Consider the following 69,511-nt stretch of genomic DNA (forward strand, 5'->3'; position numbering starts at 1 on the left):
CACGGACACCCCCGTATCGGCTGCCTTAGTCCAGCTGGGAACCTGGCAGGGGGAAAGGGATGGCACCGGGCTCCCTCATCCACCGCATTTCGTTAAGGTGAAGTTCAGAGGACTGGAGCTTCTCCGTGGCCAGGCAGAGAAGACGAGGCGAGCAGCAGAGCGTCGGTGAGAGCCCGCTGGCCCCGTACCTCCATAACAAACTACCTCGTGCATTTTGCGTCCCGTTCAACCCCCAGCACTAGGCTGGGGGAAGCGCAAAGTCACCTACCCCAACTCTCATCCTGCCCTTAAGAAGGCCGACGGCCAGGGCAGGCATCCAAACCGCTCCCCAGAAGGGTCCCCACTAATGTACCTCATAAATATGGTATCCTAACACCCCCCGGCAGGTCCCTTCCTTTTCGGGGTGAGGCTAAAGAGGAGGGTGCCCTACGGCCACCTCCTCGCAGTGTCACCCTGGAGTTCGGAGGTTTTAGCAGCAGATGAAAAAGGCATTTACAAGAGCATCAACCCCCGCTTTCTCTCCGGGTGGTCAACCCAGTGCTGCAAGCACCGTTTCTTGCTCAGCTGAGGAGGTCACGGGCTTGGTGTTATTTATCAAGCGTACGGATTGTCTCCGGCTCTGACTTGCATAACCAGCTGTTTGCTGGAGAGAAACCCCAGGGCTCCTCCTGGAGTCGTTCCGACGGTAAAGCAATGGAAAAGCAAGAACTGGACGGGGCAAAACCCTTCGCAGCAGCGCAAACCGCCCTGGGGCGGGGGAACCCCTTCCCAGCCAGCACCGCTGCCTAGGGCCAGCGGAGAGAGCGCTCGAGTTAAAAAAACTGAGTACGGTCTCTCCCCTGCACAGGATTTTTGATGAAGGAGTTGAACTTACTTTTGTAGGAATTAAAGGAATTCAATAAAAGCAGACAGCAAACAGCCAGGAGCTTCTCTAACCCGCATCTTGCTGGGGGACGAAGGCACCCATCCCCGTATAGAGCTATACATCTATACCTGCACAACCCCCCCGTCAGCCTCACGTTCTGGGCACAGCGCATCACTGCTGTAGCTAACGCAATAACGACGATCGGGTAATTTTGCTGCAAGTTTCCCTACGCAGAGAACTACAGCTTAGAAACAGGTCTGGAGCTGAAATGAGTATTTCCCTTACACAGACACCATTTACGTTGGTCAATGGGGTCAGCAGGTTTTCGCATCCAGAGCAGCTACAAAGTCACGCTCCAAGCTCCTATTTGCACCTTGCCCACGCGTGCCAGGCCTCCAGCCGTCAAAGCACGCACCCCATTCGCACCGGGGATTAGATCCAGATTAGAAAGAAGCAGAAACTGAGAGATCTGCTCAAGCAAGAGGCAAAGCAAGGTCCTGTACCATTGCAGCGTTTCTCTTTTACTTGCCCATCGTCAGCACGTTTGGTTTGGCATCACGAAGACTCGAAATCCTGCCCGTGCCAAGGACTGAGCCTCTCTAAAGCCCAGCTCTACCGGGCTTTCCCGCAAAGCCAGGGGCTGTGCTTTCCCACACTCTCACCTCCCTGTGCAGGATTTTCTCAGGCCAGCCTCCCGAGGACGCCTCTCCCACGCAAAAACACCTCCACGCCGACGGCCGCGGCGGAGCTGGGAGCTTGCCCGCTGGCGTAGCCCCTGCGCTGCCGGGCAGGTGTTTCCTGCCCCGAGCTGCCCTGGGTTCCCAGCGCTCCCACGCCCAGACGGCAGAGCGGCTGCGGTCCCCTCCGACGGCATGCTCCCTGCCCTGCCGCTTCCCCAAGAGCATCTGGGATAGCCCACCGGCCAGCCGCGCGGCTCCAGCCTGCTCACGGGTTTCCCTTTTGGCACCTCTTGCCCTTACCTTCGCACCACGCTGCTGCAGCCTTCCCACCAGGACGAGAGGAACGGGCTCTCACGTATTGCGGATCTAACTGAGGCAGGGACCATATTTTTCAAGCTAGAGCCTTCCTGCGTATTGTAAGGTAAGCAGAAAAGTGGAAAAAAGCTTTGTCTTCCTGCTGTCCCAAGCTGGGAAGAGAAGCCTGCATGCAGGGGACAGGCATCCCCAGCCTCTTCCAGTGCAGACATCCCCTGGAGAAGCGGAAGGCGGCAGCTTCTTCCCTGGACTCACACCCAGACTCACAGAGCATCCATCTGGCAAGAGGGGGACAACCCTCTCCAAAGAGGACAAAAACCCCAGCATTTAAAGGCAAAGCTTTTGCTGCCACCAGGCAAAGCCTGCCGACAGCCACGGCCGAGGCAGAACGCAAAGCATCTCGAGTTGTGAGCGACTCACGGGCACGCTGCGGTCTTTGTTTCAACTCAGCAACCATCTCCTGCTGTACAAAACCACCACAGACAAAGTCAAGGCATTTATTTTCTAAGCAGAAGGTGTCTGATCCATTAGTAACATCTTGGTTTGATTCAGCTTTAAGCTATACCAGAATTCAAGACATCACCACCTCCCTGCCAGGTTAAAGCAGTGGCAGCAGGTACTCGCTGTTGGCTGGCTTTGGAAAATAAATAAGCTGGCTTCTGCTCCAAGGAGAGATGAGGAATTTGTGTATATTTGAGAGAGTTTAAGACTGACCAAGCTTCAGCCACCTCTAGCCAGGAGTCCCTGCTCCCCCAGGGAACAGCTTTATCCCGGGCAGCGGCAGCAGCCTCACGCAGAGAACCCATCGCCTCCTGCCACCGAGCCTCAGCCCGGGTCTGTGGGTGCCGGCGGGGACAAGGGGAGTTGTTACCACGGCCTCTGCGGCTGAGGCTGTGCGAAGTGCAATACCTGCTCAGCTGCCGGAGGTTAGTCCCTCAGGAAGCACAGCCAGAGCCCTCGCTCCTTAATTCTTGGCCATTACTCAACAGCTTGGCTCCCTTCTGCAGCCTCGGTGGTGAGCCAGAGGAAGCTCTGCTGCCACCGACAAGCCTCAGCCACGGACCGTAAAACGATGTCTGCTACGGACTGAAGCCACGATGAACAACATCGACCTCCGAAAGCATTCGCATACCTTCAAAATTCCAGTAAACGGTCACAATTTTATTAACAGGAAAATAATTTGATAAGATCTGGGACAGGGACTTGAGGAGCACAGACGTGGAACGAGTTATTGGCCGACAGTGGTCAGGAAGGGCTTTATTGCATAGTTGTTGGCAAAAGGAGAGACACCGAGCGGTGCACGTACGTAAAGTGGCAGTGTTGCCAATCCCAGAGCCAGGATCCGGGCCTGAGTCGGGTGCGGGGCTGAGGAGAGGAGCAGGGAACAGCACACGCATCCACGTAAACGTCCCGGGCGCAGGGCTCTCCAGCAGGACATCCTCAGCCACCTAAGACACTGCTGATTAAGGAAGAGGTCAGTTGTGCAATATCTAAACATGATCAGAGTTTACCGGGAAGTGCAGTAAAGGCGGGGCGATAACTTCGGACTCAGCCTTTGCGATTTTAATTACATGCTCAAGGGAAATCAAGGAGAAGAAATCCTTAGGCATATATCGGAAAAAGGGATCACGATGAGAATACAACTGTTAACTCCTTCTGCCTCCTCCTCGGGGTTCTCCTGGCAAGGCAGCGGCAGAGTACTTAAATACATTCACAGAAGATTAATCAAAATAAGCTTCTTCCCAATCAGAAACTGGGACCAATTTTAAGGAGATCTGGTCTTCTGGGGGGTTTGGTTTTGTGGGGTTTTTTTCCTTCTTTCAGCAAGACACCCTCAGCTAGCCAATTTTTTTTTTCCCCCTCCCCTATTTTGACTTTACAAGGTTCTTATTTTTACCAAGTGGCTAATTGGGAATACACCACCCCTGAGTTACAACCACACCTTTCTGCCACCACCTGAATGCTGTGTGCAAAATCATCCTTCTCCTTCAAAACTTCTGAAGGTATAGACCTGGTCTTTTCCTCCCCACATTAGTAACAAGAGTTCACATAAAATAAGAAGAGGAGATATAATTCTATAGCATTTTGCTTTTACTCCTTCATGGAATCTTTCCAATGCAACTTCACAAAAGCAACGTAAATAAAGTCTTTTTTTTCTTCTAAAAAGAAGATTATGTTCCACAGATTATGTAGTGCAATTGGTTATCTGGTAGAAAAAACATTATCTTCTTCAGCTCCATGGAAGGAAATGCTGAAAACAGTTCCAGGGTCTCAATAAAAATAGGAAAGTATATCCAGGATCTTCTATAAAGTTTCTTTTGTGGTGAACACATAATACCTACTAGTCTGCCTTTAATTGAAGAGTATAGAATCTGGGTCCTGGTTAGCCAGCTGTGCAATGTGCTTTAATACATCCTTTTTGGTAATGATCCCGAGTAGCTTCCTGAAAAATGAAAACACGATTTTAGCGCATCAACACCCGCAGAAGGTATCCTTGCTCTCACATAGCTTCACACAGGGCAACTGTAACTGAAGTGCCTTTTTGGATCACAGCGCCGACGCTCCACACAAAGCACGGCGCTCGCAAGCCCCAACAGAAACTCTATCGGTATTTTACACTAAAAACGGTAAGGTGGTTATATTAGGTTCTATAGAGACAAATGCCAATAACTATGAACACCCACCTTCTCCAAAAAGATCAACCTGAATGTCTAGTGCTGCGTTTTAAGTCCTAGTACTCTCAGCAAGCAAGAGTCCTAGTACTCTTGCTTTCAGAAAGGTGCTGGAAGGCAGGGCAGGAGCCAGGGAATTGGGCAGAACGTCTGCGGGGAGCGATGCTGAGCAACGCAGCGTCTGCCAGGAGCTGAAAAGATCAGCTGGTGCAAACGCAGCGCAGCAGGCAACAGGGAGAGAATTCCTGCCGGTGCCAGGCTTCAGGGAACAGATCGCTCCAGTTCTATCTTTGCCCTCATTCCTCCCCACCTCACCAAACACGCTGTTTCTGATCGACACCAAAGCAAACTCAAGTGGTTACGTGATACACGTGGCCAGATCTGAGAGGAGGCCGTGAGCCCTTTCCATCGGTTTGAGGGACCCATCACCCTACGGAGCTGTGCCTTCGCCTCACAGCCTTTACGCTACTGCTTCAACGGGAAGGAGGCTCAGGGGTTTCACAATTGCTTTTTTCCAGGTAACAACAACTCCAGCTGATGCTCAGTGCTCTACACATCAGGGGCCTTTGCTCACTCAAAGGAGAGGAGGTTTGGACTCAGGTCTACAGGCAATCCTGGGGCCCCAGGGCTCTGCCTGCAGCATTCTTACCCGTTGTGAGTAACCAGGCACTGGCGCAATCCCAGCTTGCGGAATATATCCACGACGATTTCCATAGGCGTTTGGTCTGTCACTGTGAAAGGACTGAGGTCCAGGATGCTCCTGAGTTTCAGCATAGAGGGGGAGCTTGGAGGCAGCGGAGGAGAGTGGTCAGTGAAATAAATAATTGAAGTGCTCACAATCCCATCCTGCTTCTTCCGGGCATTTTCTGGAAGAAGAAATATTTGATTAAATGTCATCCCTCCTTTCCTTTTCCAAACTGAAGAGCGTACCCTTTTCTCTCTCTGCCCACAGTGGGATGGCCTTAAAAGTCCATTCCTTCCCTTCACCTGCGCTGTTCCTCAAGGCAACCGATGACCCAAGGAGGGTACGATATGTTTCCGTCCTATCTTCTAGTAACTACATCATAACCTCTAAGCTCTCCAAAGTTTCACCCCAGGGGTGAGATCAGCACACGCTTCGCCCGATGTCAAGGCTGCCACGCATCTCAGCATTTTGCTCTGGCCATATAAATGCAAGTCCTGGAGATCTTTCACTTCCCAGTTTTAAGAGGAGGTAGATAACATGCTTTGTACTTTTATCAGTCACCGATTTGGGTACCATGCAGAGCAGCTAAAGAAGTATTTTTAACCTACTGGCTCAGGCTCCATGCCCGTGACTAGGGTCAAGAACAGAAAACAAGGCAAGTACTTGCCCTCACTCAGATATTCACACTAGCGCATTACACTCCTGCTACACGGGCAATCTGGACATCTGCCACACTGCAGCTCCGATCTGGTATTCACATTCCAAGACTCACCGGGAAGGGGCCAGCCTGGCAGCCCAAACACCAGACTGGATATTCAGAGCTGGCCATCAAAAGCTAAATCCCGCCCTGTAGCACACAACAGTGCGTTACTGTGTGTATCTTGAGGAAAAGATTACTCTTAACGAGTCCCCGGAGATTCAGAACACCGCAAATGCAAGAATTCGTGGTCATTCCACAAAGCAGCCTTACAGAAGGAAGGCAACGCGCAGAATTATAATATGATAGTGCACTTTTTTCTGTATTTCATCCCATATTGTCATAAGCATTTGGCCAGATACTTATCAGAAGAACGAGAGCAATATTCACGTGCTCCAAAAGACTGTATTGCACATCCTAAAACTGACACCGAAAACTTATCTTAAAAGACAGAGGGAACACACGGGGTTGATTTATAGCTGCAGGCAAGTGAATGATAAAAACTACTCCAGCGCTGCCATGGGACAAAGCTACCTCAGGACCAAGCCCTCACGCCACCCATACAGAAAGTCATCGAGCTTGAGCGAAGCAGCGCATTCAGCCATGCGCTGGAGAACACACTGCAGAGCTCATGCGTCTTCAGTCCTCCATGATCACCTTCTGCTTTTGTCCAAGGTAACTGCCACCCCCCTCCCAGCAAGGAAGCGTGCGAGCAGCTCCAGCTCACCCAAGCTCGTCACCCAAGCTCAGCGCAGATGCTTGGAGTCTGAGCTACAGCTGGACACAAACCATACGGATTCAGCTTGCATGAGAGTGTGGGGCTTGGTACCCTTATGCCCAATTTTCACTCCAGCGCAGATGCAATTTTTAAGGACTCGCATGCCCGTGTACCCCTCAACCCTAACACACAGATTTCTCCTGCTTCATCAAGAGAAGACATACTGTCTTGCCAAGCCAGCAAGAGACAACGTGACCAGACCTTCCACTCGGGTCCCATGCTGGGAAACAGCACTTGCAGGTTTCTAAGAAACTGGAGAGTAAGAGGAGCCGAAACGTGCCCTAAATTGTAATATGGCGGTGTTGTTTCCAAAGGAGCTCGACTCGCATCACAGACGGAAATGGCATCTGAGTGATGCCAGGACAGTGCTTACCGAGTCCTGCCAGCACCGCACACCACCTGCCTCACAGCCACCAACGCACAAGTGAAAGACCAGGCTGGCTTTCAGTGGTGAAGAGAGATGGAAGACACTAACATCAGTATCGATATTTATAGGTTTGACAGCACCACCTCGGACATGACCCAGTATTCACTACATGGACCACCCAGGCTTTTTTCCTTAATGAAATAAAATAAGGTTTGAGACATTAACAGTTAAGAAAACTTTCCACATCCAGTCATCCACAAAGTCAGAAAGGCTTAGTTCTTGCTGGCAAGAAGTCTCATGCTTCACAACTGTGCCCTAAGGTTTATGAATTCAGCAGGGCCACACTAATTGCACCAGGCAAGCCATCCTGTCCTTCGCACTCAATGCATGCAGACCCCACGCTGCTCGGGGATGGAGACGCAGGCGCCAGTAAGCACAGCCACCATCACTACTGGGCGTTTAAACTCGTCAAGTGAAGTACAGCTGGTGCCATTTAAGGCCTCTGACAGCATCATTTATCTATGCAGTATCTTGCCTCTTACCAATTGAAATGATGAGGTCTCTCCTGAGGACGAATCCAACGAGCCTTTGGGACTCCCGTGACACCACCACCGGATAGCCACTGTACGTGGTTTCATTGATGATGGTCTCAACATCTTCTACAGTCATGCTGTCCTGAGTGATGACAGTCAGAGGAGGATCGCTCCTCCGTGGCCTCATTACGTCCATCGCAAGCGTCTTGTGTGAGAACTCTTCCTTGGCTTCCAAGAAAGGGTATCCGTTGAGGCGAATATGGGCATCGTAAATGCCTTCCCGCCCAATGGCATCAGCCACCCACTTGCTGGTCATGGCTGCTGCCATCAGAGGAACGATGTATTCCAGTCCACCAGTGAGCTCAAACATAATGACCACTAGTGACACAGTCATTCGGGTCACCCCACCTGCAAACAGAACACAGGAAGACAGACAACATGAACAGGCAATTTTGGGGGCTTCCAGGCAGGAGAGCTGTTCTGAGGGTTGCTACAGCTGTCCTCTGCCAACGCACCTAGAGAAGGTCTTGTATCAGCAAGAGTTTGTACTGTTGGACTCCTCCATCACATTCACCATTCCAGTGGAAGCCAAACACAAGCAGAACGCAGTACTGAAACCATCCGTCCCTTCCAGAATATCGTGCCATGGGCTGGCTTATAAGGGTTTGCTATGTGTTTTTGATGGGTTTTTCCCTGAACCCCGAAGCAACCTTAAAAGACGGCTAACTTTCTCTCATGTTACTTAGCTAGCTGCAAAATAGTCTGGCCATGCCATAGAAGGGCCTCATACACACCTCCGTAGGCAGGTCATGAAAGGCAACCTCTGACAGGCTCTACGCAAGAGGCAAGTGGCATCCCCACATCCTCTGGTTACCAGCGTTAATTCCCCTAACAGCAAGGGCTTCAGACAATTGACCTTGCCAGTTTGCTGGCTTTCAGCCAGACATTTTGACTACTGTTCATTACACTCCTGCAGGTTTTCAACACTAAAAGAGTTGAGGCATTTCAACAGAAAATAGATGAGTCTTCTTAAATATTGAGATTGGGTTTTTATAACAGCATTTCGTTTTGGCATATTTTAATTATGCTTTTGAGAGTCAAGTCCCAAAGCTACTCCCAAATATTTTACAGGAGTTTTGCTCCAATAACCACCTCCTAAAGGGGCACATACCCTTTAGCACTGTCCACTGGTAAACAGAACAGTTAATGAAGCAGAACCTTATTTATTTTTCATCAATTACATGCACACAAGAAGGTGTATCCCTTTTAAAAAGGCCAAAGATGGGTTTTGGCAGCATGCTTTTATTGTTCCTGAAATGAGAGTTTCTCCTGATGCAGTAAAGTAGTCCCTTAAGAGTCAAACATATTATTCCGTGGAGGAGAGGATTGGGAATTGCAGTGAAAGTGAAGTTCAGTCACGTGCACTCAATTTCTCAAATTCAGCCAAGCAGAAGAAGTGTTACCAAAAACCAGAGTGCTTGAAAGAAGAGTTGCATCATAAGATTTAAGGCCAGAACAGGAAGTAAAATGAATTAAAACCCCACAGCAAAATCTAAAGTCCCTGGCCAGTCTCATTTGTTCTAGCTGCCTATTCAGGAGGCTCCCCACTGAAACCTGTCACGTCCAACGACAGCTCGGTGCTGGCAAAAGAATGCAAACAGGATGAGAAACACATTGCATATTCTACTACAAAGTTTCCTGTTCTTGAGATGAAGCCAGCTTCTATGGGCTGTGAGAACAGCAGCAGCATTTCACTGGCACGCTTCTTTACATGGCCACCCAAGACCCAACCACAGCTTGGCCTTCACAAGACATCTTGCTTACCCAGACACGCTGCAGCCCCGACCATTGCATAGAGGCCAGGAGTGATGCAGTCAGCTCCTTGGCTGCACCAGCCGCTGAAGATGGCCCAGTCGTGGTGGTAATAGGCCAGCTGCTCCATGGCTACTCCGAGCAATCTGCCTGCTATAGCACCCACCGCCATGCTGGGGATGAAGAGACCTGAAGGGACCTGAGAAAACACGCACCGGTAAACACGCCATTTCTCAAGACGTTTCAAAGACTAGTGACGGAAGCTCGAAACAGGACTGCGTTAGAAGTTATGCTGAAGTTAAAACTGGCAAGGATGCCTTGCTCTACCACTTTCCTGCACCCTCATGCTCTAGCGTCTCTGCAACGGAGTTTGAATTTACTCCTTTCTGAGCAGGAGAAACAGCCACACAAGAGGTTAGCGTGGACAGAACAAGCTTTCTTCAAAAGCTTATTTCCCAAGAGAATATAACAAAGCTTCGCCCGCACACTGCTAACACTCCCCCGTGCCCTTCCAACCACACGAGTACGTGTTTATTGCCTGCACGGGATTTTCCCACTCCGCCAGCTTCACGTACGGGGAGTGGAATCATCCTTCTTCCCTGGCAGAAATTCAAACTCCACCGTGAAAGTGAGGGTGCCTGGAATTAGTACACACAGCCCAAGTGACACCCAGCAGAGCCACTGCCGGCAAGTTTCACCTCTGTGCTTCAGCTGTTCCAGGGCTCTGAAAGCTCCTGTTCTTTGAAATCAGAGAATCTCCCCCCTTTCCTTTACACACTTGTCATACAGCTTTCTCACACATTGTACGTCTTTCTCACAGACTCGATGATTGCCCTTGAATGTCAGCGACCACCTCACGGCAGCAATGATGTCCAAACCTCTGTGGTGGGGTCACCTTTCTGGACAGACCACTCGAGGACTGGGGGGCAGGGGCAGACGCTCAGCTCCACCTGCTGAACCCCACTGCAGGAAAGCTCAGACCTAGGCAGTATATCCCCAGCTCGGGAGGCTGCCACCAAACAAGTTCAGAACCATCTGGCCAAGGAATAGCTATGATAAGTAAACATTTACAAATTAAGATAGCGATTGCTTTGCAATTAGCTATTGCATATACATCAAAAAGGCTTAAGGCAGGACAACTTAGAAGCACTCTGTGTCTGGAAAATGGGACATGAGGCCCTGAGACACCAGCTTCAGCGACTGCATCTGGTGCCCATGCTCCGGCTAAAAGGTTTCCACTGCCCTCAGTTATAAGCAACAGAACAAATAATTGCAGTCTACCACCTTGCTCCCTTCTTAACAGGGCTTGGGGAGGAAAACACATCTGTTTATTGAGCAAATAAAACCCTAAGATGTGGGGTTCCTGCAGAGGATGAGAAGAACATGAGCTCCTTTACAGGCAATTCTTACCTTCATTCCAAAGGTGAAGATCGTGATGAAGACTTTCATTATAAGGGCCAAAGCCAGCTGCCACATGGCAGTGTAAACTCCCGGGCCAGCAGCTCGGTCTGGCAGGTCATCCCCTTTGGTGCTGTTGAAATCGTTCACATACTCGCAGAGCTTGGAAGAGTCCAAAATCCCACAGTCGTTGAAGAGCTCGGAAATCAGCTCGCTAGTGCTCATTCTGGTGTACTCGTTGGGGAAGGCCAGAACGGCTGTGATCGCAGTCACTACAAACACCTCCAGCACAGGGTATTTACCAAGCTTGGTCGTCTTGCGTCGCCTGCACCAGGCAATGTTGCTGCGAATGAAGAAAGCTCCCCAAAGCCCACCAAATATTCCCAAAAGGATGAATGGCACAAGCTCCAGAAGATGCCATGGCATGTGAAACTCCACGTAGAAGAGAACCAGGCGGCTGTTCCCAAAAGGGTTGATGGAGCGCAGGGTAAATGCAGCGACCAGAGCAGCGAAGAAGGAGCGCCACAGTGTCTTGAGAGGAAAGTAGTAACTGACCTAAAAAGGAAAAAAAAAAGCAGATTCAGGACTGAGATCAATGTGCACTGGCTACATACCCTCCTCCCCAGCCAAGCACCCCAGGCTTTATTTTGAGCTCCCGTTCAATGCAGATTGCAATGACCAGGATGGGTCCAGGCCTGCATACTTCCACTGCAGCAAGTGCCTTCTGTGATCCCTGAAGTGGAGGCAACTAACTCGGATAATAAAAGCTGTTACAAATCAGCTATGAGCGGAATCCGGAGAACGATTTGCCTTGCGTGCTCTGCAAAGCCCAGAAGTGCCAAACAACAGTGCTTGCCATAGCTGCCACCACAACTACTGCTCAGCTGAGCAAAACCATCCCGTTCCTCCTCTGAGCTAAGCCCTGAAAGCAAGCAGTGGTGATCCATTTCACGCCTGGATCAAAAGAACAAGGATTAGAAGTTCCTTGAGAAGAAAAGGGGTTTGATAAGTTTGTTCCCAGGTACACTGGGACAGAGTTGTCAGGAGAGAGTGGACATATGGAAAACACGACAGAGGCTGTGGCTGTGAGCAGTCGGTGTTGCTGAGCACGGACAGACCAGGGGAAACCAACAGGTTTATTGCAAAGCTATGGCTAGACATCATCCAAAATAAACTAGCCAGTATTCGTAAGAATTACCTGAAACCCCAATAAGCTTTTAGGTTGCTTGGCCTTGTAAATACACCACCAATCAGTATTCAACAGGCTCTCCTTTCCACACCCAAGCAGTTATGAGCAGACTGTATTTTTAAACCAGCAGGGTCAGTTCTTGCAATAAAACAGCTCGCCAAGAGCAAATAGAAAATGCTGATGTTACCTCTTCCAGACTAAAGAGCACTCCTCCAATCGGTGCACCAAAAGCTACAGACACACCAGCAGCTGCAGCTGCTGATAAAACCTAAGAGAGAAACCAAAGACAGTCAGACCTTTTCAGCCCCCCTCCAAACCTTCCCCCTTTTTTTGTTTGTCTTTACTTAAATTTGTACAATCTTTATCCCCAGTGAGTGCACAGTAAGCCAGGGTCTGACCTGTTTTAAAGACGGCGGGGAAAAGATGGAGCGAGCCAATTCCCTAGGGAGAAGGGCTGCAAGCAGCTACAAAAACATTGGTGGTAGCATTTCAACAGTCCCACCCTCAAATCGGTAGAAGTGGCATCACTGGCAATTACCTTTTTCTGTTTCAGCTGATTTCGTGCTGTGCTTTCACCTTAGACAAAGCTTCAGTAAAACAGAACGGCAGTAATTTCACCTCCCAGAACACACTTTGCCTGTCTCGCGTTCATACCATTTCTCAGAAGAGGGTAACACAGTGGAACTAGAGGTGCTGTGGGGCCACCCAAAACCCTGCCAGCCCACTGGGTGGGTTCTGTTGGTTTTGGTTTAGCAGAAGGCAAATTGGCCAATGTGATACTACGCATCTCACATTAACCGATCTCCAGTGACTCATCCAGAGAAAAGCCTTACGGCACTGTGAGGAAACACTCATGAGCTTCACATGAGATGTTAGTTTGGCTCTTACACCATGCCCATCGCTGTGTCCCTGAAATCAAAGCCCTTCATTCTATGCCTACGGCCAAGTCCAGGTCCCTCAAACAGTCCCAGCATAGTTTATGGAGTTGCATGGCAAACGGACAAGCGTTGCAGAACTGGGTCGGCAGCAGGTGAGTGCCAGCGAGCGCTCCCATCACAAATGAGATGACGACCTGCACTGGGGAGATGCTGTGGTGGCTTTTGCTCCAACTAGGTGTTGCGCTGAGGCACACCAAGAACATGCCAAACCAGAACAACTTACATTCAGCGCAAGGCGCCAGACCCACCGGTCTCCCCACGCTACCTCAGCAGTTTGACAACATCGGTGCCTCTCCGTACCTCTCTGCGCTTCGCTTCGTTCTTCCTGTATTTGGTGAAGAGATGACATAAGATGTTTCCACAGCAGCAGGCGACGTGCACCAGGGGCCCCTCTTTGCCCAGGCTCAGCCCAGAGGACACCGCCAACACTAAGGTGATGGTTTTGATGATCAGCGTCCACTTGCCCAGGTAGCCTCTAATGATGAAACCACTTAAGATAGTTTTGATCTGGAAGTCAAGCACACAAAGCTCTACAGGCTTTCATTCAAGCCCTGCTCAGAGCTCCTGTTTTACTAGGCGCTCCCGATCCTGCCCTCGACTTTCCCCTACAGCGTTCAGAGTCCCCCCCCACAGCTATCAAAAGTAACATATAGAGTCGGTAAAAATATCCCTCCATGCAAAGGCAGAAACAGCCATTTGAGTATTTCCTTCAGGGCCACTATCCCTGCTGAAGAAACGCCTGAGGCTAGCTTTTGTAGCCCGTCTTACACAAACGGTGTGCTTTTGTTCGTACCTCCTGCAGTAAATGCCAAAACATTTTAGTTTTTAAAGGGACTGCATGGAGACTTAAGTACTTAAGACATGTTTCAGGAATAGTTTGGAAAAAAGCCCCTATATTAAGCCACCATCTACAGTGCAAGAAATTATTATTCCATAGCAGGCACTCGTAATCTTTGGATGGTGGACCCCCACCCCACCTTAAAAAAACCCAACCCACTTTCATTCTCACTCACCTCTGGGATCCCCGAGCCACAGGCATAAGGAGCAAACCCCTTCACAAGTAACACAGCAAGAAGGGAGAATAGCAAGGCCCAGATAACGTACATGAAGTAGTTGAGAATATATGCAAAAGCCCCCTGAAACGCAGAGAAAGTTACCCAAATTAGATCATTTCAACTGAGATCACATCAAGCCTGCGCACGGGAAGCAAGCACACAGAAAGAGCAGGTAGTCTCACATCAGCCAAAACCGAAGAGAACTACAGGAAGTCTGAGGTTTCAAGGACAAGTTACATTTGCTGGGTTACGGGGATCTGAACCAATCGTATCTCCAAAGACCGTTACATAAAATAGCAAACAAGGTACGCAAGTAGCTTGGTACTGGGATAAGTGGTGTCCCAGTCAAGCGGGCTGCTCCGCTGGATAGAGCTGCCAGAAACACGAGACTCCAGCTCATCTGGCATTCCTCGAAAACATCCGTGGGCAAAATATCCTCCGAGAAGCAAGTCTTGGAGAATTACTAAAACACTGCACTTGTAAATGTGTCAGTGTTTTGCTTCCCCTCCGAGGACAACACAAAGTGACTTGTTTGAGTTTACTGACACCCTTGGAAGACCCCAGCGATGAATGTTAAACCACTGAACCACCCATAGAGCTTGCACTTCTGGCACATACATCCAGATCGCTAGCAAGGGGCGATACAGGCTGGGGAAACGGGACATTTGGCAGCAAAAACAGTTGTAGGCACACCACGTCACCTCTCCATGGCCAAGGATCAGCTGGGACCAGCTCTTCCACTCGGGACACTTGTCTCTGTCTGTAAAGGTTGTGTTGGATTTCCAGCAGCAGTGCTCATGGTTAAACCAGAAGCCTGCTAAACACACTCCTTCTTTCAAATCTGTCATCCAGTGGGCAGCAATGTCTATCAGACCTGCTAAGGAACCTGGTTTAAAGGGAAAAAAAAAAATTAATAATTGCCTTACGCAGACTCAAATATCTGAAGGTTACAGTCTGCCCTACTAATTTTTTACTCGCCTACCAACAAATAGAGCAGTACTGATATTTTTGCCTACAATTAACTTTTATTCTAGATTTGCTTAAGTATATATATTGAAAAGAGTAGGTCAGGAAACAAAGCATGCCTAATAATATTTCAAAGGTTGACCATCGCAAACGGTGTTCAAACCCACCCTACATCACTAGAAATTAATTCTTCTCATTTACACTGAAAGAGCGCTTATTAAATATAGCACAGCAAGTAGTCCGAGAGGCAGAGGGGGACGTACTGCATTTCTGGAGGACACAGACAAAACGTGTCACCAGTCTCCAGCACAAGAGCTGGAATCCAGGAGTTACATTAACAACGCGAAGACTGTGACAGGCATTTGAATTTGGAGAAAACATTTCCAATTCCAATTAAAAAAAAAAAAAAAGGAGGGGAAGTTACAACTGTGGCGAGTGAGACAAAGCAAGCAGACAGCCAGTAGAGAAAGTAATTCAGATTTTTAAAAGAGGAATCTTCAAGCAATTTCTTATTTTTCTGTTAAGAATAACTCCTACAATCCCCACAGACAAATGCTGCAATCAGCTCTGTTCTCAACTAAAACGCCACATCAAGACAGAGGCCAGGAACAGAGACCTCTGATCTGTACGAGCAAGTGCTAGCACAAGCTCCAGAGGTAGCAATAAACATTTAGCAAATCTTCCAGTTAATGAAAAACTGGCTAGCAGCTTTCCTATGTAAATATTAACAGAAGATTTAATTTCATTCCTCGTGATGAACGCTTAGCTGCTTTCTGTCGGGAAGATCTGTATCCAACCGATTTACTTCTGCTGCACTGGGTCCAAAGTTTGCTTCTGAAGTCATTTAAAAGGTCTCAGCCCGTCAACCTCTGAAAGAAGCCTGACCTCCCAAGAAACACCTCTCACTCTCTCACTTTTTATATCTAAGTATAGTAGAAAAAAAAAGAAAGAAGAAAATCTTGCTGGCAGTCCTTGGCATTAACCTCGCCAGCGTCAACGAAGAACGTTCAGCGAAGATGCTGTACAGCATGACACTCTCCTCTGACCCAGCATTTTGATCAGCTCTGCTTTGATGATTTTTTTTTTTTTTAATTTCATTTCAGAGCTCTGTACCAGCAGCAGATCCAGAGCAGCATCCAGGACAGCTTTCAGTCTCAGTTTGTCTCTGGGTATTTACACAAGCACGGCCTCAAAGCATTGAAAAATAATTTTCCATAAATTGCAAAGCAGCAGCAGAGCCATCAATATCAGTGCAGCCCCTTGCACAGCCTTGCTCCAGGGACAAAATCTCCAGCTCTAGCGATCTGCCAGGGCTTGTGGGAGGAATCGATACTGATGCTGCAGTGCAGAACCAGGACTTTGTTTTAAATTGAGGTTTGCTCTTACCTGCCAACAACCCAATGAGAAGCATCAACAGCCAGCCAGAAAAGGCATCGCTCACGCTGTGTATCAGTGCCCACGTGGACTCTTTACTTCTACTGGTGATCTAGAAAAGTTTTTGTTTTTCAAAAAGAAACAACAATCTGTTATGACACTGATCTACTTTGGTGTAAATGCTCTAGAAACTAGATGGTGATGTCGTTAGTGGAAGATAGCCCCTAACGTTCAAAACAACAGCTATCATGACATATTCTGCTTCGAGGGGAGAGACAAAAAGTATCAGGCAGTGCCTGCTCTTACAGCTGGTACAGTAAACGCAGCTCTGGTTAGGAGAGGTACAAGAACAGATCAAGGATACTTCCATTCTTCCCAACAAAAAAGGAAGTATTCAAGTAACGCTTTCCTCCTAGGTGTCTCTCCTGCATAAAAACAAGACAAAACTCATCCCTTAATCTTTTAAAGCCGTTACGTGTTAGTAATAGCAAGTTACCAATATCCTGATGCCACAAGCAAATCCAAACCCTGAAGAAACCGTTCAAGCACTTTTGCCCCCAGCAATTTACCAATACGGCCTCGTGGGTATCGATGCCCACCAACGGTGAGAGCAAACAGAAGCTGTCACCAGCATTTCATAGTCTCCAGCTACTACCTCGCCATCGGCAATACAAACGAGATGTTGCTTTGAGCAGAGGAGACTCTGCCAAGCGCTGCTCAGCCAGACACGAGGCGGGTCGCAGGTTTAACACCGACACAGAGGAATGGTCAGGCTGGGAACCAGGCTGTGCTGGGGGCACTGGAAAGTGGGGCTCAGACCCGCCCTAGATGCCCCAGGAGGGCGAGCTCCTCCTCAGAGGCTCTGGCCCTGCTCTGCCTGCGTCCGTCCGGCAGGGACGGCTGAAGCCTGTCAGTCTCACTGCTCTTGACAGGCAGACAAAAGGGTGACAGAACAGCTATTGTGTGCGCCCATCACCCCGGCCGCCCCTCCCAAGGGAAACGTTCCAGTACACCACTACTATTCCCAGATAAAAAGGCACATTGATGCCAACAACTAATACTCACTAAATGAGGAATAAATAAAGTAAGAATCCTTTCTGCCTGAGCGAGCATCGTTTGTTTTTTTTCCTCTGAGTTTTTGTCTTTCAAATGCTGCACTGATCATGAGAAGAACTGCTACTGAATCAAGGCAGGGGTTGGGGTGAGTGCCAAAACTGTGTCCTTTATATTTCTTTTCATTGGACCAACCCTACACCTCTCTGGCCAGCAGGAACTTCTGCCCTGACCTGATTTCAGCTTCTTTCGATAAAGACAGAGGCGGTCTTTTTATACAAGTAACCTCTCTGCAGATGGGAAATGGATAGTCCTGTTCCACGCTGACGGGCATCATCTTCGTACACAGGCATCTGTGCATGGGGGCATACGTGTGAGAAGTCTTTTGGGTTTGTACCATAGATGGGAACAGTTTTTTGGGCAGGAGGTAGCGGGGGCATGGAGCCCCTTAATTGGGTCTCTGCTTGCGCGAGTTTGGGCATTTTACTGCATTGTATGTACTCGCACACTGAGCAGGGACTGTGTTCAGTTTGTGCACTGTTATTAAGACACAAGCTGTTTTGTGAGGCTCAGGGAAAAAAATAATTAAAGAATATTTTGGCAAGCAAATAGACAAGTTGAGTTCAGTCAGCACCCTGCAAGAGTTCTGCTAGCAAGGGCTTCTCGTATATCAGGAGTATGCTGGGGACATCGGTACTTTATTTAAAGCATCCCTTGCTTTCTAAGCAGATTCCTTTAATTGCAGAGAGCGGTGAAGTCCTGGGAATGAATTCTGAAAGAACTGCACTTAGTTTTCTCAAACATGCAGCACAAAAAAATTCCAATAGAAAGAGCATCATTCACAGGGGCAATTGTGTGAGCAGAAAAAACAGTCTGTTTCTTTATTGATAAATGGGATCATGGGTGCTTAGATCCTTCCATTATAAACCATGCAATAGCAATGTAATTCTTCCAAATAACGCGTGCACCGTCCATGAGTAGGACTGCAGGTTTTGCTATGCTTCAGTCTCGAGCAAGCTTAACATGGCATAAGAACATGCCCCATTAAGGCATTTAAGGCGTGTATCAGAAATCCGCCAAAGCTTTTAAAGTAAATAAAAGTCTTCAGAAGAGAAGTAGCAATTGATAAACTGCAACACGTTCAATTTAGTGTTCCTTTTCCTCAAAGTAAAGATCCTGCGAGAGGCCCTCAGTTCCCACCCTAAGGGCAATCCCTCCATCCTAGGTGTCTCTCTAGTCAGTGCCTCCCTCGTCCGGCAATCAGAACTAAGATTAGCTCTAGCAAGTTAATTATTCTGCTTTCAGTGCCAGCAAGGAGTAATAAGAAATTTTACCTCTCTGTGCCTGTCCCGGTCCCTGGACTTCTCTCGCACCCAGTCTATAGTGTTAAAATCTTCATAGGTGCCCACACCGGGAAGAGGCTCCTCCAGGAAGTCCATCATCGTGCTTGTGCCGTTCATCCCTCCTCCATTATATGAGGAAAATCCTGGTGGGGGGAGGAAGGGGGAAAATTGAGCATTTCTTAGTTTTCCCCCTTCTTAGAAAAAAAAAACCAAAAGACAACCTAACATGTCACCAAAACACTAACTTAGGGGAAAACCACAGATTTCAGCAGAAGCAAAGAGCTCTTCCTTGAGCTAAATACTGCAAGCAAGCCTCCCAGGGATGACCTGGGCAGCACAGGTACAGCCTTCCCCAGCTCCCGCAGTTCACATACAGATGGGGTCGTTCCTGGAAACGACTGTTCAGGAGCCAAAGTAAATCAACACTAGCATCTAGATGTTAACTCTTCCCTAAATCCAGGACTTGCCATGACGATATTTTGCCATTTGAGGAAAGCAGAGTGGAGAGGGAGAGGAGAAGGTGAACATTCGAGACCCCCAGCAGAGCTGAAGGGAGTCCCAGGTGGATCTAGTGAAGGTGAAAGCAGGAAGGGCAGGAGGGCCATGGAGGGGAGCAGGGAGATGGGAAGCAAAGCATCCGACCCCCCATCAATGGTGGGAGGGGGCAGGAGGGCCTGACAAGCAGAAAGCGGTACCAAATGGGGGCTTGGGGAGATACCAAATCGGGGCTCGCAGCCTCCCTTCAGGTGAAACAAACTCGGCCAAACCACTCGACCTTCTGTCTAACCTGCTCCAGCCCATGGAAAGTTACGTTTAGCGTGGATGTACGTTCCCAAAATTTGTCACAAGACGGTCTCTTCAGTTAGGAGCGCAGACCAAGGGCGTGGGGCAGGGTAACGCGAGGGCCTACAGAAAACTATTAGTCTACAGTGTGATGAGGGTTGGCCAAGTCCATCTGAAGACAACATACAAGGGCTTCACATGGTACAAGCCATGCTCCCAAACAAAGCCTCCGAAGCATCATTCCCCCCAGTTCCGCCATCCTCTGCCAAGAAAATAAATCCATTAATCATAGAATCATTGAACAATTTGGGTTGGAAGGGACCTTTAAAGATCATCTAGTCCAACCTCCCTAGTCCTGGACCCCAGCATAGAAAACAGGTCAGATCCGGTGGATTACTGTTGTCTCCACGTCCCCACGTGCTCAGTTTACGGCCAGTTCCCAGCCAAGCTGACGTTCGGCCCCTGCCTCCTTCCAGCCCGTCCGGCTGCTACCCTGGAGGAGGCAGGTACCCCCGAGGAGAGGGCAGCTGAGAACCGCTAGAACAAAATACTGAGCATCTTTGATCTGAAAAAAACTTTTAACACCCCCATTAATGTAATACTTGCTCCTTTAAAAACGGGTTTCTTCAAGCCCCTTGCAAGCAGTTTGAAGAAGGTGTTGAAACACATTGAGGAAAAAACAAAACAAAGGTCTTTGAAACCTTATCCAAGGAAATCAAGGAGCTTTCTTGACAGATTAATTGACATGGAACAAGTTTTTCTGTGCATTTCAGCCCGAGCTTCACTCCTTTGCGTGTGCAAGCACCGAGGCCCCTGCTCCAAGTCAACACCGAGAATCCTTCAGTAATTACTCCAGGTATTTTTTCTTTCTAAGCCACCAAATGCTGAAAGGGAAAAAATTCCCCGGGTCACTCCAAGAAACACTCTGTTAGATTTCAGTGGAGATGAAAGGTGCTCTGCAGTCTATTACCCACTGCACAAAAGCACCCTCAGAAAATATAAGTGACGCTACTTTACGCACTGAATACAAGTTCTGTAACTCCCTTAAGAGGCCTTTCACGCTACTCTCACTCCCAAAGGCTCTCCAGGGCCCTGACAGCTGGAGACCTCCCGAGCTTTACACCTGCTATGATGCTACCTGGGGTTTTTTTTTAATTTCTAAAAACTAAAACCACGCTAAAGGGAAATCACCAGTACAAAAGCACACAGACCAGGCAGGGCTGCTGAGAGCTGCTAGCTGACTTGAGCTCTTCTGCACAGCAGCCTTCCCACGCTGACACAGCGGCGATCCAAACCAAGCTCAGGAGAACATCACCTTTTCTGTTACAAGCAAACTGGGGACAGAGCAGTAAGTTTTCTACATTGAGCCCGGCTGATTACGAACGCACATTCTGGAGTTGTCTGATGCCCACCAAGTCACACAGGCATCTCTGGCATGCTTAGTCACCACTATTTTACTTTGATGCCCCTACAAGAAGCCAGCAGCGACCTACCAGACTACCTGCTGTGCACCACCTCTCTGTTTAAGAAATGGAGGAGGAAATGATGCCTGTGAAGGAGGGAAGGATGCAGCTGATAACCCCTCCTTTTGCACATACAGCCTGCCTCTACCTTCTGCATCCGGGAAGATGGCACACCAGCAAGACGCAGTCGTTGCACCCTGCATTTGGAGGGGGCAGAGACCGGAGCTGTGCGACAAGCTGTAAAGCAGCAGGGAGTTGCACAGATGAACTCCCTGATGTCCCAGCTCTGAAGACCTTTAAAAACAGTCTTGTACAACATATATCGCTGGTCGGAAAAGGAGAAGAGTAGGGTGCTGCCAACCAGCTAACATGCACCCTGAGCAATCTCAGTAAGCGGCTGCCAGCCAGCAGCAAACCAAAGAAGTGGAGTACAGAAAATCTATGAGAAGGCAGCGAGAGACTGAAGTCCTCGGTAGTCATTTCTCACCTGAGCTGGGAACCCCAGCCTTAAATAATCACAAATCATTCACTTGGCAATCCACAGCACACCAAAGCCACTTATACCCCGTACGCTCTGCAGAGCAAGCACAAGTTCACGTTCTCCCAGTAATCCATGCTAGTAGAACATGCACCATGCACGTTCTTCCTCCAGCAATACGCTGCTACAAAAAGCTTCCCAGGGTGTACGCATGGAGACACGAGTAGGGAGGCTGGTTTTTCAGACCGGGGCAGGAGAGTAAATCTAATCATGGTTCTGTAAGACACTAAGCATTTACAGTCATCCTGAAGGGAAAAAAAAAAAAAAAAGACAGAAACCCCAAAATCCAGTCAAAATTGAAAGGTGGTGGGGAAGACGAGTATTAAAACTCCCATACAGAAGGATAATGTTTAATATTTCATTTAGCATATTTAGGTTGTAGATACCACCAGGGCAAAGATGTCTTCAGATGGGGAGAAGTAAGGAATTCAAACAATTGCTCTCTACCCCATCATCTAAAAGCAAGAGAGGGGAAGAGAGACCTGTGATGGCTTCCCAGATTGGCACAGCTGCCTCTTAACAGAGAAAAAGCTGCAGGAAAATGAGATGAGTCACGGAGCATAACTGACAACTACCACAAAATAACCCACTTTAAAAAAGGCTCCTTGCTTTATTTGGGAGAAAACAAGGTTAACTGAAGTTCTCCAGAGATCTTCCAGGGTGTGAGTGTACAGACTGTGAGCCCCACCTGCCCGACTTGCACTGTAAAGAAAATGGGGCACATTTCCTGAGCGCCTGGAGGAACTACTCTGTTTTTAACAACATTTTTGCACTTATGAGGCCAACGGCTTGGTAATACACAAACTAGCGTCAATGCTTTCAGAGACTTCCCCGTTCAAATATCCCCTCTGGAAATCCCAAGCACTGTTCTACAAATCTGACGGACCAAAACCTCCTTGAAGAAAACATCCCAATAACAACAGACAACCAGGTTCAGCACGGTGCTGAGATACCTGCAGCTCCTCCTGCAAGCCTGCTTACCTGTATAAAGCCTTCCAGGTGAGTGCTGCCCCACAGCCTCTCAAGGCAACGAACCCCCTCTGAAGCAGTTATTTGATATAGGGGACAAGACGAGGCATCGTCCCAGTCAACCACAGCTCAAGCAAGTCACACCTACGGTTCAGAGCTGCAGATCTTCAAAGCAAAGGCCACGGACACGGAGACCGTGACCATAGCAGAACAACTGAACCAGGGAAGCAAGGCAGGGTTTGATCCGGCGCGTCAGCTCGATGGTGGCACCGGGCTGCGAGCGTGCCACCGCCTCCCAGACCGCACAACACCTCAACGCCCATCGGGGCCACTCTGTGGCATACCAGACCTTCTCACCACGGTCACCAGCTTGCTCACCTGGGTCCGACTCCCATTTCCAGGGTCCCCTCTCACATTACAGTGCATTTTTAACATCCCCGCTTAGATAGCGGCTGCTTTTCTGGAAAAGTTGAAATATGAATTTGGGGGTGGAGGGGTGGTTACTGACTGTTGCTAACAGCATTAAGGAAAGCCAGCATCCATCCAGGCATTTGTTTTAGCTCTAAGGTCCCCCAGGCAAGGGAACCACCACGGCCGCATCACTTTCAGAGCGGCTTCAGATACAAGTAACGAGGTGGCTCTGGCGGGGGGGCCTCTGAGGCTTTGCTAAGTGTGCATGACGGGTTTCTACCAAGCCCAGCGATGCAGGTGACAACACTGAGTCTACCTTGAGAAATGGAAGATGAACGACTACCTCCCGCACACTCACCTCTCAAAGCCAAGCAGCTCAGCCAGAAGCTGAAAAAGCCAGAATATTTGCTTTTGTTTTTAGAGGAACAACTAGCTCTTCTAGAAGTGCAACAACAATTCCTGTCTCCATGCTGCAGACAGCAGGCTTTCACTGTCTGTTCAATTTTATTTCAGCACACCTACCGCAATCCTTCCTAAAGATAAAAAGATGCAGTTGTCCTAAAAAAAAAAAAGTACTAATAAATCAGTGTTAAACCTAGTTAACTGAGACCACTTTGAGAAGCATTTTCTGCAAGAAGATGAGATCAGGGTCATTCCTTGCTCGCTCTTCTGGAATAACTGCCCAGACCAGCAACTTTTAGCTGTCCTAGGAACACTCTCCCAGCTCAGAGCTGCCACAGAGCAACATGAACAAGACCCCGAGGGCACAAAGTCGGCACACAGCACTGCCCGCAATGCAAGAGGGGCTGCAGGTCATCGCATCCTCAGATCCACCCTCTTACACAGCACCGAGAGTCCCACGGGTACCAGCCCGCATGATCCCACCCATACCACAACCGGCACCTGCACAGGGGATCTCGCGGCGAGGCCAAGCGCAGAAGGGACGGTCTGACTTGACTTGCAGGCTCGGGACCAGCCGGGCGCACTTTGGAGACTGATCCTGCTCTCCAGACTCTGACCCCGTTCAGCCCAGCCTGCCGACCCTAAAGCAGCAGGGGTTTACGTTACAAAATCAGAACCCCAAGGTCTCCAGCCATACGCGGCAATTTCACAGCCGTGTAAGCGGATAAGCTGTCCGTTTGACAGAAGATACTGAGAAAATGTCCTTATATTTTTTCCAGGAGTAATACCGAACTATAAAATGGCTGACAGCCATAAATATTTATCAAGATCATACTTCCTGCCTCGGCTTGGTGCAAATGAAGGATCCTAGGATAACCAGATAGGAATAAAGGAAGAAAATGAGCTCAGTAATGCCTTGTCAAAATACAATCAAGATGATCGTACACGTCTCCCCAGTTCCTAATGTATGGATCTCTAAATCACTATTTAATGCCTAGAGACAGCAAGTTAAATGCGACCCTGTTAGAGAAGTACAGTTCATTTTATAAGCACAGATTTGTTAGTGTTTTGATCACCTCTTCTCCCCAAGATGGGTTAATGCTCCACTTTAGAGACTCTGCCTGGCTTTAAAAAAAAAAAAAAGGCAGTGCTTGTTAAAGTTACAGGCATCTGTCATTTGCAGTACAGCAAACCCACAGGGCTTTATTAATTGTCCCACAGGCACAGCAAGATGACAGCAACGGCACCTGGGAGAGGTCTGCCTCCGCGCCGCTCCCCTTGCTCTAGCAAATCTGGAAAAAGAAAGGGTTTTGCAGACAAAAGGGAGACTGGCAGTAAACAACCAACCATTACACAGCAGAAATCCAACAGACCACCCCGGCTGCTCGCCCAGCCCAACCAGCCCTTCATCCCAGCAGAGGAGCAGGAGCAGCTTTGGAGCTGCCGCCAGCAGTTTGCTGCTCCGCAGCCTCCGCAACGCGCGCCCGCAGACAGACACGTTCCCCCTTGGCTCGCGTCCCCTCTTCCTCCGTGGAAGGGGTCTCCTCACCCTCGCTCAGCCACTCCTCCTCCCGCGGGAGCACCTTTGGGAGCCCGTCCGTCCCATGGCCGCGTGGGTCGAGGGACGGCGGGTGCTCTTTCGTCTTACAGCAGCACTTGCTGCGTCCTCTTCCTCCGGACTCGGCGAAGACGAGCCCGCAGCAGCGCTGGGCCCTCCCCGCACGCCCGGCGTGTCGTCACCAGCGGCCGTCACATGAGCTGGCCCTTGCACCTCGCTGGAAGGAGCAGGATTTGAGCGGCACAGGGAGAGAGGTTCACGCTTGCAGGCAGGCAGGCAAGGACAGAGGAGGCTGGCTACGTCCAGGGATCGTGACTCCCGATGCGCCCAGAACGGAGGCTGCACCCTGAAGCTGCGAGCGGAGCCGCACTCAGGACCTTTTATCTGGCAGAATATCTCCCCAGGGCTAAAATCTGCCCCTTTGCTGTGCTGCACCGACTCGGTATTGCAGACAGCTGAAGCTGACTGCGCAAGGGCTTTAAGATGGAGAATAGCTCGTTGCTAACGCTGTTTGCTCTCATAAGCACTAGAAGTCAGGCAGGTTAAAGCTGTGCACTCAGACCTCCAGATCCCCTTCACCCCGACAGTCCAACCCCAAAGATCCGGCAAACCCGGCACTTAACCACCGCTCCCACAGCCCGTCTGCGGAGGGACGCCCCAGACACGAGCACCCAGCTAACCGCGTCAGACCGGCGAAGCTCCTGGCACACTGGCCGGGGACATACCCTGCTCTGCACCCGCACGTTTTCAAAGGTCTGGACCAAGGCAAGCTTCAGCACAGGAAAACACGCATTTATCAACGGAGTTTCCCAACATTGGTGGGTTCAGTCACAGATGTCCTGACAAAACCTTTCTTCTCCCACCCAGCTGACGTTTTGCTTGCTAAATGGCTAGTGGCAATGCTCTTTGCTCTCTGTCTTTGCAGAAGGCAGGCAGGCAGGCGCTGAATTTTTCTTTTGTCCTCTCTGTACAGGCAATACTTCAGAGTGCTTTCCTCAACCCCTCCCAGGCCCCATGGGCACTCTTTATCTTGCCATTCAATGTACATAAGAGCTCAAAGGGGCTGATGATTAAGTTCTTCTGGCTCCAATTTGCTAGCGATAGCTTGTCATTTAAACATTGTCTGGCAAGGCTGAAACACTACACCCTAGCAAAAGTTGACTTTGGTTTCACCTGATATGCTGGCTGGAGGCTGCTCCGAGAACCGTGGGTTTCTGTCTGGAGGTCAAGGAGGAAGGCGGCTGAAGAAAAAAGCCAGGGGAGATATCTCCCAGCTCCGGGATGGATCTCAGACTTTGGCCCTTTAGCAGTTCTAATGGATAGGTCAACTAGTCTAACCTGTCGGAGGTGCAGCAGCTGAGCGAAATCCCCTGGCTAGCAAGCCAAGGAAAGGTTTTTAATCCTTCTGAGAGCAGCAGCCAGCTGGCCAGCCCCAATATTGCAACTAGCTATGCCCCCCACCTCCGCTTCCCACTGCACAGAGCAAGTATGTCTGGAGAGCACAGACAAGGACAGGGCTAGTGGGTAAAACCAAAATCCATATGAAACTAAGCTTCACTAACCCTGCTGCACTTTGGGTGTTATTTGTTGCTATTGCAATTCTCAGCTCTTGCCCTTGGAGCTCAAAGAGAAAAAAAACCTTCTTAAATCCTACAGCAAAAAGGAGACCTTCCAGCCATTGAAACATTCTTAAGTCTTCCTCCAAAAGAAGTGGGGACCCCAGTCCTGCCTTTGCTCCCTACAATTTAAAGCACATCCAGAGACTGCCATGACGCATTACATCTTGTTCCTCCCGAGCCCAGCGTCTGCCTCACCGCTGCAATGAGCGGAGAAAGGGCCACTAAAGAAAAGCACGAAATAAGCTGGCATCACTGCCTAACTTATACACCCCACCAGAACTACTTTAACCTATTCAGAGGAAACCATTTGTATTTTAATAGTTTTGGAAAGGGATATGAAGGAATTAGAAATCAGTACAACCTACCCTCATAACAAACCACTTGACAGAAGCAACCCCTCATCTAGGCGGTATCATTTGGTAAGGCAGCTGTTCCAACAGAGATTTTGCTAAAGGAATCAGGCCTTGTAAATCTTCTATTTCTTCCAAAAAAAAAAAATCAACAGGACTCCAGGTACAATCTAACTGACCATTTGGGTATCCATGAAGCTTTGGACAGAATCTCTTTTAGAAGGTCTTAAGCAAATTAAGCTCTTGGGGAGTAACAGGGAAAGTTCTCTCACAGAAGAGCAACTGTCTGAAGACACAGGATGTTAAAGGCATAAATTCCTACATTTCAAAACAGGAGGAAGGCAACAGTGGAATCCCATTCACTTCTGCTTGTACGGGACTATTAAATATATTTGTAAGTCATCTGGAGAAGTGGCGCCTACGCTTACTGTAACTTGTGCTGGGTAACCAGCATCTCCTTGCCTGGCTTTGAAGGACTACAGCTGGACTACAAGAGAGCAGAAGACACTCAACGCCAAAGCAAGGCACGGGGGGCAACAGCTGTAAACAATGTCATGCTCTAAGTCAGCATGTCTGACTTAAAAATTCAAGTGTTTGCGGATAATGCTCTGCAAGCAGTTGCTCAATACTTGAGAACAGTCAACAAGGAATAGCTTTCTGTAAAAACCCTTAAACTAAGAAGCAGAAAAGATTTACTGCTGTACAAATGCACCTTGAACACCACGTGCAGTTCTGGTCACCTTTACTGTGGCACAGAAAGGAGGTGATGCCAATAAGACAAAACAACTTCTGGGAAGCACGACTGTATCCTTAAAAAGACTGTGCCACCCCATCGACCCTTTGGCCAAGATTAAAATCTACGCTTTGACAACAACTTTGAGAAAGCACCGCTAAGATTCACTTGCTGCCTGGCGTAATGCCATCACCTCAGTACGACAAGGAAAACTAGAAAAGTATCAGGGGATTTTATCAAAAAGCCAAGTTTGATTCCCAAGCACAACTTAACAGCGCGGGGCGGGGTGGGGGGGGAGAAAAAAAAAATCTAGGAAAGTCTTATCTGTTACCTTTTATTGACGAAATGCTGAAGTCCAAACCAGAGAAGATAAGAGTGAGAGAATGTGCTGCTCAGTGAGTTTTCAATAACGCAAGCATCACAGTAGCAGGCCTGAAAAGCCCCTGCGGTCCATTTTAAATCTTTTTGACTGAAAGTGCTTGAACATCTACATTTTGTCTCAAGCTCTTAAAGAGCTCCAGCCTTTGGGAAGCAGGTGCAATCTTGAAAATACCAGTTAGGAACAAAGTCTCATAGTCAGTCTAGATCCTACATGAAGGTATTTTTCAACACAAGCATCCCATGTTCCAGGCAGCAGGCAAGGCTGGTGGTTCCCATCGGGGACCCGACACAGTACGAAAGTCCTGTCGCTCATTAGTCAAGGGCTCGTAAGGAAAGCATGGAGGAGCACCAGCTGCCAAATGCACTCCAGATTTGCAAATCTACCAAGCAGCAGGTGACCCTTCCTCCTCTGGTCACTTGACAGGACCCATAAGCTCCAGTTGTGGCTGTTTTTTCAACTTGAGATGGCACCACTCTTGCAGGAGAGTTTGACAGCCTTGGAGAAGGTGGTAAGAGAGGGCTGGGTTCTGGTTCCAAAAGGTCTCACTAACTCACCCCCATCCGACAACACATCAGACCGCAAAAGCAGCCGGTCCCAGCCAGAGGTTTGCAGCCAACTCCACCATGGCAGAACCTCAGTTACCACCTCTCCAGCTCCGGTCAAGCCTGTGCCACCACGCCGTCAGGCTGCGCGCCTGGCACCCAAACATTTGCCAGCAAACATTTCCTGAAGTCAGTAGGGGAAGTTCGTAGAGTGAACTGAAAACAGGGTTTGGGCAAGCAACTCTTTCCCAATATAAATTTCCTCTTTTACTTCTGTGTCAATCCCCCTGCAAACTTAAGCATCCTGCCGACATGGAGAGCCACCGGGTTTAGGGCAGCCCCCCGAAGTGCCGATACCACCATCAGTCCAAGCCGCACGTGCCAGTGGGGAGGACCCCCACCGTTTTTCATAGAAATAGCCACAGGCCTTCAAGGAGGGAGACAGGAAAAGCCTATTTAGGCAAGGAGGGAAACAACTGAGTGCTGTTTCAGGCCAGCACAAAACTAAACTCAGCTCGAGTTACCCACCACTGCTTCTAAGCTCCGTAGAATAATCATTTCCTTACAAGAAGTTAAAGAATTCAGCTCCTTCTCTCTAAATATTAAACATGAGCACACGTTTAACTTCAGACAGCTGATACCCCAATGGCTACAGAAAAAGCAGTTCTCACCAGCAGGTAAGAGAGCACGAATTTACAATTCCAATACCAACATGCACGACGTGATTATTTCTCTGTACCTAATTCTGCACATACTAGTAATTAACAGATCTTCAGAAGTAAATTCGGTCACAAGTCATTATTTCAAGCTCTGTGCGAGGAGTTTTGAAGTGGACTCCCAGACGTGCCCAGTTCTAAAAGTCACTTCCACCAGCAGGTCAGGCTGGAGCGAGCACGCTGCCCGAGAGCCGCACCGCAGCCAACCCCGACGTACCAGCCACCCTCCTTCGCGTTGGACAGAACCCAGAAAACAACACGCTTGGGATGTAAATCTTGCACGCATTCCCTTTACGCGCAGACAGAGGGTTTTTAACCACAAACCCAGGCTTATCGCTCAGAGTTAACGCAACCGCTACAAAAATACAGTGATCCTTCCTACAAAAACACAGCTTGAGCCTGAAAGGGGCGAGAGGGACCAAGCCAAGTAGAAAACAATCACATGCTCCTCATAGGATCTCCAGCAGCAGAAGAGCCGGTCGTTTTGGCTACTGACAGGCAACGTTTGAGGAAGTCTCTCTTCACTTGCACTACCTGGAAGCAGACCACATAGCTGAGAAGCAAAACAGAAGCATTTCTTTTTAATTTTTGCCCTACAGTAAAGAGGGGTGGGGGAAGAAGAGGACGAGAAGGTTTATGGGAAGTCATGGAGACTTGCAGTCTGCTGTCCAAAATTCAGTATTTTTTCTTTCAAACTAACATGATAATTCACGGAAGACAAAAATCAGGCAGACCCTGCTCGTCTAGTGCCAAAGCTCAGCAAAACCATGCGGGTTCATCCCTCCCCCATTAATTTCACCACCTCAGGCTCAGAGCAGAGGAGGCAGCAACAGACCCTCTCTGGACGCTGGGGAAGGCCAGCGTCTCGGGCTGTGTGCAAGCTCAGCACCAAACCCCTGTGTGCCAGGACATTTCGAGATTCCACAACGGACAACCTTTAAAATTATAGGTAAGGAAGAAGGGAAGGGGAGGGGGGAGTCTCTGCTCATATCACAAACCCCTAGGAATCGCTCTGCGCTGTCGTCCCTGCCCATCACACTTACGACACCTCCCTCGCAGCACAGCCAGCTCTTCCCTACAGCAGCTATTTCTGAAAACTCCAGAAAGGACTACCCAGAAGCCCTAAAAGCAAAGTGGTGGGAGAGGATATGCTACATTTAATAGCAAAGTAACCACACAGATGGCTAAGAGAGCAGTTTTCCCCTCTGACAGGTTACTGGATGCACACAGCCCGAGATCAGGCAGCTCGGTTGCTGGAGATAGACAAGCAGTGCCTCCCCACCACAACAAAGTCACTCACACGCTTCTTGCAATTGCCTTTTATTTTAAGGAGATCTTCTACTTTGCACGGAAAACGTGCCTCCCACCAGCCCCCGTTACAAAGCAATGCTGGGAGCCAAACGCGGCACATGAGCCAGCGTTGAGCTGTTCTGCAGGAGTCTATTCACGGAGGCGGTGCAGCGCAGCATCCTGCAAACTATCCATACTGGTGCCGTGAAATGCTAGACTCCCACCCTTGGCAGAGGCCAGTGGGACCCATACGGAACATATTAACATCAAATCCTACCAAAAGCCATTATGAAAAACAGAAAACAAAGAGATGCATATGGATATTACCTCCTATCTCCCTGTCGAGTGGCGGGTCATCGTCTGCCATGGAGAAGTCCAGAGATGCTCCTGCTATTTCCAGCATATCTTCATCGCTAGTGCTGCTCTGGAAACTCCCCCGTCGATAGCCTTTCTGATCCATGGCCAGAGCTTCCAAACCTGGGAGCAAAGGGAAAAACTTCAGAGCCCAAGCATGAAGACTCATTTTCTAAGCCAACTGGCCTGACACCCACTTGACACCTTGTCCTAAAGACCAGGGGGCTGCACTGCTCAGTCCCACGTGAAGGCAAAATGCAGCGATACCACCTGGAGTTTGGGCTAGAACAGGACAAAACTGGATGTTCGCAACTCCAAGCAAAGCTCTTGTGCTAGATTTCATATTGCCACATGCCAGAAACAAGTCCCAGTATGGCATCGGAACTCAACTGGAAAGACATACAAACACCGCAGCAATAGGGTGCCCAGGTTCTTAAAAGAAAACAGGTTTAGAAAACTTTGCGCACCCAAGCTAAACCTCACAGAGGAAAATCCTGCCATAGTAAAGGACCCTACACACATATCCTCTACTCCTCAATCCACCGCCTGCTGGAAAAAGGCTCCAACTGGATTCTGAATAACCAGCTGCCAGCCACGAGACAGGCTTAATCAAGGCAATGAGACCGACAAATGGCAAGCAACCACCCCAAAAACTAGAAACAGCCCCTGTCTCAGCTGCCACAGCTCAGGTGCACTGTCCCATGTCACCCACCGCCACGGCTTTCACTCGGGTGCATCAGAGCTCCGCTGGAGGTGGGACTGGGACCATTTGGAAAATTAAGTGTCATACAAAGTCCCCTATCTGATAATCGTGCACAAGCTAACACTAACTTCTGCGACTATGATCTCAAACACAAGAGCGGCCTGAATGCCTCGGATAATGTTTTTTCTCTATGGAAAACCAATGCTATTTCTAAGTTCTTGGTCTAAAAAGCCTCTCAAGATATCTTCTTCTTCTCCTTCATGTTTCCCACAAAGACTGTGAATCAATTTCTATCTGCTGATCACTACCAGACAGAGCAATTAGAAATCCACTTGAATAGCAGGTAAAAAATGACTCAGGTCAGCACCATGTTAGGCAAGTGACATCTGCTGATGTATTTTTTAAATAATCTTCACATGTGCTCTCAACAGGTTTGCAATGACTTTTTTCCCTTCCTTTTTTGACCATTTCACCTCCCACGGTGTCCTTGTATTTCCTGCAGAGCCCATCACGGAGGAAGGATCCTCGCAGCAGAAATGCAGCTGTGATGCCCTCCAGATGTGCCAAGCTCACCTGCCTGTCCTGCTCCGAGATGTATGCAAACTATCAAAACAACCCAAGTGAACGATGACTCTTAACCACCCACACAGGAAGCTGCAAAATGCAATCTGGAAGTGTGCTATTAAACTTCATAAATAATCTTAATTAAGTACCCTTGACCTGCTGCCAGAGCTAGCCATCTCAAGGAGCTGCCCGTGCCAGACCATGACACAAGACCTGTCGTCTCTCCTCCTCTTCTCTAGGATGGCAGGGAAACTACAAAAGCACAAGCATTGAAAACATAATAAGAAACTAAATTGCAAAACAAATTCAGGTCTTGGCCTCAAAAATAGCTCTTGCAAACCTGAAAGTGGGAATCTTTTCATCTTAATGAGAAGATAGGCCGTGTTCGCTTTTCTCTTGCAAACATACATATTTTTCAAGAGAATTATAGAGGAACCAAATATGCAGCTCAGCCTTATTTCAGGAAGGGAAAAAGCCAGCCAGCATTTGCAAACAGTACGAATTACACACTCGGCAGAAAGCACTTCCTATTACAAAAAAAAAGCCACCACACCACACAAAAAATAATCTTGGCATTGTACGAAGTGACGTGCTGGGCTCTTCACTGAGCCCTACTCCGTGGAACACAACGTTACTTAACTTTTAAGCCCTGTTTACTCATTAAACTGGTGCAGAATACACCAGTAAAGAAAACGCTGAGCACTAGCCGAGGGGAACTGGGTGTTCGGGAAGGCCCGTGAGCTGCCGCACGCCGCCCGGCCACCAGCAACGCTTTTAGCACGCTCGGGAAGCACAGCGATGGCGTGGGCTGCAGTCCTCCATCGGCGTGCACGGAGAACCGAAGGCAGGAGAAACTGAGGAATTCAAAGCTATTATTTGCCAGCTAACAATAAAAAAACCTTAAATTTCATGAAAGTGCTGTGGTGCACCTCCGGTAATCTGCTTCCAGGGAGCGCAGGGGATGCCAGCTCCCAGCCCAGGAGGCAGGGATGGCATCTTTCACCCCGGCAGAGAACTAAAGAAACTCTGTGCTTGTGTGTCGCAGGGCTTGTCTGCAGCATAGCGTGGTTTTATAGGTATTTTCCAGTAAGACTCTGTGTGTGTGTGTGTGTGTATATGTGGGAGGGGTGGTTTAAAATATGTCTGTATTCACATATTTGCTTTGCACAAAAAGCATAAATCCGTACCCTGCCAGGAGCTGAGCCCCTCAGCCGACAGAAGGCATGATGCTGCCAGCACCGGCAGCAGAAGTCCCTGTTTGAAAATTGGAGCAATGTCACCTCCTGCTCCCCCCAATCCATCCCCAAGGTTGTTCTCGCCTACAGCTTAAAAAACCAAAACCAAGCCCACAAGCACACCACCGTCCAGTCGCAGCAGAGACCGGGTAACAGCCAGCAGGTATGCAGCACAAAAAGGACACAGAAGATGATAATTCAGTGCTCGCTTCTCTCCCAGGTCCTAAACCTGTATCTCCAGGGACTGCTTTAAGTCGCTTTTTCTTACAAAAATGCCCCCTCTACGGGCGAGCAATGCCTTTCCAGGCTAAACCATGTGCACCAAAGGAAAAAAAAAAAAAGACTGTTCTCCTGCTACGTTGTTAATTTACCACAATACTTCATTGAGCGATGGCTGCTTCTTTCCTACCAGGTCAGGGGCGCTGCCCGGGACGCGCCCACAGCAGACGTACCTACCAAAAGGCTCCTGGGGCACTCGACGCTCGCGCGAGCGAGAAGCCATCCTCCTCCTGCTGCTCCCATTCACCTCCTCTGCCTTTTTCAGTCCGTCCTGGTTTTCCCCGTCGCAGTCAAGCAAAGGGAAGCAACGAAGCAATGAGCAAAACCTGATGGGGTTGGCCCCACGATGCCTGGAAGTGAGTCAGATGACAGCACTCGCCACCAGGAAGCCGGAGCACCCCACTGCCATCCTGCAGAGCAAACCCAGCCCCAGCCTCTGCCACGACGGTGGCTTCAGCCCTCGCAGCGCTCTCCAGTCAGCGCCAGACGTCGCAGGCTCTTCTCCCCGTTTCATGCTTGGGCATCGCCGGCACGCCCAGCAAATCTGCTCCCCCAGCCTCGCCGCAGCACCCGTCCCAGAGCCACTGCGGCACCCCGCAGGGGCGGCAGCCAGAGGAGCGGGACCGGCGAGCCGTGGCACCGGTGAGCTCTGGCACCGCCGCTACCACGCTCGCATCCACCGAGCCCCCAGCCAGCGACGCGTGGGCTCGGAGCAGCCCTTCCGGCACGCAGGTCCAACGCTTCCCGAGTCAGAGCGTGGTAAAGGTTCCTGCAGCATTTTTTTCCCCGCCGTCAGACGGGAGGCTCGGCTCCGGCTCCACCAGCACCACAAAAACATCGCACCAGGAGAATAAAACTTAAAAAGGAGCAGGGAGAAATCCTGACCGCCTACGTGAGTCATTGCTGCTGCGGGGGAAGGAGCCAGCTTACCACCTAGCGGCTACTGCACAGGAAAAACCAAAGCCCAGATGATGAGACTGTCTTTTTTTTTTCCCCAGAGATCAGCAAATCTAAGCTGAGCTTTGATAGTTCAGAGCACTTCTTCCTCCCCATCCCCACAGCATCTCTTCACAGGGGCAGGCACATCCCTTCCCACAATTACCAGATCCAATACTACACAAATAAGAAAAAAAAAATAGAATAAGCCAATTGTAACTGAACGAACAAAGGAAAGGAGAGAAAAATGCATCATTTAGCCGTTATGTCTGGCTGAGAGCCAGCAGAGCAAGGCTTTCCTGCAATATTATCACTCCAGAGGCTCACGTTGCCATTAAAAAAAACCCCATTTCTCTCCCAGAGCAGAGGAGGTTACTCCATGAGAGAGAAACTTCAGTCTGCTTGTAAACCAAGTGAGCTGCTTTGGATGTCATTGTATTCCAGCCCACAAAACATGTAACCCTGCCAGGCCCGGGCTCGATGTGCAGACTTCAAGTGAATTGCAAGAGGGCTGAGCACTGATCTTCAAAAAAACCCAAACAAAACCAAAAAACACACACCCACAATTGTAATTTCTTCTTTAACTGCTAAAAAAAAAATCAAACCAGAGCGCATACAAAGTTGGAGGCAGCATTCACAGAAGAGCTCCAAGGTTTTCAGCCCTCATCTGAAAACAAATCGGGGTTCAGATACCGGTGGAACCCTTGGAAGTATCCTTTTCTAGCTTTATAAAAGAGACGATGCTATTTTTCCAAGTCACTCCTTCCTCCAGCTCCCTGCGCTGTCTGAAGTGACTATAACCCATCTCCCCTTCTGCACAGACGAAACTACACCAAGAGGGGAGCTGATCACCGAGAGGATTTTTTACACCGCCTTTAAGTTCCCCCCGGGTGGAGCGCGTGACATACAAATATCTTCAGGGGAAAATGAAATGTTCCAAAATGTGTTGCTATTAGCAATGGCTTGGTTTCGCGAACAGCACATGAATCACTTAACAGAAGGGTTTAGTGGCTCAATTAAGATTATCAATGTGCCTTTTACCATTGTATTTTAAGTGTATGGTCATAAAAGCATTTATTTACCTATATTCACTTCTCAATGTCCGCCTGCCTGTTTCTCCTCTGAAGGGCAAACAACTGCTTCATCCTCGAGCATCAGTCCGCTTCTCCCATTCCCCCTCTCCCCAGGAGATGACAGCTCCCTTCCGGGGTGGCCAAGGGGGTTTTGGGGCTCCCCCAGCCCAGCGCTAGCGCAGGAGCAGGCACCTGGAGAAGCCGTCCCTCTCGGGCCGGACGGGCGGCACGGAGCCCCACCGGCACACGGGGGCAAGGCTGACCCGGCCGGCGGGAGCCTGCCGCTCCACCCCGCAGCATCTCCTCCTCGGCGGCCGCTTGAGCGAAGGCAAACAAACACCAGGCGAGGGCTGCACGGCCAGGCTGGCCTGGAACAATGGATGGTTTTAGGGAAACTGGGAAATCTACCAACACAAGCCGAACACAGAGACGAGAATTGTTTTAGGGCTTGTTTGGGGTTCCTTTGTCGTTCTTTAGCGCCTACTCACACGGGCCCCAGGGAGACGATATTCCACGCTCGGGCCTGACATTCTTCCAGCAAGGTAACACGCGCCGTCGCGTTTCACCAGGTAACGCCAGAGAGCAGCGTACGAATCCTGCGGCGTTCCGGGTTTCCCTGGCACTTTCGTACACGGGGCTGATAGAGCGTGTTAATGGATTCACTGCCATCCCGGGATGCTTATGTACTGACAGGCACGCAGACGCTTATAGCTGATGTCCTTAAGTCCTCGTTAGCATCACCTCTTCCTGAATAATTCATCATCCCCCACAGCTTATGCCGCTCAGCCCAGTACAGTGCGAAACTCAAGTGGAGGCAAACATCAATCACAGCTGATTTCACCCTCGGCTCGTGAGTAACTACGCTTAGCTTCTGAATAAAACCTTCTTTCTGGGACTGTTGTTAATAGAATCACATATACTTGCCCGAAAACTGTATCTCCAGAAGCAAGATGTTCCAGTATTTCATTTATTAGATTAAAAATCCCCCACAATCATCCACCACCGAGTAAAGAAACGGTTTGCTGCTGCAGACACTTTACGTAAAAGGGATTTCTAGAACTAAGAAAAAAGCAGCCCATTTCTCCTGCTTTACTAGGGATTTCCACAGCTCATGTCAGCTACACGGAGCTGATCAGAAGACTTTAGGGGAGCAAAATATACTCGTGAGGCATATCGCAGGAGAGCTTTGTGTTGGTTTTCCCAGTGGAGGGACAGGAGAGAGGAGAACAAGCAGCCGCAGACCTCTCTCCTGGCGTTTTCCACACTAAAAACACTTAACACTTACAATGCAAGAAGGTTTAACAGCTTTGAACTGTTCAGGTCACTGAAGAAATCCCTATTTATTTCTAGCAGATCCAATGAACACGGTGCTACGCCTTGCGAAGATAAAAGACCTCGTTACTCAGATGGCAATCAAGAGTCGTTCCACCCCAACTTCTACACTAATTTGCAGGTAGTTTTCCCCGTCGGTTCCTGGAAGGCATATACCTTGGTAAAGGCCTTGTACAACTTTCTAAACCTGGTATCTGTGAGAAAAGTTTTGGCTGTCATCGTATGCATAAACACTGTGCATGCTGCTCCTAATCCCTGGGTATGTGCGCATTTAAACAAAAATCAAGTAGGAATGCACTTCCCAAGTGCTTTGGGGAAAAAAAAGGCAAGAAGACAGAGTGGGATGGGAACTCTGGAAACATCTGCCTTTCCGATGGGAGAACAAAGGCCAAGGATATCCACAAAGTGCCCAGTCAGGGCCGTTACAGAGCCGGAGCCGGCCCAGCCGCCCGCCGCACACGGGCCTCATGGGCTGCGGAGACGAAAAGAGATGGAAAAGAGCACAGGGATGTCCAAGTCCTGGGGAAGGCCTGCTCCCGAGAGCCCCCCCACGAACAAAGGGCTTCAAGCAAACAGCTGATATTCTCTCGTTCCTGCGCCTCGCTTTCCTTTCCAACAAAGGAGCAGCAGCTCCTTTTTTTCCTGCGGTACCAACGAGCAAAAAGACGTAACAAGACAAGGTCACGCAGGCAGGGCGGGCAGACTTGAGACCAGGAGCCAACAGCCGTGGGGCTGTATCCCGTCCCACAAAGCAACTTGTGGTTTTTATCTAAATCTTGTCATCTGCTTCAGTACCTCCATCCATGAAATGGGGGAAAGCTTATTTACCTCTTGTGGAAACGGCAGGAAGTTGTTGGCTTTGAACTACTGGCATGAAAGGTGCCTGTGGGTCCAGGCGAGCGGTAGGGGTAATCCACACGGCACGGGTTCACTCAGAACAGCCTTCCTTGGTGAGGTGAAATCCATTCCAGCAGCGGACTGCTGCGTTCATGTTCCCCATCCTAAAACCGCACTGGGAGCTTTCGCACTGCCGCAGCCGCAACCCCCGGCACGACTCGAGGCAGGTACCGACCAAGACGAGCTGCTCCGGCCACGCGATGCGCTGAGCACACAGATGCAACCACAGGCACTGCCGGCCCCATTAAAGACCAGCGTAGGTCCTCCAAAAGCCAAAAGAAACGTTGTTTATCACAAGTTCAGCTCAGCTGTCACTGGTAGCACCAGTAAATCACAATTCATTATTAGAAACATATTTTCTTAGTTCCTTCCTGCCAGTTATCCGCTGCATCAATTGGCCTCTCCAGGAAACCTCATTCCCCCTCCCTCTTCCCGGGCGCTTTGCAATATTAATCACGTTGGGTATAGTTTTAAGGAACGGTATCAAAACAAGGCAAGTCACATTTACCAGTCAGCAAACAAGACTGTTTACAACGTTACTGGAATTACCAACTGCTAGGTTGCTAAATCATCTCTGGCAAACCAGGCCCTGTTTTGGCTGGGGGCACATTCCCATTAAAAACTTCTTACGACGACACGAGACAGCGACAGGGAAAGCTCTTGCACAGAGAGGAGTTACCAGCAAGTTTCCACGCACAAAAGTGAGGTACAGAGCAGGGGAAGCGAATGCACCGACACCGGGCACTGACCTGCACGCGGTGTTCATGTTTCCTACAAATTCGGCAGGGAAAGGGGTTTCTAAGCAGTCGCTGTCAAGGCGGCGTTACCTCCCCAACCCACACAGATCCTTTCTTACCTTCAGGGCTTTTCCTGTTATTTGAAGGGGAATTTGGAAGCAGCCCTACAACCGCCTGCAGGTTGCAAGTGGGTTACATTTCCCACAGATAACATCTTTTTGCTGTGCTACATCACCTTGCTGTACTTCCCAAAAGCCAAGAAGCAGTTCTTCCTGATAATCATTGACATGCAACCACAGCTCCCAAACCACCCCCCCACCCCTAAAGCAGTAAACTCCCATTTAAACATTTTTGGTGGTATTGCCATTTTTTTTTCCTACAGTTGACTACACCTACAAGCTGGGTCCACAGAGGTCATGGCTGTTGGAAGCGAAGAGCTGCATGGGAGGCAGGGAAGGACAGAAAAGCTGGTACGCCGGTGTACTGGAGGTGCCGAGCATGGCGTGCCCCCCGCCTGCAGACACCTGAGGATGAGCGTGGGAAGACGCACACAGCCAGACCGACCCCGATGTCCCTCTGCTCTTCTCAGAGGGTTTGTTTTTCTCCTGTTTCACCAGGGCAAGCATCTGTGACACTTCAAATAACCGGCCTATTTAGACAGACAGACTACACCTTGGATTTCCCGATACCCGCTCCTGTTTCCAAAGTTACGTGCTGCTTATCTCTCCTCCCAGGGTAGACGCCTCTGCTTCCAATCCACGGAGACATGCCTGGCGTGAGCCATCCGGGATTCAGGAGAGGACCCACAGCAACGCCAGCCCAGGCCCTGCACCATCACCGTTCACGTTCCCAAACACCGCTCTGATTTGCACCTCTCTTGTGACGCCGACTGCGGGCCTCGGGCAGCTCTCGGGCCCAGGCTCACCTCTCATTTAGTCACCCAACAGGTTTGGGTTTATCCTCTTGTACAATACCACCCCACCATAGCTTTGCTCGAGTGTGGCTCCTCTTCCTTGTCCCCATCACAGGAAGGCCACACAAGTGCACCCACCGACTCCAACAACGACGATGATTTTTCAGGTGTCATTGTCCAGAAACAGCACGTCCAGCAGCGTTGCAGATTTCTCAGCCGTCCGATCAGGAGGACGACATGAGCCGTTGGGAGTTCAGATCAAAGCAGCCTGACCAGCAAGTTTACTGCCATCATGGACATTTCAGTGCTTTTCTCCAGAAATCCTTACTTTTTTTTTTTTTTTTAAGACGTTTCACCATACAGAAACGCAGTAAACGCCGAGACGCAAGTCAGACCACCTTGCTTTCGCTGGGTTGGTTTTTTTCCTCCTAAACTTTTTGCAATTTCTATTTTAGCTTTCAGTTAAGAAGCCACAGTCTTAGATCAGACACCTCTTCCCCTGGTCCTGAAGCATAACTACCACACCAGTCTCTAACAGCCAAGAGCTCCTTCACAAACACGTCCAGCTCCTTTTCAGGTTCATGTTTTGACAAAAAGCAGCCTAACTTGAAAAGGCAAAAGACCAAATTTACAGGCAGTTTGTGATTGTGCCGTGCCACAGACAGTTAAGGGGGGGTTTGCTACTGGTTTTTAAGCTTTCCATATTTTCCAGACTAAATTTAGTTATTTACAGCCGTTTCCATACTGAAACACAACCGGCAGCTTCTCTGCCATTACCGCCCTCTTTGGAAATCCAGGATGGCAAAACTGGCTGACGAGCACGTCTCTGCGCAGGAGTACCAGCTGAGCTAGAGCCTGGTTTTTAAAACATACCTGCGTAGCTGGTAAGCGGTGACTCCACAGCGTCTACAGGCCATCCTCAGGTCAGGAAATCTTCAACAACATACAGCCAGGTGTCACTCCATTCATCCAGCCTTCCCAAGGCAAACGGGAAGAGTGCGATTAACACATGACACAGAGCAAAACAGCCAGAATAAATGCAGGTGGTTTTCATCACGGAGACTGCTTCAGCATTAAGAACAGACCTGACACGGTTTTCATCCTGAAAACATCAACACCTTGGATGAAGACTCTAAAGCCACCTCCTGCCAAAATCTCTAGCCTTAAACTGGATCACAACCAGAGCTGTCCTCACGGCCAACTCCTCTCCTAGGAGAGCTCTAGGAAGCAGAACGTCCCTACGAGCCCTGTTTTCGTTAAGGAGATAGGCTGCTTCTTGGATGGCAGTCTCCAAGGCGAGATGGCCACAGACCGTGCTCGAGGAGCTACAGCCGAAGCCCGCACTGACGAGCAGCGAGGAGGAGTCAGGGGCTCATAGACAGATGGCAGCAAAGGCGCTCGAGCGGCCGAAGGCAGCAGGACCTCCCTCCATCCTTCCCCGTGACGGGGTCCGGAGGGACCAGCCCCACAACCCGCAGCTTCAGTCCGGCACGGTGCAACACACGGCAGTTCACAGCAGCGTGTCAAACCAGCCACAGCACCTCTGCCCCAAAATCAAGTGGAAAAATGATGTGGATGCAAGACGAGAAGATCTTAATACAGAAAAGTCTTCGAGGCAGCATGAAAACCAACAGTCCTGGCCAAATGTGGGGTTTATATAAAGCGTTCTTTTTCCGCTTTATGGTAAGGAAGCGCACAGAGTACCCGTGCTAGCCTCATTTAAATCCAGACACTCTTCAAGGCTCAGTAGTGTTTCTCAAATGTGATTCCTGATATTGCAACGGGCAGATCCCAACAGCTAGTCTAGCAAGAGGCTTATATTCTCTCCCCCGTTCCCAAAAATATATCCCTGCACGGCCACCCAAGCAGCACAGCTCTCCAGACATCAGGCAGCCAGTGCTCTGCAGCCATCTGCACCCACAGACGCTCGGCACCCACACGGGTCCCCCACGCCACAAACCACACCAGGCAGTTTCACACCCCACGCAGAACAACTTGCCAGGCAGCAGCGTTTTTAAATACCGGTCCTTTCCTGTTTACCTCGATAAGGCAAACAAGAAAATAAGTCTATTTATTAAAGGTACAGATAATATTCTACTTCCCGACTAGAATAAGTTGGCTGTAGCCACAGAACTAGTGTTTTGCAAACTCATTTCCACTTTTCAGGTTAAAAACGTAACTCCTCGTAGTCACACACTATTCATGCACCGTAACCACTAGCTGTGCAACACGAACGCAGAGGATCCTCACTTCTGGATTACGTGACTTACGATCATCCCATTCTTTCGTATCTGTTACATTTAGTTATTTTACTGGAATTCAAAAAGGACAAGAATTGGCTGCTACAGAGCTGAAGTCTTTCAGATCCAATGGAGGAAGCTTATGCCCAAAACCGTGTCAGACAAAAAAAAGCCAAATAACCACTGATAAAATACCATCTCCTCAAACACCACCACTTTGTCCCCCTTTTCCTTTTTCCCTTTTTTTTTAAAGAATAAGGACCATCATGGCTACGACAGCAAGGTTTCAACAAATATTTCCAATTATATTTTAGAGTTCAGTTTAGTTTCAAGCTTGCATCAAGTTTCAGCTGGAAAACTGTCATTTCATACTTTTGTTAAGTGCCAAATACTGTATTTCTTCCAGAGTACCTGATCTTTTTTGTTTGTTTTTATGAGACACTTCACAGCACACCCTGAAATTCAAACAGCACAATCATGTTATCGTGTTTACACTTATTTTGGGGAGACTGCAGTTCTGCTTCTTGCTTGACAACATAGAAAATGCCCAAATTACTGAAATATAGGCTACAACGGACTTAAGAGGGGATTTTCTGAGGCACAAAGAGAACGTACAGAACCCAACCTGCACAAAATCCTCAGTGAGAAAAGCCTGAAAGCCCCCGCCGACACGCCGGTAAGGGGGTTCCAGGAGGAGAACCGGAGGCCTGGCAAGAACGGCTGCTAAGCTTGCGCAGGGAGGTGGCGTTCACGATCCAAAGAGATGCTGCCAAATCGCAGGGAGAATTTCGGCTGGCACGCACCGAATACTATGAAGCAGCCAGGCCCCGCGTGCTGCGTGCACCAGTTACCTTTCCAACATCTTCCTCTCCACAAAATCCACCTGAGCTGCTCGGTGCATGCGATGCAGAAGATTTTATACATTTTTTTCAATGGATTTCATTCTGCTTGCAGGCACCTCCTCGGGCTGACGGGCTATTTGATCCAAAGTATACATGCTCTTTCCTTGTACAGTCACTAGATGTTTTAAAAAAACCAAAAAAAACAAAAACAACCCAGAAGTTCCTGAAAAGGAGGGATAAAAATGGCATTTTGGAAGCGCTGAATTGCAGCCCAACAGGTCTGAAACCCCTTGCATTGAACCAGAACAAGCTGGCACACAAACAAGAGAGCTAACTCGCTGACCACAACGTTGAAGCAGCTCTTGGCACTCACTGAATTTCTACAGATGTTTCAGCTCCCTACAAAACCAGGATGCACGTTCGATGGCTCACCTTCCACCCTCCAACAGCAGAAGCTGCAACGTTTTGGTGTCCAAACGTTCTGCACCTACCCACGATGCCAGCGCCTTCAAAATACAAAGAGGTTTCCGTATCACCTTTGGGAAAAGTGAAATTTGGCTAGAGAGTAAGGCAGCTATGGCCAGTGAAATAAGCAGCCTGATCCTCTATTTAATTTGCAGCCAGGTTCCCAGGAAGCACCTTTAGGATGGAGCCTCGGCAGCGGCACGCTGGCCTCATCCACAGCAGGCAGCAGAGTCACCGCGCGGGTTTCAGACCCTCTGTTAAGGGACACCTTCCATGCTCTTTGCTGTAAGTGTTGTGGAAAATGCAACTGCACACACGTTTCATCAGGAACCGTTCAATGTATTGCCATGCAGCACTTAAGAGATCACAGACACTATACAAACACACAAAGGATTTCCCCTTTATCGATTACGGTCCTTACGGTCTCAAAGAAGCACAGAAATGGACTGCCGCTGACTGCAGCAGTATTTCTTTTATTTAAAACTTTTTAAAAAGTGATATTGTAGCAGGTGTGATTAAAAAAGAAAAAAAAAATCGAGCTAATTTTACATACCCTGTGTAGGTCTCACTACAATACTTAAATTTCTTGAGAATTTTCTGCTTAAAGCAAAAACCCATGAAGAGGCAAAAGGGCTGTTAAGATGAAAATCAGGGACACGACGAAAATCTCCCACTGCCCAAAAAGCCACCGGTTGCCTCTGACCAAAGCACTCGTCTGGGTATTCCCATCTCCCCCATTACGCAAGCATGCCCGTAGCATCCCTTCTTCTGAATAAAACACACACACACGCCCTGCACAGACGAACCCAGAGTTCAGTCAGTTGGCTGCTGAAGTTCGACTGAAAAAGAGCCGTACAGAGACAGAAGGAGCTTCCAGGGCAGCCTGCTCTGTCCTGGAGACGACCAGCCGATTCTGCCCTACAGCACGGCCGCTTCTTTCTTCTCCAGATAACAACAGGGTGCTGCAACAGCCAGCTTCGCCGGAGACAGTCTCACCCATTCCTCAGCCTTGAGAAACCAACAGCTGTTGAGGAAAACCTCGATGGTTTCACCCTAAGGATGCAGGGACACACACCCAACATCCCACCTCCCACGACACAGCCGTGCAGAAGGGGAACAGCTATGAAACACCTTCAGCATCACCGCAACAAGCCCTGAAACACAAGTTATGGTGTTTTCACACCGCTTCACAGTATCCAAGCATTTGCCTCAAACCAAAAGGACTACACAAACACCTGCAGCGTGACAGCGACGGGTACGCAGCACCACAGAAGTCCAAATCATCTGGCTTTGTAGCTTCCCCTATGAAGGAGGCAGAGATGGGCCCAGGGTTACCGTGGCTGAAGGGCTGTGCCTGGTCCGTCTCACGCGGCAGGGTCCCCAGGGCCCTTCATCTGCTCTGCCTTCGGATGCTGCCCAAGCTACACCGAGGAGACGGGTGAGCTTCCACACTCGAGGGACTCATTCAGAAAAGGATCTTCCAAAACCAGGGCTCACAGTCCTTCAGAAACAACTGCACGTGAAGCTGTGCTGCATAACCAAGAGTGAGTTGTTATTCCGGAGGGAATAATTAAAAGCATGACGCAAGACGCACGTAAATATTCAAACCCACGCTGTCAGTTCTGCGCTCGGGCACTCAGACCTGAATCCAAACTCCCGGACAAACCCGCTGGATGAGTCTAAGACCAGATGACAGCAACGTCAGCCACCGCCAGCCCTCACCTGGCTGTGCACACAGTCTGGGGCGCCAGCCACCCCGTCGGAGTTCATCCACCCCCAGAACCCCCAAATGACTTGCGATGTGATATGGATGAACTCCACCCCTATGTAAGCATGCTCAAGGTGAGGAATTGGGGGGGGCAGGTTTGCCTTCCTTCACTAGTGACCAGGTCCAGCTGGAGACACCTTCCACACCAAGGAGGGAAGAAGAAAACGAGGAACCGTGGCAGAGGGAAAGAACTAACATGGGTGTTGGGGAAGGAGGAGGTGGGTGAAGGTAGACACAGGGCAAAGGAGCAGAAGAAGCAGGCGAGCCTCGAGAGCCCAGGGAGCTGCAGCAAGCACCTCGATCCGAGGGGAGGATGCCGCCACCACCGCACAGACACGTCCTTGAAAATGCTACCCCCAGGTAAAAAAAGAAAGTTTGTGTACAACACCCTGCACTGAAAACCCCCATACCAAGCCTAGGCAGCGGCAGCACAAGCCCAGGTCCTGCGGGAGATGTTTCCAGGCATCTCAGCAGCAGGAGACCCTCCCCAAGCACGAAGCCACCCGCCACCACCCCACACCAGAACCACTGCCCCCCCCGCACCGCTGGGCCTCCCCGATTTTTGAAATCCCTCTGCTGAACCCTGCTGCCGACGGCTCGCGTGACAGTAACGGCTGCCGACCTAAGAGCTCGCTGCACGATTCCTCCCATTAAACCAACTGTTGGCGAAGAGCAGCTCTTTATCCAGAGAGCAAGCGACTCCACGTTCTAATTGCATGCTGCAACACGACAATTGCACAACCGGCTTTTTGCCTCGCCAAGACACCTAGAGCCAAAAAAATAAGGTATCGTTAACAGATATTTTCTTAAATATTGGTGTTACACAGCCACATTTCTTACTCAATTACCAGCTTCGTGGGTTTTTTTTTTTTTAAAAAAACAAACCGGATCAAATGCGAATCGGACAAAACAATGCTGGAGAACGACCGAAGGAAAGTATTTAGATGAAAATAAAATCTTGCCTCGCAGTGTTACCCAGTCCTGAAATGCAATGGGCTTGCCAAGAGCACACGGCAGCCGAAAGCAGCAGCACAGCTGTATGGCAAGGGACACAAGAGAAAAGAAAAGTAGGCCTGTGTGGCACAGCTTCCCAAGAACCTCCTACAAAACACGGCGGGAGAAAAGAGAAATGAGCTTTGATATTTTAGGGCCCACGGTGATTTTCTAACTTCTGCAGCTTTCTAGTAGCTGAAGATCACGACCTACAAGTCCACAGGGAGACCAGAGGAAATTTGCTGTTACGTTTTCAAGCGTGTGGGGCGTACGGGGGGGTTAGAAGGTGCAGGTACAACACAACTCCCTTAAAAAAACCCACTTTGGGTTGGGTGCTGCTCCCAAACCATTTCAGCTTCTGACTGGGGAACAACTGTTAGCGACAACGCCGCAAAATCTTGGGCAAACCAAAACCAAATCCAAACCTCAAAAGATGTTTTGGTGCAACCAAGTTTAAGGTCATATACCACAGACCTTCGCCTATCACCATGCAGAGGGTGGGAGGCCATTTCAGAAAGGAGCAGCTCAGCAAGAAAATGATTTGGCCATTGCATCCCAAAGAATTAAAAATTATTTGCTGTTTTATACAACCGTCATTCAAGCAGTATTTTAAAAACAAAAATAACCCTGTTTTCAAGTCCTTCTAGGAACAAAGGGAGTCAGAGGCGCAGCGGTGTCTGCCAGCCACACGTCCCTGCTGCCTCCCAGGTGCTGTTGCTCGCAGTCCCACCCCACGGCCACCCGGCCCCACGGCCACCGGGAGCCCAGAGCAGAGCCACCAACACCTGGAAAATTATGGAATGTGCTTTTCACCAACACCTGCTTTGCACGAGTGCCAAAAGCTACATCGTTCCTTTCGTTCCGTCCGCGAAGAAAACTGAGGTACAACCTTCAAGCTTAACAAAGGCTTTAAAACTTGGCCAAATGAAAGCTCACAACATCCAGAAGCCGGTAACACACATCGTATTAAGGATTCTCAAACTCTGCCTGCCCTACTTCTCGCCCGTCTACACGTGGAGGGACCTTCGGACGGGAATTTTCCTTGAGCACCCAAAGAGACCGAGCGGGACGCCAGCTCCGGCCGCGCGCGCTGCAGCAGAGGCAGACAGAAAGGAAAGCGGGTGCCGTGCCGTGCCCCCCGCCAGCTCATCACATCGCCGCAGGCCGCCCCGCTTCTCTGCCCTCAGCGCCGGCGTTCAGGTCAGTCACGATGATGAGAGGATCGGATCATTTACCCATCCCACAAGCGGCGTCGGTACCTTCTCCCAAGGCTCGGCCGCTCCTGCCTCCTCTCTGATGCTTCCTGGAGCTGCTGGAAGAGAAGGAGTCACCTGCTCAGGCAAGGAACGCAGCCAGGAGGCAGAGCCTTCCCCAGCGCTAAGCCGGGGGTCAGCGCAGCCCCGTCCCTCAGGCCGGGGGGGCCGCGGGCACTCCGGCCGCCGCACCCCTGCCAAGCTCACGGGGAGCCCCCGCCCGCCCCGGGGCTGCGGGAACTCTCCCGCTTCGTGATTTTCTCCGGCTTTCTACGCCGGCTTGTGCCAAAGCTCCTGCTCCCACCGCCAGCCGCCACATCCGCGCCCTTCCCCTCCCCGAGGCCGCGGGCGCCACGGCCAAAACGCAGAGGGGAGAAGGGGCGGCAGGCGGCCACGCGCCCGGCCCCGCGGCCGCCCCGCCCCGCTCTGCCCCACCAGCGCTGCACTCCCGCCCGAAGGGCTCAGCCGCGCAGCCGCCCCGGCCCCTCGCCCCGTACCTCCGCCGCCGAGGCCGAGCCAGGCCCCGGCCCGGGCCCCCAGCGCCGCCGCCGCCGCCCCCGGCGCCCCCCGCGGCCGCTGCACCTGCGCGACGGGCGGCTCCACCCACGGCGGGGCGGGGCGAGGCGAGGAAGGGGCGGGGCGGGGGCGCCCGCGTGACACCGCCCCGCCCCGCCCCCGCCGGGCGGCCCGTCCGCCCTGTTCCTCTCGCCGGGCAGGGCTTGCGCGCAGGCGCGCTGCGCTGCTGGTGAAGCACAGGCACGCCTTGCCGGCGCCATCTTGAGTGTGGGCGCCGGGCTCTTAAAGCGGTATGCTCCTCGTTCTGCAAGGGCGGGGTCAAGGGCAGGGAAAGTGGGTGCGGAGGGTCCCTGCGTGAGGCCACCGTGAGGCCACAGCGCGAATCGCACCCGGCCCCTGTCCCGGTCCTGCCGCACCCCCTCCCCGCCATCGCTGGCCCCCCACCGCAGACCCCGCCATCGCTGATCCCCCAGCAGAGACTCCCCATCACGGACCCCTCGTATTGCTGCTCCCCCCCATCGCTGGCCCCCCATCACAGGTCCCCCCCATCGTTGACTCCCCCATCGCTGGCCTCCCCGCAGAGACCCCCCCCAACACTGACCCCCCCATCACAGATTCCCCCATCGCTGGCCTCCCCAGCAGAGTACCCCCCATCACTGATCCCCCTCCCATCACTGACCCCCCATCCCAGACCCCCCATCACTGATCCCCTCCCATCACTGACCCCCATCCCAGACCCCCCATCACTGATCCCCCCCATCACTGACCCCCCATCCCAGACCCCCCATCACTGATCCCCCCATCACTGACCCCCATCCCAGACCTCCCCATCACTGACCCCCCCATCACTGACCCCCCCATCACTGACCCCCCATCGCAGGTCCCCCATCACTGACCCCTCTCCCATCACCGACCCCCCATCCCAGACCCCACCACCACTGAACCCCCATCTCTGACCCCCATCTCCCCCCCCGGGCTGGTGCCGCAGGTTCCGAGGGTCCTGGCGAGAAGCTCTGCCCTCCGCCTCGGCCGTGGGCCCCGCTGGGCCCCCCACGCTGAAACCCCGGGGAAAATCCCACCCCGCGGGCCGGGGGCGTGGACCCCCCCAAAACCTCTCGTGCTTTTCCCCAGGCCCTGCTCACCCACCACCACCCAGCCCCGGGCGGGGCCATCACCGCTGCCAGAGCGCTTGGGGGGGATTGTCACCCGCTCTTAACAAAATGTGTCCCCCTTCCCTCGCCCACCCTTTCCCCGGCCACCGCGGAGGAGTCGGGGCACACGGAGGAGTTTCTCTCCCTAAATGCCCCCGGCTGCAGAACACATCCTTATACAAGCTGGGGCACTTCCCAGCCCCCCCAAAGTCCGACTGTGAGGGGAAAATGCTCCCGGGAAAGGGAAAATTTCCCACGCCAGGAACGCTTTTCCCCATCAATCCACTCAACGCCTACAAAAGACGTTAGCGCAGAGAACCTGTCCCTCGGCACTGGCTCGCCCACCTCGGTGCCCCCAGCCCCGCTTTCGGGGAGGGTCCCTTGGGGCAGAAAATACGTAAGGTGGAAGGAAGGTGGGTTTAAAACAGGGGCTCGGTGTCAGGAAACCAACTTTTTACCCCCCAGGTCTGCTTCTGGCTCCTGGCGTGGCCGCAGAGGACAACCTCACCGACAACACCCTGCCCCAGGCCAGCGCCGGACCCCCGAGCCGTGGCAGAGCGGGGGGCTGGCGGCTCTCCCTGCGCCCCGGGAAGGCTCCGTCCCTCCTGTCCCCCAAAGCGGACAAGTCCGGAGGAGAAAAGGCAGCTCTGGTGCGGGGGGACCGTCCTAAACCCAGCACCCCTCCGCTTCTCCCCACCCAAACCCCACCGGACGGGCACCTCAGGGCTCCGGGGGCTAAACCCAGCTCCCCCCCAGCCCAGACCCCCCGGGTTTGGCTGCACCCCCTGGTCTCCGCCCGGACGCTCCCCGTAACCCCCCTCCACCCTCATGCCAAGCCGGCGGCACCGTCGGAGCGGAGCCCTGAGCTGCTGTGTGAGCCAGGGAGGAGGGAGGGCCGTGCTGCCTCAGTTTCCCCTCTCCCCGCCTGCCTCCATGGGCCAGGCGCTGTGACAGAGCCCCATCGGCCGCAGTTTTTATGGGGATTTTTCCCCCCCACCGGTGCATGAGCATCCTCAGCAGCACTGCGCTCCCTGGGACAGCAGCTGGGGCAGTTCGGGTCGTGTCCCCAGTAGGAGCCAGCCCTCCCAGTGCATCCCCGCCACCAGAGCCCACCTCCCAGTCCATCACCAGTCCCACCAGTCTGCCTGGGGACAGGCGGTGGCGGGGATGCTGGCAGCACTAGAGGGCAGCAATGGTGCAGGCAGGAGCTGCCCGGGCAGGCAGAGGCCACCACCACCCAGGAGCACCTCGCTTGAGCTCCCGGGTTACCTTGGGGACATCTTCTTCTCCTCCGGTGGAGACTGGCTCAGAACCCGGCTGGTTTCTTCTCTGGGCCTGGAACCCAGGAGAACCCAGAACAACCCAGAAGAGCTGGGAGCCGTGCTGAGGACACGGCGGGGTGATGCTGCTGCAAGCGGAGCAAGAACCTGTCTCATCCCCAGCAAGAAGCTGAGTCCAGCAGCAGACCAGGGCAGGGCAGGACCCAAACCTCCGGCTCTCCCTCGTCCCGGGAGCAGAGGTTCACCTGGCTGGGGAGGCTCTGCAAGCTCCCGGCTCCTGCTCGGGACGCAGATGCACAGATGTGTTTGCGTTCCTGAGGAACGGCTGCTCAGTCACTTCTCCTCGCATGGCGTGGGAAGCCCTGCAGCTCTTCATTGAAAGGCTGCACCCGGTGCCCAGCACCCTGGTACCCTCGGACCTCCCGTGTCCCACCAGGAGAGGTGGCAAAGAGGGTGAACGTCACGGTGGGGCTGGCAACGCTCCTGTTTTCGGGACATGGGAGGAGAGACACCTTAGTTTTACCATAACAGCGATCTTAGAAGATGGCACCGGCACCATGCCATGTAAACGAAGAGCCTTTAGAAGAGGAGGACCCTGCCACAAGCCCTGATGAGGTGAACCTTGGCTTCAGGTGACATTCCCAGTGATCGCACGGCTCGGCCAGGCCCCCCCAGGGTTTGGTGCCACAAAAGGAGCGGCAACTCCCCTGGCCTCAGCCGCAGGCGGCCCCGCTGGACGGGCAGCCAGCCCCACCGCATCCCCGTGCGTGGTGTGGTGCTCCCACCTTTAGCCGTGCACCGAGCTGGGCCGTGCTCTCAGCCCCCCACCGCCTTCCTGGGAGCAGGGGCTGCTGGATTTGGCTTTCCACCTTCTTCTCCCGCCATGCTCGGGGCATCAGGGCTGGTGAAGAGGGGCAGGCGGGCAGCAGGTCCCTCCCTAGGGACGGCGAGGACCCGTCCTCTGCCCAGAGGCCCGGCACACGTGGCAGGGAGCGGGTCTCTCCTGCCCCGCTTGCTGGTTTGGTCCCTTTCTGGTCCCCTTCTCCCCCCTTCTCCGAGTCACTGTCCCCAGGTCTGGGAAGTCCTGCGTGCCCTGCAGAGGAGGTCCTTGCCCTCTGCACTCCCCAGAGCAGCCCCACGTCCAGCTCCCGTGGGACTGACAGCCCCACCATTTTCCCATGAAATGAACTAACGTCTCCTTTTTTTTCCTCCTGGAAGATCAGCATTTATTTTCTCATTTGCATAGCATGCAAAAGGCCTGGAAGAACCAGAAACAAACAGGATGGGGAGGTGCAATTTGGAAACCTCGGCAGAAAGCAGACTTTCTGCGAAGCAATGGTCTTTGGGAAGGAGAAGCAGGGCTGTGGGGCCGGGGAAGAGAGGGAAGGAGAGGGCTCTGCTCCGCTCCACGGCTGTCCTGCCCATCCCGACAGCCGCAAGCGCTGCGGCGGTGACTGGGCTGCTCCATGGGGGAACTTCAGAAGAGAAACCCGGACCTGGAGGTACTTGCAGACATGCTCCACGGGCAGAGCTGCCAGGACCGGGAAGGCAGATGATTTCCTGCCCATTGTTTTCTACGCCGCTTGCCCGGGAGCTTCACCAGAAGGAAATAAAAATCCCCCCTGGCTGGATGTGAAAGTCAGACCCATCACACGAAGGCAGGGACCGGCCCAGGGCCTCCTGCCTCGTCCCCAGCGTGCTGGGAAGCCGCTCGGTTCAGGGAAACAGGAAGCCCTGAAATAGCCGAAGCTGGAAACACGTGGCTGGGGGGGGAGCGGAGCTGGGAGCACCCAGCGTCCCACCGCCTCGTCTGCACAGCCCCTGGTTTGCCCCGTGCCATCCTTTCGTGGTGAGCCTGCTGCCCTTTGCCTCTCCTGCCACTGCAGTTTCCTTGTCTCCTCGTCCACCCCGTCCCAAAGCACTGGGTGCTCCGGGACCCGTCCCTGCCCTGCTCTGCTCCACCCTGGATCTGGCACCCCACTTGGAGAGCGCACCCAGAGAGAGGTCCCGGTGGTGGGTGCAGTCTGTCACTGCTGCCTGCAGAAGGCATGGCCTTGTCCTGCTGCTAACAGAGAGCTCAGCCCCGAACCCTCCCGGGGCGGGGATAAAACCAGAGGCGATCCTCAGAAAGGATGCAACTGGTTTCTTGCCCAACCCCACACCACGACCATGCAGGGATGGAGCTGCTGACCCTGCGTGCTGACCCAGGGCAGGCAGAAGGACCTAAAGCCAGGTCCGAGCTGACCACAAAGAGGGCGAGCGGGAAGGAGGGGATGCTCCGGACCACGCCAGGCTGCAGGGAGGAGGATGCTGCTTCATCCACCTGATACTTGCATGCGGTGGCTACCAGCGATATCTACCCAGCATCGGCCTTCCAAGTACTGACAGCCAGCATGCAGTTGGGAGCCAAGAGATAGCAAGGAACACACCCCATAAAAAAGCAAATATCACAGCAAGAAGGGAAAAGAGTTGAACTTTAAAATCTAAACACGCCCTACAGCGGTAGGACAGGCAGGACATGAAAGCTCATGGGACACAGTGAGAAAGGAGCGTGTGGCTGGGCATCATACTGACCAAACCCTAAAGAATTAGAAGAAAAAAAAAGGTATTTCAAGTCCAAAGATCATTGTATGAATAGACTGCTAGCCTCTGGGTGCAGAAAATCAGGGCTGATTACGGTGAGGAGGGTTATTTGCAGGCTTAGCCCCCTGCTTGAATGCAGGCTCGGTGCCAGAGGAATGGTGACACGAGGCAGGACCCTCCTGGTATTAGTTTAATTAGTTCAATTATGAGGTTAATGCCAGCTAAGCCAGCAGGGAGCCCCGGCCCCGATCAGCTGTGTTCCTCTGTTCTCCCCGGACCTCGCCCCGACCTGGGCCGGTCTCGGCAATGTCAGCCAAAGGGTTTTGGCTGGGGCGGACGTCAGGCTCCTGCCCCGCGGCCCAGGGCTGCCCAACGTTGCCGCTGGTGGGGACCGCAGGAGGGCAGCTCCTAACAAAGCGGGGGGGAAAGGCAGCAGGAGAAAGTCCAGAGAGATGGAATAACCTGTCTGGGGCAGGATAACCTGCCGTCATCCGTGCCCCGGCCACGCTCTGCCGCTGGATGAAATACCGCCGGCCGAGAGGCGCGTGAGGCTCGTCCGTTCCCGGTCCCCAGGGCCAGCCAGCAGCCAGCCCTTGTCCTAGCAGAGCAGAACAATCCCGGGAAGTGACCCGGGGGGGCGAGGGGACAGGATGCTGCGCTGGCCACCACCGCCGGCATTGTCTCTTTGGATACCTGGGGGGTGAAGTCAGAGCCCGGCCCGACGGAGGAGCACGGGGTGGGGGTTGAGCGGGGAACGGCGGCCAGGAGAAAGAAACACAAAATCCCTCTCATCGCAGGCACCCGCCTCGGTCGCCACCCGGGTGAAACCTCAGCGAGGAGCTCGTCCCCTCTCATCCAGGGACGCTGGCATCCCCAGGGGTGGAAAGCACCCACTCCACGCCGACCAACACTGCGGAGCTCTCCTGTCCCCTGGGCAATGGGGGGGTGACACAGAGACTCCGTGGGGACTTCTTCAGGAGTCAGAAAGAGCGGTTGCAGCACTGCTGAGGAAACCTCCCAGCCCTGTTCTGCAGCCTGGTCTGAAGGCACAAGCCTCCAGGCAACCCTGCACAAACCTGGCCCGTTGCCCGCCCTGGTAGCTCCTAAAGGCAGCGTGCTGTCTCCATGGACTGCCAGGTCACTGCCGGCCTTCCCAGGGACTCCCCCAAGGCACCCAGAGGTGGGGAGCATCCTTGGGGTTCCCTTGGGGCACTGGTGGTGGAAATCAGGGCAGAGAGTGTAAAGCAGGAGCAAGACCCCGGCTCTGGTTGGCACCAGTACTCTGCAGCCTGCAGGGACGCGGGCTGGAGCCAGCCCCACGCTGTTCGCCGTGGGGATGAATTCAAGCACCCAAGGGGTTCACCCTGGGGCAGTCCTTCAGGCGCTGGCTGGAGCGGGGATGCAGCTCACAGGCCTTAACACATCCTGAAAGATGGTCCAGGAGAGACTCGCCGCTCCTCGGAGAAGACCCTGCTGAGGGCTGGCGGAGCTGGGGACTCCACGGGGGCTGTAGGGATGGAGAGGCACGCTCAGCCTGGCTCTCTGAACACCCTGCGCGTGACAGACACCTCCCTCCGCCCCGCTGCCCATCGCAACTTGGCTAGCTTCATCCTTGCACCATTATTCCGTGCAGGTAGCCTGAGCCCACCATGGCTACTGAAGGCCCTAACCTCTTGCCTGGCCCATAAGGGCCACGTTGTCGCGTTCCCATCACTCTCAATCAGGACCTGAGGCTGTTCAGCCTGAACTACCGCTCTCCTTGCAGCCCTGCGCCGACCAGCCTCTCTCCATCCTGCCTTTCCCGCCCTGGGGACTCCCCCAGCACAACCATGACCTGTGACGCCCCAAGCCTCCTCTGTCCCCACTGGATCCCTCCGTGGTTTCGCATCCCTCCATGGCATCGCAGCTAAAGGCCGCCGTCTCCACGGTGGAAGCTGCGGGCAAGGACGGTGGAGAGCTGATGGGACCGGTGATGCCGGGCTACGGGGTTGGTGATGCCGGGCTACGTCACCTCTTTCACTTCTGGGAAGGAAGTTTGTTTCTGGGGAGGCATTTCAACAGAGAGGAGCAGTCAAAGCCTACACTCATTCCCCTCTTGCCTAAGCACAGCTCTCCCTTGGAGGAGGCAAAGCCAAGCCACGTAACGCAACGGGGTGTCTCCTGTCCGCAGTGGCCGAAGGCAAGGACCGACGTTTCGAGAGCTGAGAGACAGTTGGGTTCATTACGTCTGGAGGCAGGCAGGGTCACCATGCCCGTCCTACCTTGGTCCCCAAAATGGAGATGCTCCCCGCAGCCTGCGTCTGGCTGCACTGGCAAGGTGGCGAAAGTCAGCAGAGGGGAGCGAGTTGGTGTTTGGGCCATCGAGTTGGTGTTTGGGCCATTGAGTTGGTGTTTGGGCCATCGAGTTGGTGTTTGGGCCATCGAGTTGGTGTTTGGGGCACCGCGGACCTGCACCCCCCAGGGAAACACCTCAGGCTCTGCTCGGCGGTCCTGCCGGTCCCGCGCCCCCCCGCCGGCATCACCAGGGCTGGTTTTGGGCAGGGATTCAGGCGACAGAGACTTTGGTCCTCCCAGGTCCTGCACTGATACCTGCTTTGCCACCTCCGGCGGGCAGGACCCGGGTCGGGTGCAGCCAGGGCTGGCAGCTCCCTGGGGAGAGGAGGGGGCCGAGGACAGCACCCACCCGGGCTGGCAGGGCAGGGAGGGAAGGGCTCGAGCGCCGAGCTGCTCAGCACGGCTGCGGACCGTTTCACGCAAACCCGTTAGGAGGAGGACGAGCTGACGAGGACCCACGTCACGGTCAGGTCCCACAGAGCCGGTGCTCCTTCCCGCTCCCCCCAGGACGGGGCTGCCGTGGGTGCTCCCCTCACTGCTGCCAGCCGGCCAGCCCCGGGGGGACCTCGCACCCTCAACCCAGCACGGGACGAGCGAGGAGTGCTGAGCTGGGCTTTTGGAGGGGAAACGTGACCTACGAGGAGAGCTGTGCCTGCCCCCACGCAGCTCTCCAGCTCCAGCTAAAAAGCATGCTGGAAAACACGCTTTTAAGTCAGGACCTGAAAGGGCCCCACTTCTCCCTTTCCTGTAAATGCGGAAAGATCCCCCCCAAACACGTGAGAGGGCTTGCTGGGAAAGAAAGGCAGCAGCAGTCGGCATCCCCAGGTTTGGTTAGCTCCCAAAATAGTCACAGCCTCTTGCACCACCACGGCCAGAGTGTCTGGGCAGCCAGGGACTTCTGGGGGAGGGAATCCCCCAGAAGGATGTGGTTCCTCTCCGAAACACAGCGTGGCACAGACGTCCCCGAGCGCACGCAGCCCTGGGCAGCACCAGGCGCGCGTCCTCCCGGCTGCTGGAGGAGAAAGCACCAAGCTGGAGCAGTCCGGAGAGGACCAGAGAGCCATGTTACAGGGGGATGGAGGAGAGCTTTTGGTGGGACTGCTGAGGTCCTGATCCAAATCTTTCTGCAGTTAGACAGCGAGCCCCTCTTGCTACTAGGTTTTAAGCTCAGCAAGAGCAGCAGCGCTTTGCTTTGGTGTTTTGGTGGGGAAATACCTCGCCTTATGTGCCTTTCTCAGGGCTGACCCGGTCAGCGGGGCGTGATGAAGGAAATCCAACCTATGATATCTTTAGGGGAACTCTGGTGACTCTTTTTGCCCCCCTGCAGAGGCTGGGGAGATCCCTCCAAGTGGGAGCAACTTCATCGAGGAACACCAAGCCTGGGTAGGCTGCGGGAGCGTGTCCAGCTCCATCAGCCCCCATGCACAGACAGAAGCCCTGACATCTGCACGCTTGTCCTGCCTCCCTACAGGCCTCGAGGGACGCCTCCATCCAGCGAAAGGCACCCCATCCCTTCTTCCTGTGGAGGAAGAACACAGGGAGGCACAGGCAACACCTGCCCAGAGGTGGTCCCGACGGTGGTGGCCACCAGGGAGGCTTCTGGCTGCCCTCTGTGCAGCAAGGGAGGGAGGTGGCTGGTTGCCAGCCAGCCCCTGTGTGGCTATGGGGCTACCTCGGCTAAAGCTCTCACCTCCATGGCACAGCCTGGCCGTTCGGGTCCCCAGGATGCCAGGAGATCTGCAAGGTGGCATGGCAGCTGGAGCTGAATGCCCCCAGGCTGGAGGAGGGGGCTCGCTGAAGCCCCTATGAAAAGAGCATATGGGACCTACTGCTGGAGCAGTGCCTGCTCCGCTAGTGAATAGCCACCGCGGTCTCCAGAGAGGCTGGCTTTGCAGCTGGGCTGGAAGGAAAAGGTGCAGGCAGGAGGCCCGTGCAGTTGCCTCGACTCCGGTAAGCCACTTCCCGTCCCTCGGCAGCCCTGCGTACGCTGCTCTCGCTTCTAAGAAAACAAGCAAGCGGTGAGCAGGCAGCAGACCGCAGGGCGGCGAACGCACGGCTGGCAGCGGTGCCAGCCTTGCAGGGGGCCCTGTGCAGGCACCGCGTGCCTGCTCCGGCCTGGCTAGGGCTGGGTTTCTTCTCTGCTGACCGTGGCCGGCCGGGGGGCCGCAGCCCGCGTTCCCTGCCCTCCGCTGCCTGCGCCCCGACCAGCCTGGACCAGCAGCTCCCAGCTGATGCTGATGCTGATGCTGATGCTGGGAGCTCCAGCATCCCCCAGCAGCGCTGCTCAGGGGCTGACTGGCCCCGGCTCCTCCAGCACCCTCAGCTCCCGGTGCCTCTGGAGGGTGGGTTCCCACCCTGGCAGGTCCAAAGCACTCTCAAGACTCTTTGTAGAGCCCTGCACAAAGTCCAGCCTGGCCCTGCTGCTCCCAGGGCTCCTTGGCCCTGGTCCAGCCTCCTCCGAGCTGCTGTGGGAAGAGGGGCCCAGGGGAGGAACTGACTTGTCACAAGACGTGCTTCTTCGCGCTGATTATTTTTGCAGCACCTCCACCCCACGTGCGCACAGGGGCCATCCGACCCGCCCCACTGGCCACCTCGGTCAGCCTCAGTCCTCTCTGCTCTCGGGTTTTCAGCCGCCCGGGAGGCAGTGGTCCCCCCAGGCTGCACAACAGCCCTTGGACAACTGTCCCCCCATGGGCGGGTGGATGCCGGAGCCCCCATCTCAGTGCCACCCTGCGTGTCCCCAACCCCTGCCTGGGGTCCCCAGGAAAAAGGAACATCCCCCGCCCTGTCCCAGCAGAGGATCTGCCGGAGCCCCGGTGCCCAAAGGGGTCTGCTTGCAGCGATGGGCACAAGCCCGTCCCGGGGGGGTTCGGCTGAGCACCACCATTGCTGCTGTTGTCAGTGCAGGCTGGGCAGGACGGTGCTGGCATTAGGTCCCACGTCACCCACATGTCACACCGGCACTGTGGGGTGCCCAGTGCCAGCCCCACCGTCCTCCCGGCACCAACCCAAGCAGATGCTGACGACAGCTATATGCTGACAGCTATATGCTGACAGCTATATCATGGGGTGCAGGAGGCACCGCGAGCCCTGGAGAGGATCCTGCGCACATGGGACAGCTCGGCCTCGTGGTGCAGGCAGCACCCACGTAGCCTGCCCGATTCGAGGGGCTGGAGGAAACGCGGGGTGAAACCCAAACCCCTCTCCTGGCAACCCCCACAACAAACCACCCCTCTGGAGCTTCACCGAGTCTGTTATTTTGCTGCAGGGGTGTATCAGCCGCAGCAGATTTGGGGCTTGAAAGTATTTATATCTGCAGCTGCTTAGCAACGTTTGCAGACACCGCACTGGTGCGAGCCGGCGAGCGGCGCCCAGGGAAGGCAACAGCGTGGGATTCCCCAGCCCGGCACTGAGCATCACCACGACCCAGCCAGAGACCGCGCTGGCGGGCGGGCCGGGGGTGGTCTGGTAAAAATCCCCTTCCCACACGGGCTGGTACGGCGCTTGTGATGCCTGGAGGCAGAAAGGGACCGTAGGTGGAATACATACCAGTCAGAGCTAGATTGCAAGGGCGAAACGCCTGCGTGCAATGACTCAGAGGGGAAAAAAAACGTCCCGAGTGACACTGGGGTTGCTGCCATCACCAGTGTGCACGGCAGGGACAGTCCCTGCAGCTCCTGCTGCCCTGGCCCCATCGGCGTGGGCTGCGTCTCCCCACAGAGCGGGGTGCTCCGGCCCCCGCGGCACAGCCGAGCGTCACGGGGACATCTCCAAGCATCACCTCCGTCCCCGCCACGCTGCTCTCAGCCCCGTCTTCCGGCTGCCCCTCGACGGGGCCGGGGGGTCCATTTGGGAGGCAGATCAGCGGCCACGTCACGCAGCATGGGGAGGGTGATGGCGGAAAGCGTCCCCACGCGTGGCCTGCCCTGCACAGGGCTCTGCTGAGGCTGCTCAGAAGCCCAAGAGCTGCTCCCTGCTGAGAGCTCGAGTTTGCAGGATTAATGCGTGCTCAGCAGACTCCTGGGAGAGCACTAAGCCCCAGGCTGGCAGATTAGATGACCAATATCCTCCTGGTCAGCACCCCGTGAACCAAGGAGTGAAGGAAGAAGCTAAAACCGTCTCGTTTCCTGCTCAGACGGTTGCAACAGAGCCGCATGTGGCCCCGCTCCACGTGGACATGACAGGGAAGGAAGGGCAGCGCTGCCAGCCCGGAGACGAGCGGGACTCCACATTCCTCCTCTCCCCTGGGCTCCTCCTGGTCATCCCCCCGCTCACGGGGCAGCTGCTGGGGAGGGGAAATGCAGGGGTGGACGGAGCATCCCTTACAACCACCAAATCTCCCTCCAAGCTCAGCTGCCCCCAGGTCGATCTCACGCCTCAGCCGTTCCCTTCTGCCTGCCCCGCCGAGCCCCTCACCCGGCAGGGACACGCAGGGACCCGGCAAGGCAGGGAGTCCCCCCCGCAGCACCCAAGGCTGCAAACCCACATCCCCTGGGGGCTTGCTCCCGGGGCTGCCGTGAGTGGCAATAACCAGGGGAAGTGCCACCAGGGCAGGGCCGTCGGCAAGCGGGACCCCCGGAGCAGCGTCACCCGTGGCCACCCACCCCAGCCTTTCCGGGCGCATTGGCAACAAACCCCCAGCTGCAAACCCAGCTCTGCGTTCGCCTCTCGTTTCTTTAGGCCAAGCAAGAAATAGTCCCCGTAATGTATCTTTGGGATAAAGTTTTTTAAAGGCTTTTCAAGAGAGAGCATCAACAGGAGCAGAGCAGGAACAGGTCCCCAGGGTCTCCTCCCACCAGAGCGATGGAGATGGAAAGCAGATGGAGGTGGAAAGGGACAGACTCTGCCCTCCTCTCCCACCCCTGCGCTCTCCGAGAGCCACGTGAAGGGGTATGCAAGCGGCTGCCATGGCCATTTGCCCACCCTGCAGCTCCTGATGAGGCCCCAGCCCTCCTCTCCCCGCTCCCAGCGGGGTCAGGACCCAGCCCCGTTGGAGCAGCCGGGCTCCCCACCAGCCCCGGGGGCTGCTCCGGGGAAGCCCACGCTCCCAGACTGGGGTTTGCCCCAGCAAACGGGGTTTTGCCCCAGCAAAGCCCAGCCGGGCAGGGCGTTTCCCCAGCGGGGCACAAGGCAGCAGGAGGGTTTGAGTTCCGGGGACACATTGCAGGAGGCTTCGCTAAGGCCCCCCCAGCAGAGCTGGCTCCCTCCCTCCGTCCATCCACCCCTGCTGCCAGGGTCCGAGCTCAGGGCACAGCAGCCCAGCCTGCCCCACGCTCTAGGAGGGGTCCTGGGAGAACCAGGGGGTCCCCTACCCCGCTTCAGGCAGACAAACGCTGCTTAATTTGCTTCTCAGAGGCCTCTCTCCCCATCTCTCCGATGCCCCACTGGCTGGTAGCCCCCAGGGCTAGGGCCCAGCCCGGGCATGCCTGCTCCCAGCCCGGCAGGCAGCTGCAGAGAGAGGAGCCCATGGGAAAAGGCTGGACGGACACACACGGACAAAGCACGGAGACTTAAAATCCCATTCATAAAAATACATCCCATTTGTACAGTGTGTAGCATCCTTTTAACAGTATTTACAGCAGCAGTGGGGGCAGAGGCACTTGGGGTGCAGGTGGGGGCCTTATTTGAGGCTACCCATGCAAAGCGAAGGGCCAGCAGCGGCTGTCACTGCCTGCGACAGATGCTGCTGTGGGAACAGGCTTTCCTGACCCGGGAGGGGACACCAAGGTCTCTCTGATGTCCTGCAAGCTGATCTTCCCTCAAGTCACCCAGGGTTTCTCCTCTGGCTTCACCAGCGGCATAGACCCCCCCCCCCACCCCCAAACCCGCTCGGTCACAAGAGCTGCCAGCCCCCCTCGAGGGCAAAGCCCCCTGCCCCCAGCGAGAGCTCGTCCCATCTCACGCTGGCAGAGTCCTGCCCTGCGTGCGGGAGCAGAGCAAGGCCCAGCCACCGCCACGGCCCGCGGCCCAGCCCGTCCCATTGCTGGGTCAGTCCCCGCTTGCGGCTGGCGCTGGCCTTCCCCGGCGCGGAGCGGCGTGGCACGGCACGGAGAGCTGCCGCCCACCCGGGCGGTGGGTGGCAGGGGCACAGAAGCAGAGGGTGCATCGGGGAGGCACGGGGCTCAGCTGCTGTGGGTCCTCCTCTCCAAACTCGCCACATCTCACATCTCTGCAGGACAATCAAGGGGGGGGGGAACAAAAGAGATTGGTGAGACCACTGTTGGGGGGAGGAGGGCTGCACGGTGCACTGGACCCCCCAGGCTTCACCAGCAGCAGGGTTAGAGCAGAAATCTGCTGGGGGAGGCTCTGGTCCCCCTCCTGCTTCGCTGCCTCCCAGTATGGCCCAGGGCCAGCAGAAGCAGCGCTTCCCACCAGCCACCTCATTGCAGACACTCAGAAGGGAAGGGAAGGGAAGGGAACAGATACCGAGAACTGCGACTTATGCAGCCTGCCTAGGGGGAAATATTTTATATATTTTTTTTAAAGCAAGTTCTCTCTGCCTCCAGCCTGTCACCCAGGGACCTCTTTGGAGAGGAAGTGTGTTTCCCCAGTTTCTGCCTCAGTTTCTGCCTCCAGACACAGGAAACTGTGTCTGCCTCAGTTTCCCCAGCAAGGAAGCTATCGGGCCAGCCAACCTCACAGGACCGCACAGCTGCCTGGGTAAAGCTGCCAGAGATACCCAGCACGGCATCACCACCTTCCCCAGGGGTACCTGCAGCCAAGCCCTTTACCAGGAGAAAAACATCTGCAGGAGGAGACCACGACCCGTCCGTGCTCCCCGAGGGCTGGGATTCCCCTCTCTGCCACCGCACAGACCCGCTGAAGCGGTTCCCACTCCGCAGATGGGGAAGTCTCACTCTGAGACCTGCCCACAGCTTCACTCAGTGCCAACGCGCCCCAAGGGACACTTCCACGGGCACGTGTTAGGTGGCACCTATCGAGCCCGAATCCTCACTTTCCTCCCTCCAGATGGGATATTTCCACAGGGCCGATTTTTTCCAGGCTGGGATATATCACAAGGAAAAATACTCTTTTCCTCCTGCTCACCTTCCCCGCCTCATAGCAAAGAAAAGCCTTTGAGCAGCAGGCGGAGGGATGCCGTAGGCAGAGACCCACAAGCACCTGGAGATCTTCCTGAAAAGGTCAATAGCTCTGCAGATTGCGCTGTCTGGCCACCTTTTTTGCAGGTCTTTGTTGTCAGGACCAGTCTGGCCTTCACATCCCCAATCCCCTCCTCCAGGACACCACCACCTCCACTCCACCACTGGGGGAAACTGAGGCACCAGAGAGGGAAGACACTCAAGCAGTGGAATTTCTGCCCCAGCTGAAAGAGCTTGAAGGGGGATGGGGGGGTGACATCCAGGTGAGCCCCCCCTCAAAAGACAAGACAGAAGGATTCCAACCCTGCAGCCAAAACCAGGTCTAAGGCCCTGCAGTGGGAGCCCCAGGCAGGAGGGTGCTGGGCCAGGCTCCGCTGAGCCGGAGGCAGCGGGGAAGCCCCAGCCCAGGCGCCCTGCCACGCTGGATGCAGCTTGGGGCTCGGAAAGCACAGGGATCAGAGCTGCGTACGTACCCTCCAACACTTTATCCAGATCCGCAATGAACTCCTCCAGCTCCTGCGTGTCTCCAAGCTTAGCTAGCGGAGAGAAACACACCATCAGGTCTCTCCCATTCCCTCCCCCGGCTCTAATTTGGGAGAAGAAAGATCCCTGCACCTTGTTTCTAACCACAATTGCCCCAGCTGCCTGCTGCTTCTGTCGCAGCCAGGTGCTGCCCGGCAGCGGTGGGAGGGGGTTGCAGGGGGGGCTGCGTGTGCACAGCTCGGGAATAACCCCAGCCAAATGCCCCCGGGCGCAGCGTCCCCGTGGGTGGATGCATCTCTGTGGGATTACAGACCACGCTTGTACCCAGCTGCTGAAGGCATCAAAAGGGCAGCACCGAAGCTTTCCAAGAAGTTGCCCAGCACTGCCCGGCTCTGGAGTCCCGCGCTCGCACGGAGCTTAAGGGCAGCTCTAGCATCACCCGTCCGCAGGGCAGGGCGCTCCCCCCGCCACGTGCACACACGGATCCGTGCGTGGGAGTTACAGGGCTGAGGAGCAAGGGGTTTCACCAAGGACACTGCTTGAGGGCAGCATGGGCAGGAAAACCCCAGGACTAACTCTGACCTGCAGACACGCGGCATTTCCACCCCCCGCACCCCAACCCCCGCACCCCCTCTGCCCCTCAGCTCAGGCCCAGGCTCTGGGGGTAGGATGGTGCCCACAGGGATCACGCAGATCAGCATCCCATAACCCAGCCAGCAGCTCAGCGTGGGGGAAAGCGGAGAGGCAGGGCACGTCCTCCCACGCACACGAGGTCGGCCAGCAAGGGCTCAGCTGAGGCCAGAGCTGGACTGGATCCATACACGGTGGGAAGGGTGCTCACCCTCCCTGTGCCGCCTCGTCCCTGCGAAATCCTGTGCTTCCCAGGTCAGGAGCAGAGCTCCTCTCTGTGACGCTCCCAAACAGAGCTCTGGCTCAGGCTAGCATGGCTGGGAACATGCCAGTCCAACTTTATACCTCTTCCAGGATCCAGCCAGGACCCCAGGGCTCATTCCCACCTCCAAATCCCGCAGGACCCCATGGGCACACCCCCTGCCCCCCCGCCTCAGGGCGGGTGAAGGCCCATCGCTGCCGAGCCAAGCCAAGCACGCAGAAGGAAGCCCTGGCATCAGCCCTTCGGACAGATCTTTCAGCCTCACCTTTGGAGGGGTAAGCATTAGCAGGGGTGTTGAGGTCCTCCTCGCTGGAGTTGAGACTGCTTCCTGGGGACGTGCTGGTACCTGCAGGTGCAAAGCATCGGTCACTGTCCGCAGCCACAGGCACCTTACAAATGAGCTGCAGGACCAGGGACCAATCTCATGTGTGGCATAGGGTCCCTGGTCCACCCTCGCTCTTGGCCAGCCCATCTGCTCTGCCCCTGCTGCAAGGAATGCTTGGAAAAAGGGAACTGAGCTTCTCTGACAGGCCAAACGGTACCAGAGGTTGCCTGGGCACAGCCACGCGGACTCCTCAGGGTTATCACAGCGAACTGGTTCCCTCCGAGCTGCCGGTTATCCCAAGCCTCGTGCAGTCCTGCCACAGCCAGCCCAGCAGAAGGAGCCCCAGCAGATGTTGGCAGGCCCTGCGCCGGGATCCAGTGGTCATCGCCCCACGCTACTCATCCAGCCCACGAGAGACGAGTCAGACGGGCAGCTCAGAGCTGGGATCAGCGGGAAGCTCCATGGTTTACCACAGAGGAACTCCACAAAGCAGCTCCATCCCCACAGACACCATCCTCCCCCAGGACTCCTCATTCCCCAGCCCCGGACTCACTCTCCAGCTCATCAATGCCGCTGTCGTACACGCTGTGTCCCGCTTTGCTCTTCAGCTCCTCCAGGTGCTGCTGGTATTGACACGCAGGGCCTCTGTCAAAGTCCTCCATCACCTCATCAAACTCCCGCAGCAGGTCGCTGAGCTCATCGGCCATGGCTGGGGGCAAGAAGTCAGCGGAGGAAGGGGTTTGGGGCACGCACCAGGTAGGCAGCCCCAGCAAAAGCCTCTCGGGAGCAGTACCAGGCTGGGGACGGGGCAGACCCGGGCTCCGGGCCACCTCTCTGCAGGCAGGCTGCCAGCTCTCGCTCCGTGCAGCGAGCCCAGGGCTGACGTTGCCCCTCACAGCTCTGGGCACATCCCGCTCCTTGGGCAGCTCAGCCATCCCCCAGCTCATCCCGCTGCTGGGCAGGGGCCCAGCCCAGTAAGAGCTGGTCCTAAGCAGGCAAGGGTCTTCATCCCGGACCCAGCTGCTTCCCCTGCCTTCGGGGGAGGTTACGGCAGGGCTGAGCAGGGGCCCTGGCCGATGTTGAGCCCGGAGGACCAGCAACAGCACGCCGCAGCCTGCGAGCGGGGCAGCGGGGAGCCCCGGCCGCTGCTCCCCGGGGACGTGCGGCTTCTCCCTCCGGGTCCTGCCTCCCCAGAGCCAGCCCGTCCCGGGGGGCCAAGGCTGGAGCGGCGGCACACGGTGCTTCCGAGGGCTGAAAATACCAGCACGGCCGGCGGGGCGGAGCGGGGCGAGGCCGGCCCCGAGCTCCGGCCGCCGCTGAGCCAGCCCACGCGGGAAGGGGCGACCAGCGGGCTACTGGACCCGGCCGTGCTGACCCGACGGAGCCCCGGGCGGCACATGGAGGGCGGGGGGGGGGGCACAAGCCCCGGCCAGGCCGAGGCCGGCAGCCTCCGCCCCGCACGCTGCAAGCCGCGCCCTGCTCCCCGGGGCTCTCCCGGCGGGAGGCTTAGCGAGGCGGGGGGAACGGGACAGAGGGGCAGGGTCCCGCGGGGAGCCGCGGAGGGGGGCTCCGGGGAAGCACGGCACGGCACTGCACGGCACTGCACGGCACTGCACGGCACGGCACGGCACTCACCGGCGGGGTCCGCTCGGGTCCGCTCGGCTCCGGTCGGCTCGGGCCGGGTCCCGCCGGGCGCGGCGGTTTTACCCCCGGGGCCGCCCCGCGCCGCTCGGGGCGGTGGGCGGGGCGTGGGCGGGGCGTGGCCGCAGCGCCCTGGCGGCCCCGCCCCGCCCCGCCCCACTCGCGGGACCGCGTCGCTCCCGTGGGGTCCCGGCCGCGCCCGTCCCCTGCAGCCGCCGTGGGTCACCCCGCCGGTCCCCACCCCCACCCCCCCGTGCGAGGGTCGCCCTGAAGAGACGGGCCTGGGTGTCGGGGGTCTCCCCTCGCCCCCGCAGGACGAGGGACTGGCCTCTCCCACGCGGGGCTCGCCTTGTCTCCACGCTCTGATGGTCCTGAGTGATGCCCGGGGCTTGGGGACCTTTGTCCTGTGGAGCCGGGTGGCCAAAGCCCTCCCACGCAACAGCGGCCACGGGGGGATCTCCCCGCAGCCCACCCCTGCTGCCCCTGGGCGCCTTCCCCCCGGCACAGCGCGAGGCTGGTCCAGGTGAGCTTCTCCCCAGGCTGGAGACGTTCTGGAGATCTTCACGTTTCCGCCCAGGTGCCGCTGCCTTCCCTGCACCGTTGTCCATCCTCCAGAACTTGAAGTCCCGTAGGATGAGTTTTCCACTTCCCTTCAATGAAGCTTTGCCTCCTTTCCTCAGAGCTCACCCCTCCTTCGTCCTTTCTGCGGACTGAAGTCACCCCTCCGCGCGTGAGAGTGGGCTTCGCAGTAGATTTTCTTTCTCCTGTGTTTCTCCTCCTGCCATGACCTTAAAAACTGACCTACGACGGGGCAGACAGACGTGGTCACCCATTACAAGAACGCTGCTACTTCTCTGCGCTTACGAGCTGCATCTCCTCAGAATCACAGAATCGTTCAGGTTGGAAAAGACCTTTAAGATCATCGAGTCCAACCGTAAACCTAACACTGCCCAGCCCACCACTGCACCATGTCCCTGAGCACCTCATCCAAACGGCTTTTAAACACCTCCAGGGATGGCGACTCCACCACTGCCCTGGGCAGCCTCTTCCAGTGCTGGACAACCCTTTCCGTGAAGTCAAATTTCCCAATGTCCAGTCTAAACCTCCCCTGGCGCAACTGGAGGCCATTTCCTCTCGTCCTGTCACTTGTTACCTGGGAGAAGAGACCGACCCCACCTCTCTCCAGCCTCCTTTCAGGCAGTTGCAGAGAGCGATGAGGTCTCCCCTCAGCCTCCTTTTCTCCAGGCTGAACAACCCCAGTTCCTCAGCCACTCCCCATCAGCCTTGTGCTCCAGACCCTTCCCCAGCTCCGTTGCCCTTCTCTGGACACGCTCCAGCCCCTCCATGTCTCTCTGGGAGTGAGGGGCCCAACGCTGAACACAGCATTCGAGGTGCGGCCTCACCAGTGCCCAGTACAGGGGACGATCACTGCCCCAGTCCTGCTGGCCACACTATTCCTGACACAAGCCAGGATGCTGTTGGCCTTCTTGGCCACCTGGGCACTCTGCTGGCTCACATTCAGGCGGCTGTCGACCAACACCCCCAGGTCCTTTTCCGCCGGGCACTTTCCAGCCGCTCTTCCCCAAGCCTGCAGTGTTGCGTGGGGTTGCTGTGACCCAAGTGCAGGACCCGGCCCTGAGCCTTGTTGAACCCCACACAGTTGGCCCCAGCCCATCGATCCAGGCTGTCCAGGTCCCTCTGCAGAGCCTTCCTCCCCTCAGCAGATCAACACTCCCGCACAACTTGGTGTCATCTGCAAACTCACTGAGGGTGCACTCGATCCCCTGGTCCAGACCATTGATGAAGATATTAAACAGGACTGGCCCCAGCACCGAGCCCTGGGGACACCACTGGTGACCGGCCACCAGCTGGATTGAACTCCATCCCCCACCACTCTTTGGGCCCGGCCATCCAGACAGTTCTTTACCCAGCGAGGAGTACACCCATCCAAGCCATGAGCAGCCAATTTCTCCAGAATGCTGTGGAAACCGTGTTGAAGGCTTTACTGAAGTCCAGGTAGACAACATCCACAGCCTCTCCCTGCTGCGAATGAAAAGCTGTCCACTCTTCTGGTGGCATCAACCCAGCAACTGTCCGGGTGGCGAGAAGGAGGCAACGGAGGCAGATGCTCCCTTGCTCTCGTCTGCTGGTTTGGAAAAGTTGGATTCAGGCTACGCTTGCTTTTTATAGAGGCTGCATGCCCCTAACTGCCTAAAATATCTTCAGACCATCTCAGTATTTTTTTTTTCAGTATTAAAGATAACGTACTGAAAGTCTTAGGTACTCTAAGGCTGCACTCAAATTTAAAGACCCATATCTGAATGAGGGAGCTGAGAGCCGGTTTGTCCTCCCTAGGTCTAGGATGGTCGGCGGTTTGTCTCAGTAGGCACTTTCAATCCACGCCGCCTTGGTGGATTCAGGAGCCCATCAAGGGCTCTGCCTGCTTTTTGCCAGCCCTGAATCAGCCCAAGCCGGCATCCTCTGGGCGGGTGAGCCGGCCACGGGGGAGACCACAGCCTCTGGAGAGCGCAAGAGCACTCGTGGGTTTTCCAGCTGTGCCGGCCCGGGGTTTTCTTTAGCTCTTACTCTTTCTGCACCTAACCACCAGCGACTGCTGACACCTGGGTGGCTCCGGGAGCGAGGCGATACGGGCGAGCTTCTCTCCTTCAGCTTTACTAGCGAGTTTTCGAGTCAAGAGGTCTGTGTCTGGGCAGCGTTACTCTTGTGTTACTCTACAACACGCTCCCACGACCGATAGCTGCAGCAAGCACCGCCGCTCAGCCCAGCGCTGAGTAATTCCAGCACCAAAAGCTGGCGAACGAAGAGGTCCTCAGCCATTAAACGCTGTCTCGCCGCTTGTGACCAGGACATCAGGCAGAGACCTTGGCCTGACGATTGCGGGCTGTGCTGGGGACCCTTCGATCTTTCCCGGTGAACGTACGCCGCAGAGCAGAGGAAGGCATTCACCGCCCCTTGCCGTGAGCTGCTGGCTTGTGGACGGGGACATATTCCCTCATGATGCTTCGATTTCGACAAAACCTGGCTGCCTGCGTGGGCTCCCACAGGTATAGGAGGCCAGGCGTTACAGGGGAGAAGAGCCTTTTTTGCAGACAGAAGGTGTCTTTACTGTTCATCTCCATTCTTTTAATGTCCTGGGTAACCATACCCATCAACCAATGTCAGCAGCATCTGGCAGCGTCCCTAGTTCTTCCCAGCGCGGGGTGGTGCAGGACGTGATTTCACCCCTTGCGATGCAGAACCCGTATTTAGCAGATGTTGCACGTCAGCAGCTGAGATGGCATCGGGAAGCGGTATTAGAGCAGGCTCACCTGCCGCAGCGGGAGTAACCCAGCTCTGGTTTGCCATGCCCCGGTCGGGGATTTTCCACGGTGAACGGCGCGGCCCGGCGAAGGCTGGGAGCCCCGGCGGTTCCTCTCAGACTGGGTGGTGAGGGGAGCTCGGCCAGCTTGGGGCCGGTTCTGCTCCACAGCCCTGCCCTCCCTCCAAGGGCAAGAAACATCCACCCAGTCGTCCCGTGCTGCCCATCGCCAACAACACGCTGCCCTTGCTGCTCCTTCCTCTGACGGCTCCTTTCAGCTGGGGCAAACTCTCACTGACTTTTTAGGTCAAACAAAATCAAGTATTGATGCCGTGGTACCTAGCACTGCTTCAAGAGACCAGGGCAATATTATCTGCCAGGTGAGCGTGACCCCTTTCCTCTCTGGATTTAACCCCTCGGGCAGTTTCTCTGGTCTCAAAAATACAAATAAAGCAAAGCTTTGCTTAAAATGGGAGGAACTTATTCTGAGTCATATATGTTCTTTCAGGTTACCATGGGAACTTGAGTAGATAAAGTGTTACGTGATGCCACTTGCTATGGTTACACGCGTGTGTATCCTGATCAGCAGAATAAGGGAGGCACATGGGTTAAAAAAGAGACAAAAAAGGATCCTGCTTTCTTTGCTGTTGACTGCCAAATCACTCGCTCGCTCATGAACCTGAGTAACTGATCCCACTGCTGCAAGATACTCCCTGTTGTACCCTTCTTAAGACCTCTAAGCTTGACTCTAGCTGTAAAAACCCCTCCAGTGCCGCATCGCCCGAGCTGGTTTGGGTTGTGTTGGTGCTAACGACCAGCCGGCAAGG

At 53.8% G+C, this 69,511-nt stretch overlaps 2 protein-coding genes across 11 annotated transcripts; both read right to left on the reverse strand.

Annotated features, from left to right (window-relative positions):
* Positions 1–2,497: 2,497 nt before the first annotated feature.
* Positions 2,498–47,674, reverse strand: LOC140658408 (H(+)/Cl(-) exchange transporter 5). Of its 8 annotated transcripts, none has more exons than XM_072876803.1 (14): positions 47,558–47,674; positions 47,043–47,116; positions 30,804–30,953; positions 18,712–18,863; positions 16,337–16,436; positions 14,686–14,870; positions 13,943–14,065; positions 13,230–13,436; positions 12,179–12,259; positions 10,815–11,357; positions 9,417–9,603; positions 7,602–8,000; positions 5,182–5,398; positions 2,499–4,303 (listed from the first exon to the last, which is right to left on the reverse strand). In XM_072876803.1, exons 2-14 carry the CDS (start codon positions 47,044–47,046, stop codon positions 4,213–4,215), a joined length of 2,439 nt encoding a protein of 812 aa, XP_072732904.1. In that variant the 5' UTR covers positions 47,047–47,116; positions 47,558–47,674; the 3' UTR covers positions 2,499–4,212. The 8 variants fall into 8 exon arrangements, with proteins under 8 accessions (XP_072732907.1, XP_072732904.1, XP_072732906.1 ...); XM_072876805.1 differs by having other exon boundaries at positions 47,067–47,116; positions 47,558–47,672; XM_072876802.1 differs by having other exon boundaries at positions 47,043–47,119; positions 47,558–47,663.
* Positions 47,675–60,429: 12,755 nt separating this feature from the next.
* On the reverse strand, positions 60,430–65,473 carry LOC140658664 (regulator of cell cycle RGCC-like). Of its 3 annotated transcripts, XM_072877339.1 has the most exons (6): positions 65,360–65,473; positions 64,278–64,433; positions 63,665–63,745; positions 62,498–62,560; positions 61,972–62,257; positions 60,430–61,093 (listed from the first exon to the last, which is right to left on the reverse strand). In XM_072877339.1, the coding sequence occupies exons 2-6, from the start codon at positions 64,429–64,431 to the stop codon at positions 60,913–60,915; spliced, it is 765 nt and encodes a 254-aa protein (XP_072733440.1). In that variant the 5' UTR covers positions 64,432–64,433; positions 65,360–65,473; the 3' UTR covers positions 60,430–60,912. The 3 variants fall into 3 exon arrangements, with proteins under 3 accessions (XP_072733440.1, XP_072733442.1, XP_072733441.1); XM_072877341.1 differs by lacking the exon at positions 61,972–62,257 and having other exon boundaries at positions 60,956–61,093; XM_072877340.1 differs by lacking the exon at positions 60,430–61,093 and having other exon boundaries at positions 62,001–62,198.
* Between the last annotated feature and the right edge of the window lie 4,038 nt (positions 65,474–69,511).

This window comes from Ciconia boyciana, chromosome 12, assembly GCF_034638445.1.
Source record: "Ciconia boyciana chromosome 12, ASM3463844v1, whole genome shotgun sequence".
In the NCBI taxonomy this organism is placed as follows: Eukaryota; Metazoa; Chordata; class Aves; order Ciconiiformes; family Ciconiidae; genus Ciconia; species Ciconia boyciana.

What these genes read in the sequence shown, in the direction of transcription:
- LOC140658408 (XM_072876801.1), bottom strand. Translation starts at nt 33,854, where the DNA reads ATGGGAGCAGCAGGAGGAGGATGGCTTCTCGCTCGCGCGAGCGTCGAG. An exon ending in CCCCAGGAGCCTTTTGGTAG is followed by an intron (nt 30,954 to 33,784) that starts GTACGTCTGCTG and finishes CTTTGCTCCCAG; the next exon opens with GTTTGGAAGCTCTGGCCATG. An exon ending in ACGAAGCGAAGCGCAGAGAG is followed by an intron (nt 12,260 to 13,229) that starts GTACGGAGAGGC and finishes TTTCTCTCTTAG; the next exon opens with GTTTTATCAGCAGCTGCAGC.
- LOC140658664 (XM_072877339.1), bottom strand. Translation starts at nt 64,431, where the DNA reads ATGGCCGATGAGCTCAGCGACCTGCTGCGGGAGTTTGATGAGGTGATG. An exon ending in TAATGCTTACCCCTCCAAAG is followed by an intron (nt 62,561 to 63,664) that starts GTGAGGCTGAAA and finishes TCTCTCCGCTAG; the next exon opens with CTAAGCTTGGAGACACGCAG. An exon ending in TTTGCTATGAGGCGGGGAAG is followed by an intron (nt 61,094 to 61,971) that starts GTGAGCAGGAGG and finishes ATTGTCCTGCAG; the next exon opens with AGATGTGAGATGTGGCGAGT.